Genomic DNA, 72,089 nt, shown 5'->3' on the forward strand with positions numbered 1-72,089 from the left:
AGACCTTGCTCCATCAGTATATTACCTGATATTTGTTTGCAGCGTAGTCCTTTGCATACAGTTTTCATGCAGACAATTGGCAAAATGCAATTTAAGGAATATGTGCAGCGGCGGCTCCTCCACTATGGCAGAGGAGCGTCCCCCCAAAAAATGGCAGTAAAGGAAAAATTAAATGGCATGTTTTATTTCTCCTTTCCTGTTGAGTCTTGGGGGCGGGGCCTGGGGATGATAGTACTGTGGGGAGTGGGAGTGCACTCCCTTCACTGCGCATAACGGTTTGGCCAACCATCTCAAGCGGCCAATCAGTCATGGGCAGCGAAACTCTCTCCAACCCCAGCTGCATTGCCGGTGTTGGAGAGAGCAGGCACAGACTCCCAGTCAATCCTGGAGCACTAATTGAGGATGCTCAGGCCAATATGAGAGCAGCTTCAGAATTGGCTGCAGGGCATTCTGGGAGCCTGTGCCTGAATAAGAGGAGCAGAGGAGAGAGACCCGTGACCCTGCCGGCTGAAAGTACCTTTTCTTAAAAGTTATTATTTTTTATTTTTCCCCCTTCCTTCGTGACCCCTATGCCCCCCTCACTACCCCACCTTCCTGACCGCCACTCATCTCAAACACCGGCCGCTACTGGCAATGTTCATACACCAGCCACTATTAGAAATGGGCATAATTGTTACAAACAAAGTACACAAACCATGCAAGTATATTTAAAAATCTATGTGACATGCAAGAAGTTTTGGAGTTTCTGATATCACGCTTCTCCTTTTTCTAGACATCCAGGTCAGGGGAATTTGCTTCAAGCCATTCACATGCAATATCCCTCAGCCACTCTAATACCAATGTGCATATGGGCCCTAGTAATTCTGCTTGCATCGACATCTAGAAAGATATCAAGCAGTTGTTTTAGGTGTGACTTCCATAGGTTTTTTTTCCGGCACCTGCAGAAATGTGTGGGGCACTCTGTGCCAAAAAGTCAGTATTACATGACATTACTAAGTCATATTCACGCAGTCTCCATCTGAAGATTGTAATATGGAATATCGAGGCTAGCAATATCATGATGCACTTATATCATGGACAGACTATCAAGGGTAAATGCATATAGCGGAAGTATGCAGTTACTATTCTTAATTCCACTTTTATACACCTTGAAGTATGTATATATCTCGTCAAGAATTATTTATATGGAGTTAAAGATGTTAAATCTATATTTACTTATCTTTCCATATTTAGGCCTTTGCTATTGTGTAAAAAATGTTTGGTGCATGGAGATTCCTCCTGCGATATCCCATGGACACCCAGGAAGGACCTATCAGATGATCTTAGAGTAGTGAATGTAAGACAGGCAGACATCCCTGATGAGGACCCATCCTGGAGAGGACTGAAGGGAACTTTTTTGATTTCACAGTGTATTGCTTTGCAAATGCCAAAATGGGGTTACATAGCACTGGCACACTCTAAGAATTCATGTTTAAAGATCATGCACTGACAAATGTCTTGTTCTGTTCTTTTATTGAAGTGCATATACAGTTTATTATAAAGTATGTAGGCTATCCTATTATACATGCTAGTGCACACAACTACGTGCACAATTTAGGACTACTAATAGGTTTGTATATTGTACTACTCATCCAAATCTGCAAGTTCCGTAAAGAAACTGTGAACAAAGATCCTTATACATTGGTGAAGCATGATTACATATGTTTGCAGTGCTGTGCTAACTCACCACCAAACAAGGCATTAACAAAAGAGTTAAAAGTTGGAGAATAGTTGTGTGACTTAGATACATGTCATCTCGTAGCAACCATTGGTGCATTCCTGCATCTTTATTGAGCCTTGTTTGATCGTATGTAGACTAGTGATCCATTTCACTTACCCACAGCTCAAATTCACTGTCTCATCTGAGTTTTTTCAGTATATATGGTACGGCTCATGATGTGCATTATATTGTAGGTACATATATTATGCTGTTCTCTGCTTTGGAAACATGCTGTGATACACACATTGCGGGAAGCCATTATTCAATTGATAGATACATACATGTGTAATGATATAAAACATAATCTGTGGATATTTTAACCTTCATATGAGGATTCATTGACTCCACATACATGGGACTTGGGTACCCAGACCAATTCCACCCTTTGCAGAAGCGTACACCACTAGATATTGTTACAATTGTGGGTTGAAGATCTGTAGGGGGAAACTCCATAAGGGGACTATAAGTTTTAAATGGGACCTCATACCCACCCTCCAGGTCACTTTTGGACATGCAGTAGGACTCTCAGAAGACTGCCCTGCTGCCTGTGGCCTGCTATATACTTTAGAGGACTACCCTGCGGCACCAAGAGGGCAGACTGTCCTGCTGCTGGCAGTTTGCCTTGTGCTCTCAGATGACTGCTCTGCTATTTGAGTCCTGCTTTCCTGCTTGAAACCAAGACTTCCAGAGTGACTTGAAGGGCTAGTTGGCTGGCCTCTTGATCAGAGCCTCAGTCACATAAATAGCTCCAACTATCTGAAACCCACACCTGCACCCAGCCGGAGTGTGCCCTGGCCCTCCAAGGGGTACCACTCCAATCCTGGACCCTTGGAAGTAGTGCTAAAGGTGCCCAGATACCCCAAATCCAAGACTTGGGATAATGAACAATTTCTGCCAAAATTGCTTTGAGAACTGAGGCGGGTACCTACCAAGGTACATAGCCACTTGCCCTGACTATGTAGCAGCTCTTACTACGTTCTTCTTCACAGCGGTAAATCCTGTTCAGAAGGTTTATTAAGTCTTGTAGAGCCCTCATCAGCTACAGCCTACAGAATCAACCTGCTTGAGATTTTTGACTTCCATAAAACAGACTAACTTCAAATGTAGAAATCTTCATTGCGGCTTCGCCCAGCATCTCCCCACTGATGACTCCTCCTCTTTGGGAAGCACTGGCTGCCTAGCTCCACTGAACTTCACCTTATCAGATATTTTTTTTCTTCTAATTCATCTAAATCTGAAGGTAAGTGGAGAATGGGCCCATCGCACTTCGTATATCCGACCTGTGCTTGATCACAATTGGCCATAACTTTCAGCTTTGTCCCTGTCACATGCGACCGGATGAATTCACAACTCTGGTTCTACCAATTGGTTTTTTGTCATTTTGGTGCCCACTAATTTACTCAAAATGTGTACTCTATTTTTCTAAATTGGTTTGGGATTTTTCTTGCGTGGTGTTTTCACTTTATTGCTGTTTGAGTGCTGCATAAATACTTTACTTATTGGTTTTAAGTTAACCCTGACTGCTTTTGTGCCAAGCTAAAAGAGGGTTAAGCACAGGTTAACTAAGTGACTTTTGAGGTTCACCCTGACAAAGATTGTGGCTGGTGCTTTAGTGAGGTTTCTCCCACCAACCAACAACCTGATTCCTCACACTTACCAATCATTATTCTGTGCCATCTGTATTTTTATTTTGAAAATCGTGTGAGTCTCTGTGGTCCTTATTAAAGCACACACAATCAACTTTAATTCCTATCAATTGGATGGGATTTAAAGTAGAGTGGTGTAAATGTTTAAAGTAGGCTTTTTCACAACTTTGTGTATTTTCTAAAATTATCCAAGCTTTTAGAAATGCAAAACGAATTACTTTTTTAAAAAGTAAGCTGGCCTCTGTTCAGAGACTCCTTCCCACACCTCTTAACCCAGGTGGTGGATATCCAGCCTCCACACTCACCATTTTCTGTTGGAGAACGTCCTATCCGGTGCATTCTGCATCAGGAAAGCCTTACACCTGGTAAGCCTGAAAAGATCAAATTGACCTCACATGATAGTAAACTTCATCTGCTTCACAAAGTGTGGAGTTTACAAATTCTGACCAACTTCATAATTACAGTTTTAAATTAACTCACCGCTAATTTAAATAATTTTGAAGAGAGTTTGGTGAATATCCTTCAAGAACATTTTTGGGAAATTAATGGCGAACAGTGTGTAGTTAACATTTTAGGGCTACAACAATGGTGAAAACTATATTGAATGTAGAAGTCATTTTACAGGGGAAGTTGGAATGGTCTCACCATTAATTTCCAAATAAGGCTGCAACAAAGGATGGGTATTGTAATTACATTTGATCCAAATCATCAATCAAATACTACATGGAGTTGTAGCAGCCTCCGGAATTTACATACACCCCTCATAGTTAAAGGCAGGTAGTGCGAAAGCTGTTGTACAAAATAAGGCTTTCATTATTCATCGACCATCAAGACAGGTAGGCATAGTAAAGGATAGGTGATTTTGTGAGACGTTTGGAGGCCTATATCCTGGCTGAGAACACTCTTTCCCTCTCCAGTGAGAAGAGTCTAGATGGGAGATAACTCTTAGGGTCTGAGTGGCGGTTTCATTGTTCACTTCTAGAATCCTGCTCTGTGATAACATCTCTCTTTAAAGCTGCTTGCACGGTACCTCCCATTTGGATGCTATAGAGTCCTCCACTTCAGAATTATGGACATTCTCCTCTTTCTCACACCAGTAGAGTCCTTGCTTCAAATCCTCAAGGTGGCATCCTCTATCTGGCTAACATTGATTTCATTCGTATGCTGTTTTCGCAGCGTGAATACAAACATCATGGAAGCTTGCCACATTCAATAAAAATGGAAAATATTTACTTCCAGAGGGACAGTTCACCATTAATACAGGCGTGGATAAAGTCAAGCTTCATATTATGAAACAGCCAAGAGAATGTTATATGTAAATTTACCCTACAAAGCCAAATCACCTCCTTAATAGAAGGTGGTCTTCTCAGCAAGTAGACTGTAGTTTTCAACAACTATGCCAGTGAATGAAGACATAGGTGGTATGCATTAAAAGAGAAGGCGTCATCACTTCTCACCAGGAGCATATAGAAACAAATAACAAAGGGGTGCCATTGCTAAGCAATTTGCATAATGCAATGTGTATCAAGTAACAATCAATAGATCGTATTAGGACTATGCAGACCACTTTGTAAGGCGATTTTTTAAATCTTACACCAAGATCCCTCTTATAAGTGGGCGGGGGCAGCTCCACAAGAAATTGTCCGACCTGTAATAATTGTACGGAGACGGACCTACATGTACTGTTTTTTTGTCCAGCATAGAAGGAAGTAAGACATCGCTGGCTATGGCAGCTATGTAGGAATCTTGGAACTTCCCATTGTTCACAGGCATTTAGGATCCTAAAATGTGATTGTAGTACGCCTATTGCTTATTCGGTGTCCCACTATCTGTTTTCTATGTGGTGTGTACGCCGAGCAGTTTTAAAGAAGGAGCAAGTCCAACTAACTCACCCTACTTTCCCATTATGATCCGAAATCTCGCTTTTTTAATATATGAATTTGCATAGAATGATTGAGATACTTGTCTTTGTTTAGAATATTTATTATACCCTACAATTTTTTTGCGATCAAATATCTTTTTGTGTATGCTTAATTTTAATGTTGAACAAATTGTATTGATTGCATTGTCTTTTTATATGTTTTACCTGAAAACACATCAATGGCAGAAAAATACCTATATTTTGTGTTAAGACAGAACACTCCCGCACCAATATCAATTGAAGAGCTGGAACGAGAGGGAATAAGGGATGCCACAATGCAAGCCGTCAAATTAACAATACAACAGTGAAGATGGAGACACCTAAACAACAACAGTCCGATGGGAGAAGGATTGAGCAGGGAAGAAATGCTGGCATTCAAAAACATACAAGAGGAACTTTCAGAAACGGAAAGAGGAATCATACTGTTTTGGTCTGATCAGGCAGTTAAGGAAATTCTTTGACTTTCTGCCCATCTCTGCCAGGAAATCAGTCGCGGTGGCTCTTATTCTCTCCCGGCTGGATTATTGTAATGGCCTCCTAGCAGGCATAAAGAAATCTTCCCTTAAGAAATTGCAAAGTGTGCAACACGCAGCGGCCAGGCTTGTTCTGAAACTCCCTCGCAGGTCTTCGGCCTCTGCAGCTCTCAACACCCTCCATTGGCTGCCCCTCCACAAGAGAATTCTCTTTAAGCTCCTTGTCACGGTGTTCAAATCTACTAGGAACACCGGTCCATCTTATCTGACCAAGCGCTTTCTGCGCTACATTCCAACTCGTTGTCTGAGGTCCTCAGGAGCTAACTTAATTTCTGTACCCAAAATTAAACTAAAAACTAAAGGCGGGAAAACTTTCGTTTTTCTGGCTGCCAAGGCATGGAATTGTCTCCCCCCCTACCTCAGGCATGCCCCTTCAGAAAGCGTTTTCAGGAATCTCCTGAAGACCTGGATCTTCTTTCAGTCTGACTCATCGGTCCTCGCAGCTATATGATCCTTGCTCTCCTTTGCTGGTTCTCTGTGTGCTCAGCGCCAAGATGCTCCTTCCGGAGCGATAGTCGCGCTATACAAATTCTAATAAATATCAAATATCAAACTATGAGGAACAAGAATAGTTATGCCAAAAACATTGCAGCGACAGACTGTAAACCTGGTGCATGAGTCACACAGAGGCATAGTAGCAATAAAAAAAGATGCTACGGGAAAGAGTATAGTTCCCAGGCGTAGATCGACTGGTGGAAGACACAATCCTAAACTGTCACCTATGCCAAATAATGGGCACAGCCCAAAAAGCCAGAACAGCTGCAGATGTCGGAGCTTCCAGGGGAGTGTGGACAGCATTGACAGCAGATTTCTATGGGCCATTCAACACTGGCAACCACTTGCTGTTGGTCATTGATGAGTACTCCAGATTTCCCACAGTACGACTCGTCAACAGTCGTCCAGTTGCTGATACTGGATGACATGTTTGCAGCCTGGGGCTCCCCACAAACAATGAAGACAGACAATGCGCCTCCCTTCTCAGGAGAGGAGTTTAACAAATTCATGGCCTACTTGGGCATTCACCACCGGAAAGTAATGCGCCTGTGGCTACAAGCAAACAGCATGGTGGAAATATTTATGGGAATCATCAAGAAAGCAATCCAAAGAGCAAAACTGGTACAAATATCTGTAGGCCAGGCACTCTGAAAAATATTAAGGGACTTCCAAAACAGCCCTCGCAGCTCCACGGGATGATGCCCAGCACAACTGGTGCTAAGAAGGACAAGCAGAAAAAGATTGCCCCGGCTAGAGGCAAGAGCGCCAACACAACACAATAGCATTGCAGCAAGAGATCAGGATACAAAAAACAAAATTAAACTATATGCATATGTCAGGAGACATGCCACATCATCACAACTGAAGCAAGGGGACTCAGTGCTGGTGTGCCAACGACAGTCAAGAAAATCAGACAGCTCGTTCTTTCTACAAAGGGGGAGATGTTGTGACCTGGGGCAGAGGACACTAAGGCCCTGCACCCTAGTAAGGGTAAGGGACAGCAACCGGACACCACTTCCAGTCAGGGAGTTGGGAAGGGGATTACTGATACGGCAAGGGAAGGGAACAGATGTGCCTACGGGCCCTGGTGAGTAAACAGAATAAATAAGATTAGATCACCTACCTGTCTCTGCGTGGTTTATGCGTGGGGACACGGCAACCAGCATATTTATTTAATAATTAGCATAATACTTTTGGTAGGCTCACAGGTGCTCCTGACACCTATATTTGCCCTGAAAAACACTTCAATGTGTGTGCCTTAAAAAGTCAAATGGTGTCTTTATGTTGGGGTTCTTGCAGCAGTCAATCAGAGTGCCATTCATCGAGAAGAAAGCAGCACCTGAGGTGCTTTCACATGCTGTGCAACACTCTGCCTGTACATGATGTCATGCACAGTTCACAAAAATGCTCTGGACTTCGCATCAATTGCAACATTGCCTGACACACACAGGGTCCAAGTAACACCACCAAATAAACATTTGGGGGCTTAGTTATTGGCCCTTGCGTCACTTTTGCTCCGCTGGTGCGTCACTTTTTGTGATGCACCAGTGGTGTAAAAAATGTGCCATGTTGCGCCATATTTACCAAGTGACACATCTAGGTAGATTCGTCACTCTGTAAACTCCTGCACCACATTATACCTGTGCCAGGTATAATGTATGCAGGGGGGTGTTCCAATACAAGAAAGGGTTGTAGAAGTGACGGAGTAAAATCTATGAAATTTCACTGCACCCCTACTAGTACTCAAATGCATCAATATCTTACGCCTGCCTCATGGCAGGCATAAGACTGACGCAGGCACATTTAAGATGGAACTTGCCCATATGAAATGGCTCATTGCTGGAGTTGAGTCACTTTTGTGACACACTCCAACAATGCGTCAGTTTTGCGCCTACACAAACATCAGAAATACTGACATATCTGTAACTCCTTGCGCCAAGATGCGTTATACTGTAAATATGATGCATCCTTGGTGTCGCAATGAGGGCACAATGAAAAGTGATGCATTGCTGTTTTCTCGCAGCGATGCATTACTTTTCATAAATCATAAATGTCGGCCTTGGTTTTTATTTTTTTTCATTACCGCAGAGTGCACAACATGCTTCTAACAAACCTAGCTTTTTGTTAAGTTCTCTAATAGTGTCTCATTTGTGTTGCTTGTAAAATCACAGCAAATCAAGGTGGTGGAATCACCTCGAGATGTGCATCACTCACCCTGTGCCTCAGTTAGTAAATGGCTTCAAGCGCTTTTCTTTCATTAGCCTTCTTCATCCCATACTCCTGTGGGCTTGTATAGACAAACCACAGGTTTATTTTCTTCCCCATGGCTCTATTACTGCACACTGTGCTCCTTGCGTGGCTTGGCAGCTTATGAAGCAAGTTGCAGTCTTTGTGGGAAGATTGAGATCCTGTTGTTTATGGCAACTGATTCACTGTGTGTTCCACATTTGCCACTGCAGTAAAGATAACGATCTTCACTATGAGCCTAATTTGCAGTTTATTATACCACTGCTGTGTCCTTTCCCACCATGTTGAGAAACTATTCAAACCTATCACACTAGTCCAGACTACTTGACACATCCTCCCCTCTTTTTCGGATAAAAACTTATGAACACATTACAATTAGCTTAGAGTGTAAAGGTAGCATAAAGACAATGTTACCCTTTGTGATATTTAAAAACAACTTTTGACAAAATGGTGCTGCTTTATGTTTTATTTGAATTCATGTTAATAAATGTATTTATTTAAAAAATATGATTACAATTTGCTATTGTGGAAATTAAAAGAGAGGTTGTGGCATAATGGCCAAAGCTGCCAACATTAGTTCAGGAGAACCTATATACCCTTCTGAGCCTTTCCGACCGACACCGTAATGAGGCCCCAAGTATTAAATAGTACTTAATTATGTTCGAAATGCAGCATGTATTGTTAATTATTTATTTGAAGGTGCAATGATTTTTTTACCATGGCAACAGGGTGCGTCAAAGTGCCAATAGGCATTGTAGGTGCTACTCCACCACATTAAACTTCTTGCAGCAGTATTACATCTGAGAAAGGGGTAAGTGACCTCTCATCACTACTTTTTAAGTGGATTAAACACGAATCACAGAATATAAGTGGAGCAACGTTACAGCCACAAAAAACAGCATTGGGGTATGAATAGTTCGTGGTATAGCAAAAGGACATTTTGTCTATTGCTGTCACTAATTCTGTTCTGCATCCAGTACATATATTTTTTCTCACCCTTATTGTTTGTTTATTTCATATATTTATTTTGTTGTCAAAAACTTTGGGCCTGATTCACAAAGGGCCTCCACAGTAAAGGTGGAGGCCTTGCAGCTGTGGGTTGGTCTCCACAGTCGGGATGGAATCTCCTCAATAAGAATTCTCATCACAGAGATTCTGACCCAAATGTGGAAACTCCCAGTGGCATCACTAGGGTTGGTCTCACCCAGTGCAGGAAAACCGTGTCACCTCCTCCCGACTTACCCCATGGACCTCCTCTGTGACAGAGCCAAGGCCGCCTCATCCGGCACGCCTTCCCTGTGATCATCCTAGCTCCTGCAGGCCTCCCGTTCGTCCACGCCCTTGGTCAGGGTGTCCCTTCTGGATCCGCCGGCCTCTGGTTGCGCTGGTTGTTCTCCCACCGCTTTCTCCTCTGAAGCGTCCGCTACCACGTCCTCCTTCGTGTTGTCCTCCTTTGATCTCCTGCTTTTACCTCCTTGCATCCGAGTTCCCCTCCGCAGTTCCGGGCTATCGGAATATAAAGTCCCTCCTCCCCCTTGCACCGGAAGTATTACATCGGCAACAGAGGAAGAGACCAGGAAGCAGGACTCCTTGGTGCCCCCGCGGTCCCGCCACAAGCCCCCAAGGCCTTTTCCTTACAGTACTCCCCTACCAGGCTTGGCCGATCGGGCCAAGAGTCCACCGGAGTGTGAGAGAGGAAGTCCACATTGGAGCGACCCAGAAGGTAATACTGAAAGGACTGGAGCGCCTATTTAATGGCAGAGGAGAGGCTGCAAAATTTGGCCAGCAGCCAACACAGCGTAACCAGATTGGTGTCACCCCATGTGCTGGTGTCACCCAGTGTGGTCCGCATCCCGGCACCCCCTAGTGATGCCACTGGAGACTCCCCGTTATTGCGGGGCCTGCGCCACGAGTGCAGAGGCCCATTGTGAATCAGGCACTTTATTTATATTTTAAAAGGAGCATGTTGGTAAATTGGATCAGTATTTTTTAATATACGTTTGCCTGTTCACCTCTAGTCATATTCGCTGAGTGCACACTATTGACAAATAGATGTGTTTGCAATAATTAATGGCTGTTTTTGCTTTTTGTTAGCTTGTTGAGATTTGCTGTCCTAATCTTACTTTGCCCTCCTATAGCATTCTATTTTGCAATTTCCCCATAATGTGAGAGATGCTCAGTTCTTAGTTACATTCGCAAAGTGCAGATGATGGACGAGTAAATATATAAGAGAACCTTAAAAGAAAGCGCCACTACATTGTATCATTTGTAATAAAAATTGCACCGTGGCGATACCATTTGCATCCTCTTAGATTAAAATATTTTAGTAGCCTGCACAGGAAAATACAAATATAGGGTATTCAAATAACATAACACCACCCCAGCTTAATACAATTGCAATTTGTTTAATGGGAGGTTTGCATTCAAAAAGGAAAAACACAGTCCATAGAGCGTTTTCCATTGCAAGCATTATTTGCATATTTGCTACAGAACTTTCACTATCAAACAACAGCACAGGAACAAATCCTGTATTTCTTTTCATATGTACTGTGATCACTATAATTCTAACAAGCACTATCTATTCGCCGTCTCTCACATTCATAATGTCTCTCGCTTCCTCTTTCTCCATCTCTGTCTCCACAACACAAAAATCCATACCGCATATATTCCCTACACACAACACATCTCATAATAACATGATAACGAACCAAACAATTCAACTATGCATACTTCTGCTCCATAACATTTCACTCCATGCCAAATAATTACAAACCAATAAAATAAAGTGCACATAATTCAACTCCACACCACATTATTCCATTTCACACAATAACACTCTACTACATAATTTCACTCCACTCCAAACCATATATTTGCACTACACATAACATAATTCACTCCATATAATTCCACTATGCAAAATTATATTCCAAGCAACATTTTTTGCCACATATTTACACTCCACATATAGCCACTCAAATCCAATACACATAATTACACTACATAAAATAAATTCTACTTGTACAATACCACATAGTGACACACCATATAATACCATTCCAAACCATATGTTCTGCTAATTATGCCGCTACTAATTTACTTCTATTATTACTCAAACTTTGTTTTTTCACGGCAGTGCTTCGTGCTGATTGGGCAGTTTTATCAAATCAGTGGCGAGCCTGGCAGGAGCCAGTTTAGCCCCCCAGGTACTTGATGCCCGTCGCAGCACAGATGCGCTCTTTGGAAAAGCTAGACCCAGCTGTGCGAGAGGCTTTTCATGTTCTCCTAATTCATTTTATTGTGTTTATGTACTGCTAATTACGCTGCTACTTATTTACTCCTATTTTTACTCCAACTTTTTTCTTTCATTGCAGTGCTGCACTCTGATAGGGTGGTTTTATCCAATCAGTGGCAAGCCTGGGAGGAACCAATTGAGCCCCCTAAGGACTTGATGCAGCTCGGACGCACTTTTTGGAAAAGCTTGAACCGGCTGTGCGAGAAGCTTTTTATGCTCTGCTTATAAATGTTATTGTGTTTTCGATATTCTGACTTCTAAATTTTTGTGGAATGACAAACGGGCTCGACTTGCATACAAATTTTTGCGTCGTCCTTGTGATATGGGAGGTTGTAATTTTCCTGATTGGGAGAAATATCAGACTGTTTTTTGGCGTCTCAAGGTGCTTTATGGTTTTCTCCGCCATCTCTGTATGTTCCTTCTTGGCTGCTCATAGAACAGCATTTAGCATCTCCTTTGCCTACTGCCTCTTTTTGCACTGCATCCACTTTGCATATCCTATTTTCCCGATCTATCATTCTTGATACAATTGCGGCGGTCAGGAAAATAGACAAGAAGGTGGCAATTCCGTTGCATAAAACCAGGTGGACATCTATTTGGCGGAATTCCAAATTTAAACTTATCATTTCTCCCACCCTCATCTCCTATTGGGCAGACAAGGGAATCTCTCTTGTTAAACATCTCTATGGTGCTTCTGACGAACCATTACCCTTCTCTACCTTGGCTCAGAAGCATTCCTTAACAAATCTTGATTTTTATACTTTTCTTAAAATTAAGGTGGCCATTGCCAAAGTTCGTCTTCATCCTACTTCTTCTACCATCTCACCTTTTCATATTTGGTTCAAATCTGGTCATGTTGCCTCCAAAATTTATAAATTTTTGTCCTCTGCTTCACTCCCTGAACAGACGGTTGCTCATCAAAAATGGTTACATCATTTTGATCATGCCATTACAGACCATATTTCCTCTGAAACTTGGCAATCAATTGGTAAATTCTCTCTTCGTAATAAAATCGCACCTTCTTTAATGCAGTCTAAGTTTTTTTCTATTAATCTCCTCCATTGGACGCCTGTACGTCTTCACTCACTTAACCTTAAAGAGGACAACTTATGCTGGAGCTGTGGCCTGATGGCAGGCGACTTTCCTCATATGTTTTTTCATTGTTCCTTGCTTCAACCTTTTTGGACCCTCATTCAGAAACATCTCTCTCTTATTTTTGGTATTGATCTCCAACTTTCCTTCCCGGTAATTTTATTAGGCCCAATGGCTGCCCCTACTCCTCTCCCTTTAGATCCATTGGAGTTACAGTTGTTGGATCTTCTACTGACTGTAGCGGTGAAAATTATTCTTATGGAGTGGAAATCCTTTTCATCGGTTTCCTATCATACGTGGTGGGCGTTGGTCTCCTTCTTACGCAGTGCACACACTTCGGTTGATCAAGCTCACCTCTCTCCATCTATTTCTAGTGGGGTTTGGAAAGCTTTGGATGATTATATGGAATTGTCTTCCAAAGGGTTGGTTCCTCAGTTTCCTTTTGATGTGTTTGTCTAATTGTTGTCTGCTATTTGGTCTCTAGGCTGGGTTTGTCCTGTGGGAATCCTTCTTTTTCTCTTTTATCTCTTCTCTCTTTCCTGTCTTCTTTTCCTACTCATCCTCTCTTTACTCTTTCCCTTTTCTCCTCTCTTCTTCTTTTCTGTTTCCTCCCCTATCCCCTTCTCCACATTTGATAGTGATACGTTTGTTTTATTGCCTTGATAGAGGCTTCTACTTGAATGAAATCTATATCTCTCACAGGCTAATGTTCATTTTCTATATATATTCTCTTGGTTTACCTATCAATTTTAGCCTTTTTTGCATACCTCTATTGCATCGATTGTATCACTTGTATTGTATTTTATATTCATTATTCTTACCATTATTCTCATCAATAAAATTTTCTTGAACAGAAAAAATAAATGTTATTGTGTTTATGTTCTGCTAATTACGCTACTGCTTACTCACTTCTATTTTTACTCAAACTTTGTTCCTTCACTGCAGTGCTTCACTCCGAAAGGGTGGTTTTAGCCACTCAGTGGTGAGCATGGGAGGAGCCAGTTGAGCCCCCACCTAAGGTGCACCAAAGGCAAGTCCGTCTGCGCCTTCCATGTGTGGACATCACCAGGATCCAGGCACTCTGCCTCTTTGACTTCCCACCGGCTGGTTTACTCGCAGGAGGTGCTCCTTGCTCTTAGTCATATGCCTCTCCCTGTAGGAAACACTGTTGGTCTCCATCAGAATGCCCTCTCTAATGTAATTCCTGCCAGTTTAGGGCACGTACTGGTACCCCTACTTCGGTACCTTCTTCTCAATATATACAAAATCCTCTGCTTAAATTGTCGCTCCTTCATCAAACACCATGCTGAGGTGTTTGACTTACCACAAGAGATGATCCCCGATATTTTGTTTCTAACAAGGACCTGGCTCACCCAGGACTCCTCTGCAATATCGGCTTTGACCCTTCTCCAGGATATGCTATGAAACACCTTAATAGAGTGGGTGGGGGAGGAGGGGGCATTGACCTAAATATAAAGAGTCCTACACTTGTAGTTCCCTTCCAGGGAATATCTCATGTGAAAATGCTTTTTTTAAAATTGCTTTTACTGATAATTTTACATTCTCCGGGCTGCTAATCTACCACCCGTCAGGCCCGTCCAAAGCTTTCAGAGAAGCTCTGAATTCTTCGTTCACCACTCTTGCGTTGAAAACAACCAATTTTAATATTGTAGGTATCTTAACCACCTGGAATGTAGATGCCTTATTATTAATTTTTTAGGGAACATGGTAGCATGTCAACTGAGCCAATTTATTCCAGGGGCCATGTATTTGGCTGGACACCTTCTTGACCCTATTGTTTCTAATACTCCTTCTTTAAAGGTCCAGGCTCCTCTCCCTTTGGTTTAGTCCAACCACTTTCTTATTTCTATACCTCTAAGTTTCGAAGATTCTAAATCACAGTTCCATCACGCTCTCTCGACTAAACGTCCTTGGCATATACTCGATTCTAATACATTTTGTGAACTCCTCTGTACTCAGAGTCCCAAACAATCACAACATTGAGGTAGCGAATAGCTCCTTCTATGCTCGGATCACACAAGCACTAGACAGGTGTATTCCTGCCAAACAAACTCATATCAAAAGATATCAGTCCAAACCCTGGTTTGCCGAGTCCCTGGCCCTATCTAGAAAAAATGTTAAGGTCCTAGAACAAGCTTGGAGATGCTCCTATGAGCCCGCAGCCAAAACACGCAATAAAGATGCCATCAAGGCGTATCATAACAGATCCGTAACTCGAGGGCTGCACACTTTGCGAATAAATAAAAAACAGCAGCAACCCCACTAAAATTATTTTTTCTCTCTTAAAGGGCATGATGAAACCCTCATTAGCAGCTGAACCCATTATTTCCACTAATATGTATGTATGTATGTAACGCATACTTGTAGAGCGCAGACTGTCACCCAGAGGGTATCCTGGCGCTTTAATATCCAATGTGAGGAACTGGCCAAGTATTTCATTGGAAAAGTAGAATGTACTTACGATAACGTTAATCCAGATAGCAAGGCTCCATACTTACATTCTGTGCTGTCTTCTAGACACCCTTACCCACCCCTACTTTCCTCCCCTCTATGTCCTTTGAAGAACTTCTAACTCTATGTAATAAGGTAAAGTTGGGTTCCCCGGGCGATCCTCTCAGACCTGACCTATTCCTAAAGTTTCAGGACTGTCTGCTTACAAAACATCTGGAGTAGATAAATCTGCCTTGGTTCCGGCCATGTGGAAACATGCTAAAGTTATTCCACTATTAAGAAAGCCTGTTCTGGATGCCTCAAAGACTGAAAATGTTCACCTTATTTCTCCGCTTCTCTTTCTTGCCAAAAATTAATGAATCTCATGTCAGTGCTATTCTAACTAGCTATTCTGGAATCCGATTTAATTTTGAATTCCTCCTAAAATGGTGTCAGGCCCCAACATAGCACGGAATCTGCTCTGTTAGCGGTCACAGAGCTCCTACGTGTCTCACTCAATGTGGGCAGATCTTCTGCCCTGATTTTCTTGATTTAAGTGCAGCTTTTGATACTGTTATGTTATGTTATGTTAAGAGGGTACTTTTATAGCGCACGGCTACTCCGAAGAGTGTCCCAGCGCTGAAGACCCTCACGGACCCGACGTGGAAGGTAGACAGGGAGAGCGGGCAAGGTACAGAAAAGACAAGTTATTGCATAAAAAGCAGAGTCTTCAGATCCTTCCTAAATTCCAACAGACTGGTGTTAGATCAGAGTGACAAAGGAAGAGCGTTCCAAAGCCGGGGGGCGAGATGTTTAAAGGACCGCCCCCCGCAGCGGGCACGACGGATCACCGGGGTGACTGCCCTGGCCTGGATGGCGGAACGCAAGGATCTAGAAGGAAGATAGAAGCTGATACATTTTTGAAGATAACATGCACCCGTGCCATGAAGGGCCTTAAAGGCAATGGTCAGGGCTTTAAAAGTGATCCGCTTCTTAATAGGCAGCCAGTGAAGGGATTTAAGAAGTTAATTGGCCCTGGCTCTTCTAGTAAGGCCAAAGATGGCCCGGGCCGCCGAGTTTTGCACAACCTGGAGACGCGCAAGGAGGAAGTCCGGAAGGCCCAGATATAGTAGTTGGAATAGTCCAGACGAGAGCCTATCAGGGCCTGTACCTTAATCTTTCTATGCTCTAAGGAAAGAAGCGGCAGGAACTTCTTCAACATCTTTAGGATCGCAAAACACCTGCCGGCCAGAGCCGACACCTGGGCCCTGAAGGAGAGGCTATTGTCAATCTGGATGCCCAGATTCTTTGCAGCCCCTGAGTCGCTGGCAGGAGCGAACATGGCAGTAGGTCACCATTCCTTCCATCTAGGGTCCGTGGGGCCGCCAAAGAAAAGCACCTCTGTCTTATCGGGGTTGCACTTGAGGCTGTTGCGACTAAACCAGTCAAACACAGCCCCAAGGCAGCCCCGAATAGATGGCCCGTCGAAATCACAGCCCTTGTCACAAGTAAACAACAGTTGTGTATCATCCGCATACGAGACGATCTGGGCCCCGAAATCTTCCACCAATACCGCCAATGGGGTCATATAGATGTTAAAGAGCGCAGGGCTCAAGATTGAGCCCTGCGGAACTCCGACCTCCAAGGACGGCATGGCAGCCGAGAAAGGGGGGCCCAGACCGTTTGCTGGCGATTCGGAAGAAAAGACCTGAACCACTGGAACACCGTCGCCCTCAGACCAATCTCCCAGAGTCTAGAAAGGAGACGGTCATGGGGGACGGTGTCGAAAGCCGCCGAAAGGTCCAGCATCACCAGCATGGCTTTGCCTCCATTGTCTAAGGTTTCCTTAATCGCCTCGGTGACCTCGAGCAGAGCTGTTTCCGTGCTCAGATTGGAGCGAAAACCAGACTGCGATTTGTGGAGTATGTCGTTGGTCTCGAGAAAAAGGGACAGGGTGGTGTAAACATGTTTCTCAGCCACTTTCGTGAGTGCTGGCAAGAGGGAGATGGGTCTGTAATTGGCGTGGGATTCTGGATTTAGGTTAGTTTTCTTGATCAGAGGCAGGATGAAAGCCTGTTTCCATGGCAGGGGGACCTCACCCAAACTAAGAGAGAGATTGAGTATCGGGTTGATCAGGTGGTTTAACGTAGGGGCCAATTGTGCAAGGAGACTAGCAGGGCACAGGTGAGACGGAGAGCCAGATTTCAATTTAGTGAGGAGATCTAAGGAAGCCTGTGCAGTCAGAGGAGGAAAGTTCCAAAGGGTAGGGCCCTCAGTGGTTGGGCACCGATATGGAGAACACGGGTCAGGAATGGGAGACATATCAATAGTTCCAAAGGAGGCCTGGATAGTCCGAATTTTGCTGGAAAAAAAGTCAGCGAGTTCGGAAATCCAGGATTTAGAATGCGTAGATTTAGGGGTGCACCACGGAGGCGAGGTAAAGTCCTTGACTATCCTGAACATTTCCTTACAGGAACTGGAAGCATCTTCTATTCTGGTAGCCAGGTAGGACTTTTTACCAGCTGTGATGTCCTGGTGATAGTCTCTAACCAAGGCTCTGTAGGTTTCCTTAGCGCTAGCGTTGTAGTGCTTACACCAGACCCTTTCAGCTTTTTTACATTGCCGACGCTTAGCAGCAACTGCTGGTGAGAACCAGGGGGCAGATACCTTCACTGATCGTGTCCTAGGGGGCACAGGAGGAGCAAGGTTGGCTAGCCGTTGGGTCAACCAGCTCTGCAAGAGCTCAAGGTCCTCTTCCAGAGTACCCGTCAGCAGGCATGGGTGAGTGTCTAAGGCCTGCATCAGCATAGACGGGGAAACCCGGTGGAACGCTCTGGAGGGATACGCATCACGCCACTGTCCACTGTAGGCACTCCTCTCCTTAAGAAGGATCTGAAAATCCGCCAAAAAGTGGTCAGACAATAGAACAGGAGCGAGAGAGAGCAGGTCAACAGGGATAGTGGAAAATATTTGGTCCAATGTATGACCTTTGCAGTGCGTGGGGGACCGAAGATACGGGATAAGCCCTAGGGATGAGGTGATGTCATTGAGTTTGATACTGTCGGGATCCGCAACAATGTCCATATGAATATTAAAATCACCTAAAAGAAGGCAGTGATTAGATCTAAGGCATAGCGTGGAAATAGCAGAATGGAGTTCTTTGAAAAAAGTGCCCGTAGGGCCCGGGGGCCTATAGACCAACAGCCCTATACATGATTGCTGAGGAGAAAAGGCGAGTGAAAAAGCAAGAACCTCACACTCAGTAATATTGTCCGAGGGAACAATGGAGCATGTGATGCACCTGTCGACGACTAGAGCAAACACCACCTCCCTTCCCGCTAATTCTGTCCTTCCTGAGAATAACATGGCTCGGGGGGATGGCAGTGGCAATGTCAGGTCCTGCACCCTCACCCAGCCATGTCTCAGTCAGGAACAGACAGTCTGCTTTAGAGTCCATTAATAGATTATGGATATCAAGCGCATGCCTTCCCAAAGACCTAGTATTCAGCAGCAGACACCTTCTGCTATTGGGAGGAGGACTAAGAGAAGAGACAAGTCCCTGGCCTGGCACCCAGCCACAGGCCAAGCATCTGTGACTGATCCAAGGAAGTTTGGGGAAAACCCTAGAGCAGGCATTGCCAGTGGGCCTAAGGGAGAACAACTCATCCCTAGTATATGTTAACATCCTAGCTATACCTGCCCAGCCGGGCCCGCGCCCGTCCGCCTCCGTGACGCTGACGGGCGCAGACAGGCTTTCCTTTGGTGCTCCTTAGGCGCCTCCGCAGGGCGGAGAGAGGGGCACGTAGTTTTAAGGCGTTGCAGGCGGCGCGATTCTGCACCACTAGACTGCCGCCTCGCGAACCAGCCTACCCCCAAGATGGCCGCCACAGAACTGCACGCCTGCCGGTCCCTGAATACCCTTTAGTAGCTCGATGCAACGGCTGAATGGGTCGGGAGACTGCGGGCCGCGCAGCGCGTCACATTCAGGGTGAGTAGGGAAGAGGGAAAGACTAAAAGATCGAAGAGGCCTACGGTCACCCGGCTTTCTGCCTCAGGTGCCAGAGAAGATTTTAAAGTGCAGAGTGCAGAGGAGACAATCGTAAAGTAGTGAGCTAGTAGTCAGCTCCAGCAGTAATGAAATAGATAGCAGCTACAGTTTAGGACGATACAACAGTTAATTAAAATGAAATTAAAGACTAGATAAATTGTATGCTTTAAAATTCGCTTCTTAGAATTGCTTGCTTATCGCTCGTAGTCAGCACAAAAATTCACACTCTCCCCACCCGGCATCCGCCTCGAGTGGTGATAGGGAAGTAAGATCCTGCTACACTGGCTGCAGGACATTGGTACTGGTGATAACGCTCCCACCTGATTCACATCCTTCCTATCTGACAGATCCTTTCAAGTCATCTCCCCACCCTACCAATCCTAGATTGAAATGCTTTGAAATGGGGTACACCAGGGCTCTGCATTGAGTCCAACTCTGTTCAACATTTACAGTCTCCCACTGGCTTTGGTTGTGAAATTTCACAACATCACTCTGGTATCCTATTCTGACGATACGCAGCTGGTGTTTTCCTTTTCCAATGACCCTATGCAGAACCCAGCCAAATTTCAAGAAGACTAGGTTGCCATCTCTGACTGAATTGCCTCCAGTTAAATTTGAATAAATCATAAATTCTTCTCTTGGGGAGAGATACTGAATTATGGGGCAACCAAGGGTGATTTCCCTCGCTAGGACTACCTCTCCAGCCCAAAACGGCTGTTAAGAAACTGGGAGGTTGGATAGACAGTGCCCTGTGTTTTGAAGCTCAGGTAAAATCAGTAGCGGCACCTGGTTTGGACTCTTATGTGGTCTAACACCAATTCGCGTCAGATGACTATCCAGTACACCATACCGTCTAGGCTGGATTACTGCAATGCACTGCTTCTTGGGTCCAATAAGACGGTGATTAAAATGCTTCAACTAGCCCAGAATGCTGCAGCACGACTCCTTTTCACCCTTCTGAAGCTCTGTTCTATCTCTGTTTTTATCCGCCGGCTGCATTGGCTCCCAGTGGAGCAGAGAATCCTCTTTAAGGCCCTATGTATCTCTCACAAAATTCTCATATGCCTAGGTCCTCCCATTTTTTACAATCTGCCCCCCTCCCCCCTATGTCCCCTCTTTTACTTTTTACTCGGCTGAGCTCCATTTAGCCCACATGCCCCAGGTGAGAATAGCAAGAACCGGACGGCGCTCCTTGTCTGCGAAAGCTCCCCTCATCTGGAACAATCTGCCTCTATCTATCAGGTGCATCCAGGATCATTGTGCCCTGTAGAAGGGCCGTGAATACCTGGCTATGTTCTGTCTAAGCTCTAACTCTTTTGCTGATCTATCCTTCTCCGAAACTAGCACTGAGAAGCCCCATTGCTGGGGCAGCCATGCACTTTACAATTACTCTAAAATAACATAACATACCACATAACTCCACACAACACCACACAATTCTGCACCACACTATAATAATAATAATAATAATATTAATATGTACACAATACACTTCACATAACACCATTCAGCACAACATAATTACACAAAACCTAATTGCACACTACTTAATACAACATAAATGCACCCTCCATAAATACAATCTATGCCACATAACAACAATCCACATAAATGCACTCCACATATTACACATAATTCTAAAAAGCATACATTTCACACAACACACCAAGACCTGTTCGACTGATCCTACATCCAGAGGATCCAGCAGCCCCCCAGCACCTTGAGACCCTCGCAGGTGAGTAGCCACGCTTTACAAGCACCTAATTGATTGATTGACACTACCCAGTTCCACGCCACACAATACAACTCCACATATTTCCAATACAAACCACATTATTCTACACCAAACCACCTACTAAACTAAACTACATAATTACACAACACACAACATACCTCCAATAAGCAACAACAATTTTCACATCCAGTAACAAAATTTAACAGCACACCATATTCTTCAAATCTATAACATGCCGATACACAGCACACAAACCCATTTAACATAAGTAACTCCATAACACACAATCTCACTCCACTTTGTTCCAATACTATTTAATTACTATCCACATAATCCTACAACACAACTCCGCACCACAGCACACAATTCCACAACAAACAATTCCAATATAACACATTTTTCCCTCACACTTGGACCAACACTATCAATTCTCTCCAGCACACTGACTACCCCTTCCATCTCTCCCTTTCCCCCACACTCCCACTACCCCCTCTCATCTCACACTTTCACTGCCCTTCTCATTCCTCCCTCACACTCCCTATCTCCTCTCTATAATACCTGCTCACACATGCTACCTTCCTGTAGCTCCTCACGCTGTGTGCTGCTACACTTCTTGCCTCCTTACCCCCCAGGTGCCCCTCTCACTCGTCCCCTTCTCTCACCCTATCATAGCATCTCTCACCCCTCTCTCTCGCTCTTTCACACACTATTGCTACCTCTCTCATCTGGTTCACCATCTGTAGTTCTGTGACCACAGTATCTTTCCTCTGCCTTTTCTTGGTTTCCGTCCCTCAAACACACATTCTCTTCCTCTTCTTTGGGTGTCTTCTGCATACATAAATGCTCGCTCTTTATACATCAATAGCCTGCTATTTCCTTCTTTCTGTCTTCTCACACACTATTTCTGCTCCTCTCTCTGGAGTGCCTTCACCACTTCATGCACAAACTACCTATCCCTCTCTAGCTTCCTTTCTGCCTATTCTCTGCAACTCTCACCATTATCTATCACCATACCACATAATTCCACTACACAAATACACTACGTACCACAAAATACCACCCCACATAGTTCCACAATTGCAATACAACCAAAACAATTCCACTACTCACCACATTCATCCATAGCACTCCAAACAAAAACACATTCATAAAATACATTAGCAATTACAATACCAATAGCTCTAATTCTCACAAATGCGACACCTATTGCATTGCAAATACTTGTTTTATTTGCATCCTCCTGTGTGTCAGAATGTCCGAGCAGTTGAAGACAAATGTATGAAAAAAAACACTTGTGTCCAAAATGCTCACGTGTGACTGGTGACCTGGTGTAATTTTCTTTCAGCTGAAAAACTAAAGAAGGTATGCATTCATGCAACATCTTTCACATAAACAAAGAACTGAAGACAGCACTAAAAATCATTGAAACGAGAAACTAATATTTTATTGAGTAAGCTGACCTTAATCATTTAAAACCGTATCACGGAAAGGCATCAAAAAACACATCTTCCAGATGTTTTGGCTTAAAAACATGGTTTTAGAAGCACAATGCTATTATTTAAATGTATTGCTGTATCAATGAGTTTTAGTCAACAAAGTAAATAGAGCCACCTACCTTGTGATTCAGTAGAAAAAGACTATTATAACCTTGGTGCACCAGAAAATTCACACCAAGTTTAAATACTGTTGGCCTGGCAAACAAAAAAGAGTAGCTTACTCTTGTAAATATAGGAGTACACCACCACACATCTCTAGGGAAAGTCATAGCTACTCACAGTTCTTTTTAGGAACAGATCCTGTGTAAGGAAATCAAAATTATTTTCTTCGTAATCATAATTGGTCTCAGCAAATGCCAGGGTGCTGCTACCATGCATTTGGTACCCTTCCATTATTTACAGTGCTAGCAGTCATATCAAAGTGCCCCTCAATCACGTAATAGGGTAATCAATTAGTATAATATATGCCTTTGTCACTGTTTAATTAAGTCAAGGATGAATTCCCCTTCAGAACCCAACATCACTGCCTACGAGAACTGCGATAAACCCTCAACTATTTTCCAGGACAAACTAAGATTGATTGATCTTTCCTTTTTTACTGATTAGCCTCAACGTTCCTTTGTAAACTCATCCTGTTAACACATAACAACATGTTCAGAATTCCACGAGGTTTCAGTAGGAGACATGATGATAACTATTTCAGATCTTAATGCTTAATCCAGTTTCTCTTACCAAACTGCTAGCAGCCTAATTGGGTTCCTAACACCATCTGTCAACTCCACTCTATGTCAAGGCATAGGCCCTAATATTAGTCCATCTCAATCTTCTTCACAAAACGCCGGGAGCAAACCCAGTGGGTCAGAAAAACTTTCCACGCATCTCCTGTCTCTCCTTCCCAGCAAATATCTTAGAGAGGTGTGTCACTAAGCATTTATCTTCATCAAAATAAACAAGCTCCTACTTGATCTTTGATAAGTCAGATGCTGCATGTTGGTCTTTATTCACAATACACATCAATGACAATCGTGATCCCTGTCTTCTCGTCCACCTTGACTTATGAGAGGCTTAATATAGTCTGTCATAAAACCCTCTTAAAAGTCCTGGAAGTGTGGATGGGATGTACTGGCCCTCTTCTTAGGTGGTTTGGCTCTTATTTAATTCAACACTCTGAACACATTACATTTGGAAAACTGCTTTTCAAGTAGTCTCCCCCTTTCCTCAGAGAGTCCCTGAATGGCCCATACTCTCCCAACACTCTTTTATTGATATGTAGAACCACCCTGTTTGCAAACATGTCCTCCCACCTTTATACTGATGACTCATAACTATACCAAAAATTGCCTACTCACAAGGACAGTGTTAACCTGGCAAACACTCCTAAACCTAATCCCTTTGAGGCATACATTTCTCCTCCTTTCACCTCCGTTAAGCCTTGGTTCCTGCTGAATGCCATATCACCCTACATCAAGAGCATCAAATAGGCATTGTTCTCAACAAAAAGTGAATTTATGGTCCCACATCAGTGCACAATCCAAGAATGCACACTACTACATTGTTGTATAGCATTTTAGAACCCTAGTGTAATTTTCCCGATTCATGCCCTTATATAGGTATAAATCACCATATCCTTATGTAGGCATAGAAATCATAACCATATTTAGACATAGCTCATGCAGTCCAAATACGGCATGGCTACTTCCACTTGTTCCGAAAATCCACAACGATTTTTTGGAAAAGCCGGCTACAGCAGCTAGAGACTTCCCCTTGCTTGAATATTAAGTTTCAAAGTACTGAGACTCTTTGATGACGTTATTATGTCCTTCTTTATGTCAATCTTGGCACCTTCAAGGTATAAATATGCCCACACTTGCCTTAGCCAACACACGGTGGTTTGGAGCAGTTCGACTATCTACTTGCCCGGCGCATCCTGCTACAGCAAGTGCAGAAGGAAGCCGACCCTCCAGCAGACCCACTGAGAGAGACGCTGTCTTTTCTCTTGCCGAGAAATCCAGCTCCAGTGTTTTCAAGCTACCCTTGTGGTTTGTTGGGAAATAGAGTCCTGAGGCTGAACTCCTTCATTCTAAACCAACGTACGGAGCTGATTAGACCCTAAGAGAAATCTTGGATAGATTCTTGGCAAAATTGAATACTAAATGTATGCTACACCTCACTTACTTCTTCCCTCGTACTAGACTTAGGTTAGGTACATCGGGGTAGGAGTATTTTAGAAGCACCAGTTGAGTACTTTTTAGCCTTTGTTATTTATGTATGTATTTATCTATGGTCTAGGCACCATACAATGTTTTTACAGTATTATTTTATCCTACTCTTCTTACTGTAAGCATTATAATTTGCAACAACTCTTACGATTGTAGCAGTTCATTTTTTCTGCATGAGAAAGAAGACTGTTCAATAAATACTTTTATTGAAAATGCCCATCTCTCTATTTCTCTGCACCTCTGGTGAAAAGAAGCATGCGCGAATGACTGAGTAAAATATCTATCTATTGTTTCCACGACTCTGAAGATCAGTTTTATCTTGGGGAAACAAAGTTGTCTTCTCGTGAATTTGAGAAAGTTTATAGTGACCTCTGAGCTAGCTGGCACTCACAATTAAGTCTAATATATTCAATAGCGACCTACTAGACCTAAGTCCTACGTCACATCTATAGGATATATTTTTCCAATGCGCAGAGCCTTTTGGGAATATAGGAACTACACTACATGGCACCCAATGTTTGGTAAGGCACTAATTTAATGCTAGATACTAGAGTAACTCAGTTGTGCTTTTCACATAGACCCCTTCTTCCTGTAAAATACTCCAATAGACATCTGGAGTGGGTCAAAGGAAAAAATCCTCCATAACTAAGTAGGACGAAAAATCGTATGTATTCATTTTTGGTTTATCCCGGAAAATATAAGGAAAACAATTGCTATAAAGCTCATCGAAAATGGCCTATCACCGAGAGGTGGTAGGGTTATATTTGTCATAGAGGCACATGAATATCGGCAGACAGAGGTATTCTATTCATGGATTATCTTTCCACAAGCAACTCCAACAACTCATATGTTTCACTTCTATAAGATTGAGGAACATCCAGTGGAATACGCTAATTTCGAGGACATTGAAATTTCACTAACTTACCAAGAGCATCAGCTCTGGTTTAAAGGCGCCCTACAACATCAAAATCACATTACCAGGCTTGGTCCACTAGGTAGACCAGGAGCAACATGGCCGGTACTAGCCAGTTATACACCACATCCTGCCATAGAACAAATGACAGGTCCAGAACTGTTAGCTCAGCTAAAACAATGAATTAAAATACATAGACAATTGGTACAATATGTCATGCGGACACTAACAGTCCAACATTGTTATTAGAATTCCACAGCAAACCCTTCATCAAGGGAACACAAACAATATTACAACATAGACTATACAATCAGTTATTAGTAAATTACCCACAAAAAGGGAACAAATTCCATTCTGGTTAGTTAAAAGGATTAGTCAGATTGAGGTGGTATTTCCCAATAGTATACCTCATGAGAAACACAGGATTCTTACAATCTGTTTACCAAAGGGGATCGCACCACACCTAGAGGACTGTGACACTTGGGGTACAGTCTTTGCTGCAATATACACAAAAACACATGGTGTTCCGTCTATGGCGGTCATACCAGACGTCCTGAAACAGATTCAAAATGAATACTGGGCAGAGCCTGCTTTAAATCTCGGTATGCAGTTACTGAAAGATTTCAAACAGGTGTCAGCTATAATAATAGCAAATATCAAAGGTGAAGCAGCATTCGTGGCAATCCGCCAAAAACTAAAAGAACTTGATGTAACTGAGCAACCATATGAACTGGCCAGAATAATAGAAAAATCGTGTGAAGAACCGGGAAAGGATAGTTTGGGAGGGAAACCAGTAAGACCCGAACTAACAGAAAATCCTGAAAAAGTTTTTATTAAAAACAATCTCACTACTCCTAAAATGAAGTGGGGAATTACTAGACAGACACTTCCTAAGGAGAAGGGTTCTCAATCAAGAGGAAGGTCTCCTCAAAAGGAGCCCTCTGAAAAGAGGTATAACCTCAGAAACAGGGAAAATTTAAGAAAACCTGACAGATATCAAGATACTGATACACGTTCCTCTCGTACCTTTCAGGTACGAGAGGAAATCGTAGAAAATCGCAGAAATCCGAAAGAAGAGGACGATCAGAACACAAGGAAGAACGTGTGAAGTCCAAAAACGATCAACACATTCCGAAAAATAAGAAAACTCAATTCAGCTTAAAATCAGACATGCCGAGGATCTTGAGGACACAACTCAAAACGGGGAGTGGGCCCAGACAATGCTGGACAGCGCAGCAGAGGTTACCAGAGCTCGCAAGATCCTGAAGGAACATCTGGAGACTGGGACCTGAATAAATGCATTCAGGTTGAAACTGCAGATACCAGGGTTAGTGTACCACATAAGTTACATGAAGTAACACTCCGAATAGAGGGGGACATAACTAGGAAAATAAAAGCACTCTTTTGGGAAAAACTATCTAAGGGTTATGACATTCTTCTGGTTGAATTTGTCAGGGAGTGCCCACACGGCAAATAAATCATTATACCAGCCTTCTCAAATCATATTCCCATTCATAAAAGATACTCCTATGCCAGAAAATGGGCTGTGGCCCAGGCCCAGGCTCCAGCATTATATAAAAATCATGTGGGATGGGATGATTCTCCTCACCATAAGATCCAGTTACAAAATCAACCAACTGCTCAGAAGCAGTATCCGGTTAAACAAGAATCTAAAAAGCAGGTCAGGGAGATCCTAGATCAAACTGAATACCAAGGGGTGATTGAAACATGCACCTCATCCATGAACAATCCTTTGTTTCCTGTCTCCATACCAGACAATACTTATCAGTGAGGTTACTCCAAGCACTCTATATCTGTGATGGATTGTCCAAATAAATCTTTCTGCTTCATGTGTAAAAGTTCAGTCGGAACTTGCAAATAACAGGGACCTCCTGGTAATGGATCAGATTCCTGGGTCAGGGTAAAACAAATTGTGACAGGTAACAGGCCCAGGCAAGGCGAAGAAAACGGCAATGTGGGCAACCAAGGAAAGCAATTATGCACTTAAAATTGCAAAATTAGTCAGATGTATTGAATTTCATAAAATTATGATATAAAAATACATAATGTATATATTTGTTAGATAACAAATATTTGGAAATATCTCTAAACATAGAAATAGAACAATATGATCAACATAATTCATAGAATACAAATCAATATAGAGAAGAGGCGGCACAGTCAGGTACGTATTAGTCTTCCAAAGTAATTTATTAATAGTTCCAAATCCAAAGAAAACTGCTTCAATTCAAAATCATGGCAGCCAACACGTTTTTCGTCTTGCTAAATTAAGCTTTTGACTTCTTCAGGGCTGCAACCCAAAATAACAATGTATCAGAATAACTAAAGCTTTTCCATTAATACAGTGCTGTTAGTATCTTTACAAATAAGAACTTGGTAAAGTAAAGCAGCCTCAAACCAAGTTCCCAACAAGACATCACCCATAGTTTGTGCCAACCAAAATATCTTTTATCATCGTTAGTAGACCTCAAATAATACAGGCTACTACCAACCTTATTTGGTTACTGATCATCAATAATAATTTCCTTCAAACTATGTACTCAATCCAAGTCCAAATCACTTCCTCCCATACAAAGTAAGTAGAGAGGTCCCTGTAGAAAAATATGTATATAAGATAAACCACCTAATATCACCATCGGTAATCCATCCTCATAAATCCAAAGTACCACTGCATCAGTCTTTAAACATCGTAATCTTGTGCCCACCATCTATTACATACTCTCTTCTAATGCTCAATGTATAAGCCCTCTGTTTGCCAGTATTATAAATGTCTGGTACAATTCAACAGACTAGGGGCCAAGGAAAAATATCCCACAGATACGTCGTTTGCTCACCTGTTAATATTCCCATTCAGTAACATAAATTGAAATTCTCCACAATACCCATCTGTTCTAAAATAAAACGTCTCCTGCAATAAGCCAAAAGTGTAACGATGTTATAACTACGATGCAATCCTCTAAAACATGCATAAATATTCCAAAGCTCAATTAGCCAACTCACATTCAGTAATGTCCGCTATGCAAAACCTTTCGTAATATCCCTGTAACGTTCGATATCCACAACAAGCACCGAGGAAATCACGAGTACGTGATCTGGAATTTACAAATAAATGGTATTAAGTTCAGTCTACCTAACCCTTTCTTTTAATACTATATTCAGGGTCGTCCCGAGTATGCTCGACTCACCTAGTATCCTTAGCACCTCTCCTGCATACTGACGCCGGCGTGCTCCTCTCGCGCCATCTTAGACTGGCTTTTCACACAGTCAATCCATGGGCGCCATCTTAACCTATTTCCTAACTGTACAAAACAAATTTAAAAACTGTTTACAAGAGCTGTCGCCCGATAGCTCTCACTGTCTAAATGTGCAATAACTAAAACTAATCTCCTATCATACCCGCCGTCAACAGTATTCCACGATATATATCGAAAGTCACTGTTCGACTTACGAGATATCGCGATACCAGTATTTACCCATATCACGTGTCATCCTGTAGTTCATTCACTGAACTACTAAATATCGATAAGCCTTGAACGTTACCCGAAACAAATTCAAAATGAACTAAAGTAAATCTCATTTGCGCAGAACGGCACTGAACTCAGCCATCCAGACCCGATACTCCCGTATTCTCGCAATAAGGTAGAGATGCCCAAATTAATCTACATATTTCCTTAGTCGGTCATTTCTGAACCAAAGTCAATAGAAATAAATCGCGAATACCATATACCATCTCTAATCTAAAAAAACTCATGAAATGAATTGAAAAGAAACATAAACTCTTCAAGACATTATTGAGGTGAATAATAGTTACAATCGCATACTCAACCCTTGCATCTTAATGCGATCATTTACACCAATCAAGTCATATTGAGATGGGTCACATGAATATAATATACCATATATTCAACTCTAAATCCTTCCGTATTTCCACTTAAACAGTAAGACAACCAATTCCATATCAGTGGTATCCAAGTTAGGAGAGTAATCCAGATTGAGAGGGTGATAGGGAAAGGACAGTACACAAAAAGAAAAGAAAAGGTTTATGAGACATTGAAAGTTGGTCAAGTACAATATCTGGTAATAATACTACCTGCCTATTTACACCTACATTAACAAACATTCATCATGGTCAAAATTGTTATACAGATTCATTTTCTGCACATTTATTAAATCTTATACACGCATTAAGCTATCCTATTCATGTCTACTTGATACTTCCATTCATTTCAGAACATAGTAACAAAAATTACTCTCACATGTAGTACAGAATACAGCAAATTAGTGAGTAACCAGGGGATTAATTTCAGTCCTGACCTAAAAAGTACTGAAATTCATTATCCATGTTCATTCCGAGTTCCACAGCTCTAAGTTTCATCAGCCAAAGAACTTCCCTCCTCCTCAATCTAAGTTGCCTATTGCCTCCTCTTGAGACTTGCTTCACATGATCAATACCTTGAAAACTAAATACATGTCGATTACCGTCCTCACGATTCCGAATAGCATGGCAAGCAATAGGATATTGTGCATCTCCATTTTTCAGAGCTCTAGAGTGTTCCAATATCCTGTCTCTAAGTCTTCTTTTTGTACTTCCTACATAAATCATCTTACATGAACACACTATTACGTATATAACATAAGTTGTATCACAATTAATAAACATGTTAATAGCATGATTCCCTGTATCATTATAATTAAAAGTCATCACTTTGTTCAGAGCCCATCTGCATGCACTACATCTCCCACATTTATAAAAACCCTTCAATGTATTATTTAACTAAGTTACTGGTCCTGGTTTAGTTGGATAACTGGGGCTAACATAATTCGCTAGTGTCATACCCCTCCTGAATGTCAAACTGGGTTTCTCAGTAATAAAAGGCAATAGGTCATTGTCTGTTCTAAAAAAATACCAGTGTTTCTTAATAATAGAATACAATTTCTCACTGTTAGAGCTGTAATTTGTAAGTAGTCGTACAGTACCCTCCTCTCGATCCTTTGTACTAGGTGTCTTAATTTCTAAAGTTTTCTCATGCTTCAAGTTTGTCGCTCATGTCACACTCTTCTCGTACCCCTCCGCCATAAATCTACATGACATATCTGTCAAATTGTTTTTGAAATCATGATCATTCATGCAATTTCTCCTGGCACGCACCATTTCACCGTATGGTATAGCATTGATTTGACTGTTCGGGTGGCATGTAGTAATGTATTGCAACCTGTCACTTTTCTAAACATCTTACTACATAGTCTATTGTCCTCCACAAATAACTCAATATCTAGAAATGTAATGCGATTTTGATCATAATGCGTCGTAAAACATAAATTAACATCATTATCATTTAAATAGTTAAAAAGCCTTTCAGTTCCTCAACAGATCCCGTCCAAATCAGCAAACAGTCATCTATAAAGCAACCCCAGTAGTGGATAAATTCAATCCATTTGTGTCCCCTGTGGCCCCAGATCCACTTCGCCTCGAACCATCCCATAAATAGGTTGGCGAAAGATGGAGCGAATCAGGAGCCCATCGCAGTTCCGAGGCGTTGTCCATACCAATTTCCATTAAATAGAAAAACATTATTCTTCAAAACCATTTCTGTCATCTTAAGAATCATCAATGTGTGATCATAATAGTCTGCTGATCTACTTAAAAAATGTTCAACTGCATGTAAATCTAATTGGTGATCAATATTGGTAACAGTGACACCACATCGAGTGTCACCATGATCATCCCCGGTTCCCAGCTTATGTCACTTATAATGTTAAGTACATGTTTAGTATCTTCAATAAATGAGAGTACATTTTGAACATATGACCTTAAAAAAATATCCAGAAACTGGGACAGCCTCTCTGTAGGGCCTTCAATGCCCGAGATGATCGCTCTCCCCGGTGGTCTATCCCTACACTTATGCACCTTGTGTAGGGTATACATGCAAGATGATCTTGGAGCAAAAACCAGTAACTATGCATATTCATCCGGATCAAGTAATGTCGTATCATACCAAATCTTAAGCTGCTGATTGATTTCATTAGTCAATGCTCCCAGAGGGTTATCTGACAATCGTTCATAGTACAATTCATTATTGAGTTGAGAGTAGACTTCATCTTTATATGCTTTATTATTCATAACAACAATGTTACCTCCTTTATCCGCCATACGGATAGTAACATCTTTATTGTTCACCAGTTCCTTTAAAGCTACTCTCTCTCCTTTAGTTAAATTGTCTCCTCTAGTATACCATTTATTCTTACATGATCTGTCAATCATCATATTCAAATCAAAATTAAGTGATCTATAAAATGCATCAATAATATTGCCTGTCACAAGCTGTGGTGTCCATTTTGACCTCGTACGCAACCCACTACATTCACTCTGAAAGCGATTGATTTCAAATTCTTCTAGTAATTTAGAAATAGTCACTGGATCATCCACTTTTTCTGTTCATGACATCAATAATTGTGTATCCTTGGTCTCTTGTATGGTTAAGTTGCTCACATCCTTTATTTCCAATTGTCTGACCTTCTCAGGTACATTCACAAAAAACTTTTTTAGTTTCAACCTTCTGATAAATTTGTATAGGTCAATCTTAGTCATGTACCAATCCGCTCGTACCGTCGGGCAATACCCCATTCCTTTCTTGAGTAGTATTTTCTGACAACTGCAAAGATGACAGGTTGACAATCACTATTTCTTTAACATTCAATTCATCTGCACTTATTATTTCTTCCACGATCTGGTCCTCATCCCTTGCCTCTCTCCTTGCTCCACCCCTTCCTCTCTTCCCTCTCCTGGTCTTTTTGTACCCATATCTCGATTCCTGCCTCCCGTATCTCAATTCCCAATCCTCAGTTTGCGTACCCCCTGTAAACAATTATTCTTAACATTAAGGATACCATTAGTTTCTGCTAGATCCTCACTCTCACTACTGGACAGATTACTAGATGATGCATCTACATCACTATTGGATGGAACACTACTCCTCTGTTTAGATCCTCAATCCTTGGTCATTAAGTAATCAAACCGTTTAGCAAAAGTGTAAACGCTTCCTGATCTGTAATCGTTCTCATCACGTTTAAGTTTTCTAGCTTTCCTTCTCTTAATATCTGTCTGCAGTTCATTAAGCTTCTCATCCAAAATTATGTAATTCTTGACTGTTGCCTAAGGGAGATTGAGAGCTTTAATCTCATCTTCTACTTTCTGAATTTGAATTAGGAGTTTCACTATCTTCCTATCAGCATTTTCTATTAAAATATTAATGAGGTTCCTCGAACTGTCATTTAATTCTTTCACCCAAGTTTTATACAGATCAGGTTCTAAATCCTCATACGTAGGTATGATCTGTGACCTCAGTCCACGAGGTATCCTATTAAGAGCAAGATATTGCTTGAGAGTCGCAGCATCCCACCATTTATTAAGTTCAGTTCTTTTAAGTTACTCAAGTTTTACAAACATGGCCCTAAGACCTTCTTTCTTCACATTCTGAGAAGTACCAACCGCTGCACCAATTGAACCCCCCGCAACCAAATTACTAAATAACTCTTGCGCTTCCTTATCTCTATTCATGATTACCCACGCGGCTGCCCTCACACTGAAAAAACAATGAATATAAATGTGGTAACCAGTTTAGCACAAAGGGCGCTCTGCGCATTCAGGGAAGTAACAACATATAGTACATTAATGGTGCTTCAAGGAGGACACGAGGTTGGTTACCACAACCCCAATATTATCCACAATTGTGGAAAAAACTAGATACAATTAGGTTACTCCGAGCACTCTATATCAGTGATGGATTGTCTAAATAAAACTTTCTACTTCATGTGTAAAAGTTCAGTCAGCACAGTCAGGTACGTATTAGTCCTCCAAAGTAATGTATTAATAGTTCCAAATCCAAAGAAAACTGCTTCAATTCAAAATCATGGTAGCCAACACGTGTTTCGTCTTGCTAAATTAAGCTTTTGACTTCTTCAGGGCTGCGACCCAAAATAACAATGCATCAGAATAACTAAAACTTTTCCATTAATACATTACTGTTAGTCTTTACAAATAAGAACTCGGTAAAGTAAAGCAGCCTCAAACCACAAAAACCGTGCTACAGGAAAGAAAGAAAGATAGAACCTAGTTCCCAACAAGACATCACCCATAGTATGTGCCAACCAAAATATCTTTTATCATCGTTAGTAGACCTCAAATAACACGAGCTACTACCAACCTTATTTGGTTACTGATCATCAGTAATACTTATCGTCTAGTTTTGGATTGCAGACATTTACATTCTTTTTGCAAAACCTTTGCAGTACAAAATGCACACAGTGCAGCACTGATGAATAACACTGTGCACAAAAAATATAAAACCACAAGCAAGTACTTGACTGCTTCCTCAATTATGGGGACACAGCGTCACTTCTGTCATCTCCCACAAGGATTCAAGAACAGTCCTGGGTTATTAACAGCCAGAGTAACAGAATTACTGCAAACGTATGATGATGAGGCATTATCTTATGTCGATGACATCTATCTTACAGATGATGACTTGGACAGGCACTTGACCAGGGTGAACACCATAATACTTGGATTCGCCTCGGAAGGGTATAAATTCAACTTTAAAAAATCACAAATTGCCCACCTCAACGTCCTATTCTTCACATATGAACTTTCAAGTGAAGGCAAAAGACAGGCAGCAAACTTTTTAGAAAAAAATGTGTGCTGCTCCAACCTCCAATAACCCTGAAAAACCTACAGTCAGTTCTAGAATTCCTGAATTTCGGAAGAACTTACATTCTAAATTACACAGAAAGAGTTAAACCTCTCTACAAATTAATCAAACCTGATTTCAAACCTACTAATTGGACTCAAAAACACACAGAAATGTTGCATTCCGTGCAAACAGATGCTAGCTGCAACCCATTTACAGAAACGTGTAAATGAACGCAACCCTGTAATCCGAATCATCCCAGGGAGATGCGGATTCACGTACCTAACCTTTAATGAAGGTGAAAAGGTACCAAAGGTCCACGGATAAAGAACAGTGTTACTGCCGCCCCTTGCTGGAAAAAAGGAGAACTGGTCCGTATCAATTGACCTGGTAAAACCACACCATGTGGCCTAAAATAAGTAGTAGGTCCAGTGGACTCCAAAGATGTAGCAGACGATCAAATCTTGCTACCATCCAAGAGGTTCAAACTGAAAGACTCATCACCTTTGAAGAACCTGCAGTGAGAAAAGAAGGACTATGCAACAAAGCCATGGAACTTGTGCCTCTTGAAACCCAAATAACAGTTTGTAAAGAAACTCCCGTCTACCATGATGTAGCATCTGACTATACTAACATGTCAAGAGAACAAGCAGCTCCAGCGATTTCAAATAATCCAGATGCAATACCAACCATTGACAGAACTGCTTCTGGCTATTTCATCAACTTAGATACCTTTTCTGAGGATCCCAGTGAGCCTGAAACAACGCCAACAAACAAAACTTTCAAGGAACAAGTAAAAAAACTTTTTCACCAGCTTGCAAATACATATCTGGTTTCACCATGGGTAGAACTTTGGATTGTGTTGGGTATACTTTTTCTCCTACTATGGCTCATTCTTGTTTTAAGTTTGGGAAAGCTAATAGATGGAAAATATAGTAAAATGGACACAGCAAGTAAGAACATCAACTTGCCCTACCCAGGACAGACAATGGCAGCTAGGGCAACACAAGCAAGAGCTAAGAGCCCTTGGAGCCACTGTACAGATGAAGTTCCCAGCAGCACTCAGGAATAAGTGGAGGAATAAAATGCATAATATAAGGGAACCAAAGGAAGTCGCGCATTTCCTAAAGCAGATGAAGGATCAAATGCGAGAGCAGTCGTAGAAGTAAAAAACAGAAATAGTAAAGGATGTTTTATACTAAAAGGCAAGAACGGAGCTCAAAGTGGGCTAACAATACAGCCCAAAGAAGACAACAGGGAGGCTTCTCCAGGGAGGGATGTCTTAGTACACGCAAAAGATAAAACAATACAAAAAAAAGCACAAGGGTGGGGAGTAAAATAGAGAGATTTTTTTTTAAAAAATTCCTCAAAATGCAAAAAAGGAGAAATTAGAAACCGCCAAATATTATAAAGTGTCCTCGGGAAGATATGGAGAATAAGGGAAAAGAGAAAAACTATGAATAATGACCAAAACACAGTTAAGATCATTTCGTGGAATGTCAATGGACTCAGAACCCAAAGCAGGAGGCGGCGAATAATGGAATATTTGAAAACAATAGATAGTGAAATCATAATACTACAGGAAACGCATCTTCTAAAAAAGGAATAGGAAGAAATCATAAAAAAATCAAGTTGGGTCGACACATTTGTCTGTACAGACCAAGAGTGCGTTATTACTTTTAAAAAAATCATTGAAAGTCAGAATAGAGAGTGCAGAAGTAGATAAAAAAGGAAGGTGGGCGGTCACCAGGGTAAGAATATACAACAAGCTCTATACCATTGCGGGATATTATGGATCTAATACGGATGACCCAGCCCTATTACAAAAACTGTATGCACAGCTACTATAAGCAACTTCCCCAGTAATACTAGGTGGAGATATTAATATAATCATAGACTCTAAAGTGGACCGTCTCACACAGAGGAAACAAGTAAACTTGCCTAAATGAGAGAGTGGCTGGGGCTCTGTATAAAAGATCGGTAACGGCTCATCCATTGTGTTGTCTCCAATGGCTACCAATCCTGATGATGGCATTCATTGAGATCTCACCGGCAATTCCAGCTAAGGGTGAGATACGCGGACCATCAGGCACACAGGTACCATCTACTGCCAACATTGCCAATGCGGCTGATGCTGACGTTTATGCTTCTCATCTGTGTACGATTGATCTACTTAATGAAGTGGTTCAACTTTCATCTACTGTGGTAGACTATTTATTTGCCAGCCTAGACGATTTAATGTTTTCTCCTGACACCGAAAATAACTTTTGAAATTAGCACAGTGTTTTTTCAACTCTGAAATTCGAACTTCGCTTTTTCAAAACAAAAACTTCTAACTTTGAAACTCTATTTTTCTTCGATTTGATTTGACTTTTTTCCAAAAATGAACTTTGGCACAAAGCAATCTGCTTAAAGTAGAACTATTCTTAGAGAACAAGAATTCTTTGAATACTTCCTAGAAACAATTTTGACCTTATCAAGAAAACAAAAACAGTTTACATATTCTGCTATGGGATGGTTTCGATTTTTCTTCTGTATTAAGAGTCATTTCATAAATGTAATTTTTATGATTAATTCAGTTAGCAATACTAACAACATGCTACATGATTGACATGAAATCATTGCTTTTAAAATGTGTACAGTGCAAATGCTAATTTCTTCTTGTACAACCATTTTCAAATGCATTTTTATGTATTTTTGGGTGGGATTGTGAACACATGCTTTAGATATGTTTTAATACTGAGATTTAGTAATGTCGAACATAATAAAGTGGAATGGGTGTTGTATAGCATTTTAGGACCCTCGTGTAATTTTCCCGATTCATGCCCTTATATAGGTATTAATCACCATATCCTTATATAGGCAGAGAAATCATAACAATATTTAGACATAGCTCATGCAGTCCAAATACGGCATGGCTACTTCCACTAGTTCCGAAAATCCACAACGATTTCTTGGAAAACTCGGCTTCAGCAGCTAGGGACTTCCCCTTGCTTGAATATAGATTTATCCAAGAACTCATGGAGTTTTCAAAGTACTGAGACTCTTTGATGACATTATTATGTTCACCTTTACGCAAATTTTGGCACCTTCAAGGTATAAATATGCCCACACTTGCCTTAGCCAACACATGGTGGTTTGGAGCAGTTCGACTATCTACTTGCCCGACGCATCCTGCTACAGCAAGTGCCGAAGGAAGCCGTCCCTCCAGCAGACGCACTGAGAGAGACGCTGTCTTTTCTCTTGCCGAGAAATGCATCTCCAGTGTTTCCAAGCTACCCTTGCGGGTTGTTGGGAAATCGAGTCCTGAGACTGACCTCCTTCATTCTAAACCAAGGTACGGAGCTGATTAGACCCTAAGAGAAATCTTGGATAGATTATTTACAAAAAGAATACTAAATGTATGCTACACCTAATTTACTTCTTCCCTCGTACTAGACTTAGGTTAGGTACATCGGGGTAGGCGTATTTTAGAAGCACCAGTTGAGTACATTTTAGCCTTTGTTATTCATGTATGTATTTATCTATGGTCTAGGAACCATACAATGCTTTTACAGTATTATTTTATCCTACTCTTCTTACTGTACACATTATACTTAAGTAAAATATCTATCTATTGTTCCACGACTCTGAAGATCAGTTTTATCTTGGGGAAACAAAGTTGTCATGTTTATGCGGTTGTCAGAAACTAAATACCTTCTTGTGAATTCGAGAAAGTTTCTAGTGACCTCTGAGCTAGCTGGCACTCGCAATTAAGTCTAATATATTCGATAGTGACCTAGTAGACCTAAGACCTATGTCACATCTATAGGATATATTATTCCAATGCACTGAGCCTATTGGGAATATAGGAACTACACTACAACATTAGATTCCTGAGAGGAATGACATACTTACTTCCTGCATATTACTTCAAATAAATTGTCCAATCCATAATCCCATAGACTATGGACTGTTCCTCGTGGCAAGCTTTATGAAAACTCACATTTCCCCACTAATTTCAACCCTCAACTCCATGGCTTAACTTATCTCTGGAGCAATAAGATCAGACCACCTCACCCCAATCATTTGAGAACTTAATGGGCTTTCCATTAGGGTTAGAAGTGTATTTAAATTTGCATGTGTGATGCACATATCTATTTACACAGATTAATCTAACAAGTTCTCAACAAAACTAGAAGATTCTATTCACTTAAACAGACTGACACCCCTCTCCTGAAAAAATACCAAATATCAAGAAGAAAAAATCTCTGCAGCAATTAGTTTCTGGGAGCAGCCCTATGAGCTGGAACTCCATACCCCTCACCATCGGAATCCACCCATTATATAGTCCCTTCAAAAAAGAATTCAAAGCCCTATTCTTTCAATGCTATTTTGATCTATGAATATCTATTCATTGACCTTTCTATTAAGTACTTTCTTCCCGAATAGAGCTCCCTCAACTGACTGATATGACAAATGGCATCTATAAAATATTGTGACACACAAATACCATGTCAAAACTATCTTCCATAAAAATAGAAAGTTTACATATGTTGCATGTAAACTACAAAAATATTGAAATATTGAAAGATACATAGATAAACAGAGAGAGAGATAGATAGCATTATATGTATATAGGGGACGCTCGTTTCGTACGATGGTGGCAAAACTCTGGAACTCACTTCCGGTACAGATCCGCAGTTTGAACAACTACCTAGCTCTCCAGAAGGAAGTAAAAGCATACCTCTTTCCTCTGTTGAAGAACTTTCAGCCTCACCCCTGTTTGTTTCTCACTGATGTCACCTCCGGGACGCCTCTTTGCTGTGACAGCTGTTGCGCTCTATAAAAGTTATAGAATAACATAACATAATGTATTTAAAATAATTCAGTTTAAAATTATTATTTTTCAAAATATAGATTAAAACAAATTATTAATGCAAAATAAAAACAGAAAACATACATATATACTTTCAAATATGAAAACTATATATAATAAAATAAAAATACATTAAAATATTGATAATAATTTGAAAATGAAACAAATATATTTAAAACAAAAGCATTTATCAAATGTAATTTAAAACATAAAATTAATACAATACAAACAAATTAAAAAATAAATACAAACTTACAAAGTTTTTTTAAATAAATATATAGCAATGATTTAAAAAAAATACATATTAACAAACCAAACAAACAAAAAAGGAGTCAGATTTCCTATTTTAACTCGAGTGTAACCAACAGTAGGGAGCAATATTGCACTTTGGAGGGGCCACATTTACTATCCTCCTTCCAATGTAAGTAAAAACAAGGTACATATTGGACTTTGAAGGCGCTAGAGTTAGTATTCCCACTACAATCTAAGCAAAAGTAGGGAAATCATTGGGGTTTGGAGGGGTCAAATTTAAAATTCCTACAACATAAACCAATACAGGGAAAGTGTTGGAATTTGAAGGGGTCGCTATACTTTTCCAACTCTAATGTAAACAAAAGCAGGAAAAGAGGACAGAGGGGACAGAGTTACTATTCCCACTCCAATCTGAGCAACATTATTTGGTATTCCCTCTCCAATCCGAGCAACGGATTTCGGAGGGGATTAAATAATGGTTCTGCTTCCAATGTAAGCAAAATCAGGAAAAGTGACTTTACTATCACAGCTCAAATATAACAAACAGTAGGTAAAAGGATGGATTTGGAGGGGCTAGAGGAAGTATTCTCACTCCAATATAAGGAAAAACAGCGAAAGTGCTGGACTTTCAATGACTTAATGTTACAGTTCCCACTCCAGTCTTAGGAAGAGTTGGCAGAGGAATGGACCTTTGAGGGGTTAATTTGCTATTCCCACTTTAATATGAACAACAGTAGGGAAAGTGTTGGACCTTGAAGGGTTAGCATTACTATTCCTACTCCAGTCTTAGCAACAATAGGATAAGTGCTGGATTTGGTGGAGTTAGATTTACTATTACCCCTCCAATTTAAGCAATAGTAAGGAATGTGTTGGACTACAGAATGGTTATATTTATTATTCCAGCTCCTACCATGTTAAGAAAAAATCTTTTAAATATAAAACATAATAAAATGATTTAAACATATTTTTTTTAAAAATTGTCATAGCTAATCAAAATTAAATTAAAGCATATTAAGAAATAAATGAGAATAATTAATACTATTTTAAACAAGTATAAATAAAACATTACAATGTAAATGAAAAGAAATAATACATATACAAATATTTTGAAAATGTATAATTAAATGCAATTAACAATTACTCCAAAAACAAATAATCAGTGAATTAAGTAGCATAATTACCAATTAATAATTCAATTAAAAAAAGACATTAATTGAGAATTAAAAAAACATTTTATACTTTAAAAAAGTCACACCCTAATACCCTTCAACCCCAATAACCTGCTACTCAAATAGAAGACCTTTTTTTAATACTAGTACTATAATGCAAAAAATAAATAAAGAAATAATATTTTTTCTACTATGTTAAAGAAAGCAATATTGTGTTCAATGATATTAAAGTAACAGTATTATATACATAAACAAACAATATTCCTACATACTGTATCTTTATATTTGAGTTGACAATATTTGTAACACAATACTCATATCACAATATTTTTTTTTGTATTTCGTAGAACTGCCTTCAATTACTGGTACCAAGATTAATGTCATGGGTATAATCTCTATTGGAGGAATTATCCTAAAATAACACAATACCAATTGTTATCCTGCTTCTCAGAAGACCTTAAACTACATGATCCTCACAACCTTGAATAATGACCACTTATTCCCGAGCAGGTTCTCATACATGTATCTTTGTGCATATTTATATGTGTTGAACTACTATATTTTACACATTGTTTATTGATTTTTATTCTATGTCTTTATTTCATTGTTAAGCGCTTCACTACTTGAGATATTAAGGTCTTGTTCAAGTTATACAAAACTAAAGACTAAATAAAAACTACAAAATAAAGATGCTACTTCTGTTGCACGCTTATTTATTAAGCCAGGTGCTGTGTTCAGTTATATAATTTGTACAGTAGCAACATTGCAACTTATGTTGACCATTTGTGTTTGTGGTGTAGTGCAGTTTTGCATGAGGTGCAGCTTTGTTTTGCATGTGTCACTGCACAATTTTACCCAGTGTGCTGAAGCTCAATACCTGTGCTGCTGATAAATTGCGACTGTAGTCCTATCATCCTACACATCGGAGCTAACATTGCTGTTAATTTGTGACTTGTGCTTCAAAATTGTGGCCATGTGGCTCCTCGCCTTTGTCTTAGGTGCTCCTTTCTTGTGTGTATAATCTTCTTGTGTTACCCATACTGTGCTCCCTAACTGGACATATGGTGCCACTCAATGCTGTCTGCTTTGCAATTCAATTTGGGTGGATTGTTTTTCATGTATGTGCTTCTTATATATTCTCCTGATGCTGTTCAATTTTGTGTGTTGTCTTGTTGTACTATGCATGTGGCTCTGTTCAATTATGGTTGCAGTTTTACTAAAATGTTTGGGGTGAATCATCTGCAAAGTATTCATGACGGCACCCCTACCAATCTCCCTGATATGTTCACTACCTCCAGAGGCTCCTGCACAGCTGCAGCCAGGACACCAAGAGATGTAGACAAAGTAGAGCAAAAAAGAAAAAAACAATGCCTTCTCATTTATGTACCCAGAATTCGGAACAACATTTCTGTATTTGACATGAATGTCCCTGTCCTGTTTCAGTATAGGAACGAGCTGAAGGCACATCTCTGCTTTCAGAATCCACGTTACCCTCCAATCACTGACTGATTGTATCTTTGTCTTTGGCCTTGTACAGCGTTGCACTCCCACTCCCGCATACATATTAACATACATCAGTTGCTTATTCTACATGACTTTAACCCCAGGGAATTTTACACCATTTTAAATAATAATGAAAATTGGCTCTGTCACAAAAGAGGGTAGTAGAAAAAATTCAAACGTTTCCCAATTAATATTATACCTCAAATACTACCATGATTTGTGCAAGAAAGTGCCTCTTTTTGTATGATCACCCCCCTGTTTGTAGACTGATGCTGCTGTTTCTTTTACTCTGTAAACTGAGACATTGCTACCCAGGCACCAGTGCATGTGCTCTGACTCCTAAAACATTTTAAAGTTGGTTAACTTCTAATTGGGATAATTAACTTTCCTATAAGCCCATACTAAATGGGGACTGAAATACACCTATGGCATGGAAAATTAAACGTTCGCTTGTGATTCAAAGCACTAAAGTGCCATCCACTAAAGCAGGGGTCTCCAAACCGGTCCTGGAGGGCCGGATCCATGCCAGATTTTTTGGCTATCCCCATTGAGATACATGTAGATACTTTAAAAATCTGGCATGGATCCGGCCCTCCAGGACCGGTTTGTAGACCCCTGCACTAAAGTGACCTTGCAAACATGACTGCCGAACTGCCGAACTGCCTCGCATCATGACAGCTGTAGTTTAAACCTGAAGTCTCACCTGTCAAAGTAAACCATACTTGACAGGAGTAAACGTAACTTTTAAATAACAATAAGTCACCCCTATGAAGGCTTTGTAGCCCACAAGGCAGGGTTTATGGTATTTAAAAGTAGAACTGTTGAAATTTAAAGTTAACAAGGCCTTACAGGGATGTGTACCCAAAAGCTATTTTCACTGAAGCAAAGCTGTCTGGGCCATAATAACAAACTGGGAAGCAATATTAAAAAATAAATCTGCTATCTTCAGATTGGGATCCGCTATAAGTATGATTAAACCACTATTTTTAATATTTATAAGAAGCCCAATCCAAAAGAGAAGTTAGATTTTTAATAAATATTAAGGGAAAGTGTTATAAGGTCTTTCCCTGTCCTTCTCCTGTCCACCCTGTCTTCCTTCCTTGTTCAGTGTGGGTACACTTAGAATGTTCATTGATGTCACAGAATGTGGTTTGACTGATGTGTGACAGTTGACTCCTGGCTGAGCTCAAGGAAACAGCTCCTGGTGGGGCCATCATACCGTCTTCATCTTGGCTTACCTACTACCCTCACCTACCTACCGACCACCTCTGTACTTCAACTTAAATAAAGATGCACATTTGGAACAACTACCTGGACTCCTGTGAGGTATTTACTTTCAACATTTTGGCAACGATCTGGTCTTCCCTCCGTGTTTTCAAGTTCATTGGACTTATTCTTCAAAGAAATTCTTCTACTCATACCAAGAAATCTCCTTACAGCATCTAAGGATTCAAATTCTGCGAAGACATCAAAGAACCCAAGCTTGTATCATCTATGTTTTTCCACCTGGTAGCTCTAGCCCCACCAGTGACCAGAGGACACCGGTCAGCTTCAACTCGGGCATGGCAGTTCTCTACTCAAGCTTGGTGAGTCATCTTCTACTTGTATTGTCTTGCTGTGGCTTCCCTTTGCTTTTCATCGAGCGCCTGCTGTGCATTATCGGATTACCTACTTATCAAGTGAGCCTGCCATACCATAATCTGGGATAATTCTCACGGAGAAGCAGATGGCCTGATCACCCTGCTGTATTTCTCTGGACCTTGGTAGCAGGTTTTGCTTTTCATTCAACAATATTGCAGTAAATGTTTGTGAAAGGCAACGTGTTTGGGACTGTGATGGTGATTACATTCACCTTATTCTGTGGACTGTCTGCTTTGATGCCAGCTCCATACTTAAAAGCCAATGTTTCCTTTTGCATCCTTTTAACAAGCTTTACTTTATCTTTAATTCGACTGCGTGGGACATGTATATTGCCATTTTTGGCGTATTATATCACCTACTTCATAGTGTGAAAACCGGGTAAGACTCAATGACACCATCAGTTTCACAATTTCTTTTTTTTGCTGCTTTTACTACGTGATTGCGAGTTACAACAAACTGGGATTCCTGGCTAATTGGAGAGTGAGACAGAAATACTGACATATATTGCCTCCTTCTTCTGAAGTAAGGAAGTGGCTGCATTTGCTGTGGCTGTTCCCGTGATTGAAACCAACCATATTCCCGAGATTGAAACCAACCAGATTAATTTTTGAGGTACATTTCTATCTTTCTATATTACTGTACTGCGCCACAATGAAATGGTCACTTTCTGTTGTGCGCAGCGCGAGCCTAATCTTTTGAAAGTGGCCTTGCGCATCTTCTATTGTTCCTTGAGTCTCCGTGGTGCTTCTGCATTCCTGCTGCCTGTCATCAATCACTGCACGGTGACGCCGGTAGCCATCCGGCGCAGCGTCACCGTGCTGTCGAAAGGTAGGGCCGAATTTGACCAAGAACCCTTCAGTATTTGCCCGGCGTTAGCCGCCTCTCATACCATTCGAGATTACCAAACAAAGAGGCAGGCGCTGGAGACAGAAGGCAGGAAACAGGAGTTTATTCCGACGGAGCAGAACACGTCAAATCAGACAACAGGGTATCTTCTCGAGGTGCTCTAAACGCATCCTTGAAGCCTGGCCTCTTATACACAGGTTTATTGCTTTATTACATGAAACACATTCTTGTCAATACTTGATGTACGGAAAGACATCCTCGGAATCCCCGCTTCACCCCCGTTCCCACACATATTTACAGTAGAGTTCCCACCTCGACCTCAGCATGTGGTGTTTGTCGCGCAGCTGGACATTCTGCTGGGAGCGGGAAAGGGGGCAATCGGTCGGATCTGGAGGTGTGAGGGTATTTGATTAACCACCGCTCCTTTGATGTGAGGCGGGGCCCTACTGTAGGGGGCAATAAACTGCATCTGCCGGGCTAGGTGATGGCCTGGGATCGGGCTGGACAATCGGGCAGGGAGGAAGAGGTTATCAAAGAAGGGCCTGTTGTTTGAATGAGATGAAAGAGCGAGGGGGTTCAGCACGGGATGTGGCTCGGAGACAGGGTCGTGCTGGAGGTGCGCTTATGGTCCAAGCAGGAGAAACCGGGGGCTGTTGGGGCGCGGGGGAATGCTTGCGAGGCAGGGGTGTGAGGGGGAGAGGCGCACAGGCTATTGGCAGTGGGCAGAGAGGTCGTGACACAAAAATGGCTGCCACCTACTTTCGCGATGGGGCCTAAAAGGGACAAGATGGCGTGGCTACTGTTTTCATGATTGTCGCTCTACTTTCAACAGTGGCTGTGGTGAACATAAATGAACGCCGCTTATGTATACCGATTTTAGTAATTTTCCACAGTCCCCAGTTTTTATCATGAGTAAGTTTATTTCTGTTCATGTCTGAGGTAAGGACGTACAAGCTGGCATTTTAGTTATACTAATAAGGAAGGTATATGGCTGGGCTGTCTATCGAGGTCTTTGGTAGCCCATATGCATTACGGGCAGATGGAAATAATCCTACTATAAATGATGACAGAATCGTACATAACCACATGTAGTCAATGCGATAGGCGAGGAGGCAGTGCATATAAAATTACATTAGCTGTGTCATACGTCAGACCTTGGAAACGGGGACATTATTTAGACGATGTAGGAAATTCGTTCGAATACAAGCATGATGTCATACAGAAAATGTTCTGGCAGAATAAGGGCTATTATCACTTGCAGTCTGGACTCCATGGGGATCAAAACTAAACAGCATGTTCATGTGCATAACTGGTGTTCTACAATCATCAAGGTATCTTAGTTATCCTTGTACAATTGAAAAGCGACCGATGTAAGGTTATGGAAACTCAATTGGGTGGTAATCAATATGAAGCGGTTGGGAGAGAAATTCAACTTGACAAGGGACAGTCAAGGGGTGGCAATGTTCAAAAGGGTTCGTCTGTCCAGTGTCTTTTTACAGCGAGCCATCACTGGTAGGCTCTCATCGTTCTTCCTCTTTCGTTGGTGCTGTTGAGCACCGGCGGTGGAGCTACGCGTCCGGCTCTACTTCAGATCTCGCGTTGCAGGGTGTGGCCATTCTTTGCTCTTGGACCACAGTCCTGGGTTTGTCCTCAGAGTCAAGTTCAAAAATTCCATATGAAAAAGGGGGGGTTATGGGGGCGTGCTTTGGGAGGCCGAGGGAAGAGAGGGTGGAGTGGGATCAGATCTGAAACGGACCAAGGAGGGCAGAATTTTCAAGCAAGCGGGCCAATCAATCGGACACAATGGGCTGGGACTTTCGACACAAGCTCATCAACGTGCAGGGGCTTCTGGGTGGCCCTTCTTTCCTTCACTTTCCATGCTGAGAACGATGCCTTGTCCCGCAACTCTTTGCTCTGCGGCTCCCCCTAGGTCGAGGTCATAGATTTTCCCCGATCTGCAGCCAGGCTGTGCGTCACATCCGGCCTCTCTCCTCCCGACGACTGCACGTTATCCTTGAATGAGTATAAAAAAACAATTTTTAGAGAATTGGCAGGGGAAGATGTTTACACACTTTAATTTCTCTCCCAACCCCAAGTAGTTGGGGAAACGTTCATTGGTCACGATAGGGTGGATGCTTAGTAATCCTTACATCGGTGTATGTTGTTAACTCATGCATCATTGCTGTAGTGCAGGTTGGCAAGCATTTTTATTCTCAAACAACACGTCTGTCTGGTGTTTTACTCATGTTATAGTTGCGAACGTGGCAAAAAGTCTGATGTCTAAAAATTACATAGTTTATCGAATTCAAACCGGCTCCTTCAGTAGAGACTCGCGTTTGTCTAAAACAAATCCTGTTGAGCTATATGTTTCTTCAAGGTCTGCTAATTTATAAAAATTGTGAAATGCTGTTATCATGGGACTATAGCTACAGTTTTTAAGATTTTCTGGGACGGCTGGTACAGAACTGGGACCATTCTGGAGGAACGGGGGCGTATCGGACATTCTATTTTTGTACAATGGGCGGAGGTAATCCGAACGATGAGGGTGGTGTTACCAAAGTACTTAAGACAAAAGCCACTGACATATAGTTCCCTTATTAAGGGTCAGATTAGGGGACATCAGTCGTCTCACCTGTCCTTTCTTTCTCGGCCAATTAAGTTTCATCATTTTACCGAAAGGAGAGGCAGTAATATTGCAAAAATACGATCGTTTTGTTTCTGTCAATTTGTTCAAACACTGTCGTATCTAAGAGCCAATTATTCCCGTACCGGCGAGGTACAGTGTCGTCATTTATTCAAAAGGGAGCGAGGGAGCCCTCAGAGGGAGAGAGCGTCGTGCGTACCAAATAGGCTATTAGTACACGTACAACATAAAAAGAGGGAGAGAGAGAGAGAGACGTGTACAATAATAGGCTATTCAGTGCACACACATATAGATCAGTACGGGTCAGTTTCACATAAAAAAACACAAGCTGAGGGAAAACATAAATTCATAGTTTACGTAAACACAAATACCAGATAGGGTGCGACAGTACATACATCAAGTACGAAAACTTAAGATAAAACAGAGGGCTATTTTTGGCGAAAGAGCCTTTTCATGCGTGTTGCATATTTTCAGTACTCCATTTAATTCATTCGGGGGTCGAGCTCTTCGTTCTCCTTCCTTCCTAATAGCAGACAATTTCTGTTGGTAACCTCGCTTCAATAAATACTTACTCCTTTTAATTGGTCGGACACTGGTCCAGTCGTGCTTATACTCACGGTGGGGCCTTCCAACATCTAACAAATGTCGATCCGAGTTGAGGTAAAGGAGGGGTGTCTGTCGGATGTGCGATGGTGCAATTCTGACTTTTCTATGAGGATGGAAGAAGAGGGGGTGAATCTAAAACATGACAATATCCCTAATTTCTGGGCTGAGGGGGGGTTTTTAGATGAATCCCAACCCGGGGTATCCTTAACTTTTCTCATCTAGTCTGCACATTAAGTTGACTCACTGGTGTGCGTCATTTAGGGCGTTCATTTGGGATATCGGTTGGGGTCCGAGGTACTACAATAACCCTTCAAGTTTCTGGCGTAGGCCATTCTCCCATTCACTAGCTCCAGAGAGGGAGAGAGAGTCGTTCCTAGGTAGGGTAAGTGCTATATTCTTTCTCGTCCTTCACATGCAGGTACCATGTTCGGGCTTGTTTTTCTTATTCCATTAACCGCTCGATCCATACCTCAGTCATACAAAAAAAGCATTCGTTCGTCAATCCAGACGTGCGCCACACAGGAGCATTCATACAACACAAATCGGGGCCCACGCGTGCATTCATACCATACAATTCTTCTTCTTTCTGCGTGTAACACGGTGCATTCTGGGTCTTCTCCATACTCCAGCTGAAATTCCGATATTAACCTGCAGAGAAAGAGAAGGGGGGTGGGTGACAGCGTACAAAGCACATCAGCGCGCAAAAACACGAAAATGTTTCTACCTACCACGTGCCTAACTTATCTTCTGTGGGAAGCAGTACCTTGCATCTCGGCATTGCAGCCCAGAGGAACTGGTCTATCGTCCTATTCATAGATATATCTAAATATCCGAGTCTTTTACCTATTGCTTATGCTGCAGGAATGCAAAAATACGACAGATCTTGACTATTCTTTTCGCATTGTTCGTATGTACCATGCCTTTCTAATTTTTCATAACCAAAATTGCTTCATTGTATTTGTAAAAACTCAAACGAGACAAATGGTTGCAGGATCAATGAAGGTTGATTTTATAATTGAAAGTAAAACAAGATCAGTTACAATAAAATCATTTATACGCATACCATGGGCGAGCATCATGAGTAGCATTACTTCAAAAATACAATAATCAATAGTGAATAAGAACCAATATCAGCAGGGTCGTCTGCATGCCCAGTCAGTACCCTTCCCCGCCCGCCACGTGCTCAACGACCATATACATATCCCATAATATCAAGGCTACGCAGCTAAAACGTCATAAGGAGTTGCAAGTCTCGCCCATACTGGCGCCATTTTGGGGCATGGCCGGGTGGGTCCAGAGTATAGTTCAAATGCCTCCGACAACTAGCGGCCGGACCAGAATCCCTTTCGGTAGTCCAAAAAGTTCGTTAGCGCCAACAGAGAGGACAAGCGGAGTGGACTGCGGTTTAAAGGCGAGGAAGGCAAAATCTTCCCTACCGGGTCCCGCTGAGGTCCCACCGGAGCTGATCGAGTTTGGCAGTACAAAGGCCGGTGTCAGCACGAGAGTACCACCATCTTGTGACAATGTTGTGGCCACTCCGGAGAGCGGGACAGCAGGTATATCCCTCCACCGACACGTTGAATCAGTCTTTCCTCCGATACCAGATGTGGATAAGGTGGCAGTCGCCCGGGGCAGTGGCATATCCATGGGGGATAGTCGAGCAACAGTGGCGGTGGCCCCCACCGGAAGCCTGCGGGAGCCGAGGGCCAGTGACTTTCGAAGAATTTTTAAAACTGAGAGGACGTCTTCAAGAGTGGGGCTCCTGCCCGAGCAGGCAAGCATCCGAGTTCGAAGGCAGCCCAGGGCCACTCCAATGGACCAGGCCCAAATCCGGGGTGTCAGCCGCCATTTTGTGAGCTCCGTGGCAGCCGCCTGTCGCTGCACCGCGAGAGCGGGTGCAATTCAGTTGGATGGTGGATGAGACACTGTTCCGCCAGAGCGGGCGCAACTCAGCTGGCCGAGCGGGGCACTGTGCCACAAGAGCGGGCGCAACTCAGTTGGCCGAGTGACGCGCTGGGGTGTAGCTGAGGCACCTCCACCTGGGGAGGTGGGGGAGGCTCGTTCGCGCCGCCTCTCCCTCCCGGCGCACCCCACGCCGTCCGGATGCCACCTCAGGGCGGACGAATGGGAAGGCCCGTACAACGACATCGTGGCCGTGGTGCTTCCGGGCCATCCACCCGACGACCTCTTCGGCCGATGGATGCCAGCAAGGTCTTGGCGCGTTGGGTAGCCTCCGGCCTATTCGTTCAACGGGCCGCTACCGACGCTACCTCGCCGGCTGATGGCTTTTGTAGACTTTTTATAGCCCAAAGCCTACTAAAAAGTAGCTAAAAGTAGCCCAACATTGAAGGCGGGACAGGAACAGCGTTAAGCAGACGGCGAATGCGTTGGGTTTGTTGTTGCAGCCGGCTGCCATGTAAATAGTTGTTTAATAAAAAGTTTTAAATAGTTGTTTAATAAAAAGTTTTAAATAGTTGTTTAATAAAAAGTTTTAGCATGTTACTTTGCTGGAGTGTTGTATATATTTATAATGCTTGAAACAGGGTTTGTCGTTATTTGGGCGGGGTGGGCGGTGGAGTCGAGCTGTCTTGCAGCCATCATGGCGTCGAGCTCTATTCTTCTCATTAGTTTCATATTTCTCATGAGGGGTTGTTCCTAATGTTTCTATTTTAGCGAGGTCAGAAAAGAGATCCCATCAGTGGCCTACTGATTTTACTCGATTCCTTTTGGTTTTCCTAACGATTTTTATGTTTTTGTTTGGTAGCACGATACAGCGGCTAACCCGCAATTTTTTATATATATTTATGTCCTTTTTATTAGGGGCGTCCTCCGGCGGAGCCGGATGATCTACCTCTAATAAACGGTCCGGGCTGAACCACCTACCAACAAACGGGGCAAAGATAGGCATGACGGGTTACAAAGGGGACAAAAGTCTGCACTACCTATCCTTCACTATCCGCAAAGACTAAACAGAGTATTGCGACCCTGTGCTTATTTGTGAATAGAGAATAACCCAAAGAGAACCAATTCCGAACGATCAATGTTCGGTCAAACGATCAATCAAATGAGGGATAAAAATAGGCACGACGGATTGCAACGGGGGCAAAAGCCTGCGTTACCTATCCTTCACTATTCACAAGGACTAAACAGAGTATTGCGACTCTGTGCTTTTTTGTAAATAGAGAATGATCCAAAGAGAACCAATTCCAAAACAGTAAATGCTTGGATAACAATCAATCAAATGGAGAGGGAAGTAGGCACGATGGGTTACAACGGGGGCAAAGGCCTGCGTTACCTACCCTTCACTATCTGCAAAGACTAAACAGAGTATGGCGACTCCGTGCTTGTTTGCAAATAGAGAATCTCTCAGAAACAATCAAATGAGTAATACTAGTATTTTCAAACAATCAAACAATCAATTCGCAATTCGTCGTGTTAACACGACCTTACCCGGACCGCATGGACAGTTTCTCGTCTTCCGCTTCCAGCGCCTGATCGTCCTCTATTCTCTGTAATTGCTGTGGCACTCCTGATGGTTCCCAGTCAGGACCGTAGATCACTCGAGAGAGGTCTGCTCGGAACCGGTGAAGTTCTGGTGATCGGCTGCCAGACGAGGGTCTATCGGGCAGGTGCACTTCCCGATCGTTGCAGTCATTCACTCTGTCGTTGGGACCTCTCTCACTGGATCCACGCGTCGCTGATGGGCCCCACGTTTGGGACGCCAATTGTCGAAAGGTAGGGCCGAATTTGACCAAGAACCCTTCAGTATTTGCCCGGCGTTAGCCTCCTCTCATACCATTCGAGATTACCAAACAAAGAGGCAGGCGCTGGAGACAGAAGGCAGGAAACAGGAGTTTATTCCGACGGAGCAGAACACGTCAAATCAGACAACAGGGTATCTTCTCGAGGTGCTCTAAACACATCCTTGAAGCCTGGCCTCTTATAAACAGGTTTTTTGCTTTATTACATGAAACACATTCTTGTCAATACTTGATGTACGGAAAGACATCCTCGGAATCCCCGCTTCACCCCCGTTCCCACACATATTTACAGTAGAGTTCCCACCTCGACCTCAGCATGTGGTGTTTGTCGCGTAGCTGGACATTCTGCTGGGAGCGGGAAAGGGGGCGATCGGTCGGATCTGGAGGTGTGAGGGTATTTGATTAACCACCGCTCCTTTGATGTGAGGCGGGGCCATACTGTAGGGGGCAATAAACTGCATCTGCCGGGCTAGGTGATGGCCTGGGATCGGGCTGGACAATCGGGCAGGGAGGAAGAGGTTATCAAAGAAGGGCCTGTTGTTTGAATGAGATGAAATAGCGAGGGGGTTCAGCACGGGATGTGGCTCGGAGACAGGGTCGTGCTGGAGGTGCGCTTATGGTCCAAGCAGGAGAAACCGGGGGCTGTCGGGCACGGGGGGAATGCTTGCGAGGCAGGAGTGTGAGGGGGAGAGGCGCGCATGCTATTGGCAGTGGGCAGAGAGGTCATGACACAAAAATGGCTGCCACCTACTTTCGCGATGGGGCCTAAAAGGGACAAGATGGCGTGGCTACTGTTTTCATGATTGTCGCTCTACTTTCAACAGTGGCTGTGGTGAACATAAATGAACGCCGCTTATGTATATCGATTTTAGTCATTTTCCACAGTGCGAGCTGCCATCTTGGGGTGGTCATGCTTACTTTGTTTTGTTTCAGACGGGCATTTTCATTGACAGCCACATTTTCTTTAATTCCAGCACCTCTATAAAGTAACATGCAGCATTGTCTTAATCTCGACATCCTGCAGCTGTATTTCTAGCTGTGATGTCCTATTGTCTTTGTACTCTTCTGGATTTCATTGTTACACGCATTCTTCACCACATCGAATACCAGCATTTTTCATCTTTGGCATAATTGGACGGAGTACTGCATGCAGCATCTGTTCGCACTCAAACGTCTACTTCGGCAGTCTGCTTTAACTTTGACATCTACATTTCAGCCTTGGTGATCTTCTTATTTTTCACTTCCTTTGGTGATTACAGCAATTCAGCAACCCGGGTACTGTTTCTTTTTCTTTCAAGCTTCAACATTATGACTCCTGACTACGGTGACTATTTTTCTTATTTTTTTTTATGGAACATTATGTACCTTGGGGTGAGACATAGTTTACCAGAGTTATCCAGACCACGGTGTCTACTTTAGTTATTTTAGCTTATTATTTTCTTGTGACAATTGCTTGTTCTTGAGTTATAATGTGTGAATTCTTCACTTCTTTAGGATTAATGTTACTATATTCTTTGTATGTAAGAGCTTTATTCTGAAGACGAGATTATTAATTTCTTTGCATATTTTCTTCAAACATATTTGTTATTATTATTGGTACATACCAAATGTGTTTTTACTCCTATTCAAGTGATTTTTATATAATTTTATATGAATGTATTTGTTGTTACATTGCAGTTCTGTTTTTTTCTGCTACGGGAGTTTGTTCTACTTTACATTCTTAGTGGGAGGTACATTCTTGTACCTCCTTTTCATATATATATGTACCCCACTTTTATTCTTCTAATTCTGTTTTCTTCGGGTTCTCTTACTGGAATTCATATGGGTGTTCTTTCTTCATGCATATTTACACTTTTCTTTACTAGGCCTAGTTTTCGATATACTGATATTCTGATTGCATTTTCTTGTTTGACATGAGATGTCAGGTGTATACTCATTATATTCCATTATTACGATATTCTTCTTCAGTTCACATACTTTCATTTTTTCTGGTTCTGTGTCATGGTTCTTTTTCTTTGCAGCGCTGGCTCGCTGTGTTCACCATTTCACTATACTTTGTGTTTGTCTTGACGTCAGGCGCACAACTTGTGGTATGTGTTCTGTCATTTTCAATTTTGGCACAAGTTTTATTGGTTTTACTGTTCCCTTGGGAAAAAGGGGAATGGTGTTCGTGCCTTGTTTTTACTACATTTTCTTGATTGTAGTAGTTCTTTCTTCTGACTTGGTGTTCGTGCCTTGTCTTACTACAATTTTTCTTGTTTGTAGTAGTTCATTCCTGCTGTTTTTGTGCTTTTCTTCCTAGTCTTATATTCTGGTGTTTTTGCACCTCTGCTTTCTATATAATATTCTCTATTACGTTTTACATATCTTTATTTATTATCTGTTCTTGTTTCTTCTTCTTTTCTTTTCATTTGTAAGGAAAGAGGATATGTTATAAGGTCTTTCCTTGTCCTTCTCCTGTCCACCCTGTCTTCCTTCCTTGTTCAGTCTGGGTACACTTAGAATGTTTATTGATGTCACAGAATGTGGTGTGACTGATGTGTGACAGTTGACTCCTGGCTGAGCTCAAGGAAACAGCTCCTGATGGGGCCTTCATACCATCTTCATCTTGGCCTACCTACTACCCTTACCTACCTACCTACCACCTCTGTACTTCAACTTCAATAAAGATACTCACTTGGAACAACTACCTGGACTCCTGTGAGGTATTTACTTTCAACAGAAAGCAACTTAAAAAAAATTACCTTTTCTATCGCTGAATTTCCTGGAAGCTTATTAGCATTAACTGCCTAGCAGTGGCCCAGCGAGTGCTTAGCCCTGATTATGTTTGAAATGTGTTCCAAGAGCAAGGACAATGAGCTAGGTGTGAAGATGTGTTTTTCTTCCACTGACAGAAAGACCAACTTTTTCCAGGAACTTAGTTATCTTCAATGGAGCCTCCCCTGTCACAAGCAGATGCCAGATGATACTTGGGCAGGCCATTTCCTTTCTCCTCCCAGTCAGGCAGGCACATATAATAGTGAGGTTAAAGCTTCTCTCAGAACTGATTTGGAGTAACCACATAGGAGAGGCTGTTCATTACCAGGACCATAAATCTGAGTGGGCACAAAGGCCCTTCACATGGGGAGAAAGGTTTCAATGTCTTGGATTTAGTTAGTGAGTGAGAGGCACTCTGGGATTATTTGAATCGGGGAAAACAAGACCTCCTGCTAAAATAGATAGGGTTACTCGTTAAACATTTTGCCCTATTGGTTTAGGAGGGACCAGGAGTCCACCACAAGCTGGTGCCAGGCCTAAATGTGGCACCCTAAAACACCTTCTTCAGCAAACTGCTAAACTTGAGGAAAAAGAGAAGAGGGTTTCACTTTCTGGATGTGATCTGAAAGGAGCCCCTTTAGGAGTGAACCTGCTTCCTCTTGTACCCAGGACAAAGAAGTGAGTTCCAATGTTCAGTTGGATGACCTCCTATTTGGCTACAGGGATACAAAAAACTCCAAGAGCTGTTTTCCTGCAACTACCAGCAGACCTGTTCCACCTGGACTACCAAACACATTTCTTTAGTGAAGTCTGATCTTTCAACCCATGCCCACTGAAAATTCTTCACCTGAGACCATTGCATCTGCACTTTGGCCAATTTTTGATCTCATTATTTCCTCTGGGTGTTTCCTCACAGATTGGAAAAAAGCCTCCATTTTGCTACTCCTGAAGAAACCAAATCTGGATCCATAGGAACCATCCAGCTACAGACCTATTTCCAGGCTGCCGTTTCCAGCTAAGATCATAGAAAGATTCCTAAATGAAGAACTGTCAGCCTTTCTTGTGGAAGGTGACATATTGGTCCACTCTCCATATGGTTTCCAGGCCCACCACAGCATTGGATTAGTGCTAATCACGGCCACGGAAGAACTTAGGCAAACTCTTGACAGACGGGGAGCGCTGCCCTTATCCTGTTAGATCTCTCAGTGGCATTTGACACAGTCAATCACAGTGTGTTAGTTGAGCACCTTGCCTCGCTGGGAATCAGGGATAAAGCACTCCTCATACTTAGATCCTTTTTGTCCAATAGGACAAAATCAGTGGCACATGATGCATGTGTTTCCCCAGCTTTCTCCCAACCTTGTGGAGTCCCACAGGGCTCATCGTTGAGCCCCACCCTTTTTAACTTGTATGTTAACCCCACTGGCCAAGCTGAAAAGAAGCTTTGGTTTTATGCTGCTGTCCTATGCGGATGACACGCAGATAATTGTATCCATTAACAGCTCGTTCGCGGATACTGCTTCTCAATTTAAAGACTGCATGAGCCAAATAGGAAAGTGGATGCAGGTTAACTGTTTAAAAGTCAACACATCAAAAACTGAAGTTATGCTTTTTGGCAACATGCCAGACATTTGGTCAGACAGCTGGTGGCCGAATTACATGGGTCCACCCCCAACACCAGCTAACAAGGTAAAGAAGCTTGAAGTTCTCTTCTACACCAAGCTTTCCTTTGAATCCCAGATTAATCACACCACAGCGGCTTGCTTTTTCATTCTTAAAATCCTGAAAAAAGTACTTCTGTTTATTCCAGTTGAGCTAAGGAAAACAGTAGTCATAGCTTTAATTGGCTCTAGGATGGACTATTGCAATGCCCCCTTCCTGCTAAAGTCATCGAGTCATCGATAAGATCGTCAACAGACAGGTGACCGCCTTCCTCGAGACGAACGGATCCCTCGACCCCTCGCAGTCCGGCTTCAGAGCCAACCACAGCACCGAGACCGCCCTCATCGCAGCCACCGACGACATCCGGACCCTGCTCGACAAGGGGGAAACAGTGGCCCTCACCTCCTGGACCTCTCCGCTGCGTTCGACACGGTCTGCCACCGCACCCTAGTCCAGCGCCTCAGCAACATCGGTATCCAAGAGAAGGCACTGGAGTGGATCATCTCGTTCCTCGCCGGAAGAACACAAAGAGTCCGCCTCCCCCCGTTTCGCTCCGAGGCCACCGAAGTCATCTGCGGCGTCCCGCAAGGATCTTCACTCAGCCCCACCCTCTTCAACATCTACATGAAACCTCTCGCAGCCATCGCACGCCAGCACAACCTCAACATCATCTCTTACGCCGACGACACCCAGCTGATCCTCTCCCTCACCAGAGACCCCGACACCGCCAGAACCTGCCTACATGAAGGGATGAAAGACGTCGCCGAGTGGATGAAGGACAGCCGCCTGAAACTGAACTCGGACAAGACGGAAGTCCTCATCCTGGGATCTTCGCCCTCCGCCTGGGGCGACTCCTGGTGGCCCCCAGCCCTGGGCACCGCACACAAGCCAACCGACCACGCACGCAACCTGGGCTTTATCCTGGACCCCTCCCTCTCGATGACCAGACAAGTCAACGCCGTCTCCTCATCGTGCTTCAACACCCTGCGTATGCTTCGCAAGATCTTCCGCTGGATCCCGACCGAGACCAGGAAGACTGTCACCCAGGCACTCGTCACCAGCCGACTGGACTACGGAAACGCCCTCTACGCCGGAACCACAGCCAAGCTACAGAAAAGACTCCAGCGCATCCAGAACGCCTCCGCCCGACTCATCCTGGATGTCCCCCGATGCAGCCACATCTCCAGCCACCTGAGGAACCTGCACTTGCTCCCCGTCGACAAGAGGATCATGTTCCGGCTCCTCACCCACGCACACAAGTCTCTCCACGACCTGGGCCCCAAGTACCTCAACGACCGCCTGACCTTCTACACGCCCACCCGCCAGCTACGGTCCATCAGCCTCGCCCTCGCAGCCGTACCACGCATCCGAAGAGCCACCGCCGGAGGAAGATCCTTCTCTTACCTGGCTGCCAAGACTTGGAACTCCCTCCCCATCCACCTTCGGCTGACCCAGGACCATCTCGCCTTCAGGAAACAACTCAAGACCTGGCTGTTCGAGCAGTAGCATACCCCTCCCCCCAAGCGCCTTGAGACCCTCCCGGGTGAGTAGTGCGCTATACAAATGGCATGATTGATTGATTGAGGAAGCGTAGTATATATAAACTCCAGATGACTCAGAATGTCGCAGCTAGAATCCTGCCTGGGCTCACTCGCAATGATTGGCCTCCAAGGCTCTCGCAGAGCTACGTTGGTTGCCCATTCAGTTAAAAGGTTTATGTATTGTGTTCAAGGCTACACATGGTCTGAGCCCTTGGCAACTGTCACAATTTTCAAACCCTGTATCCCGGCCAGATCACTGAGATCATCAGACAGTGGCAGCCTGACCATCCCCAAAGAACACAAAGTAAAATGAGGAGGAAAACGCTTTACCTACACCACTGCCAAACTCTGAAACTCCCTGCCTATTTCTCTAAAAAAAGAATCCAAGTTGTTTCAATTCACGGAACACTTAAAAAACTGGCTCTACTAGCATACCTCCACAGTTTGACCTCTGCTTGCTTGTCTATTTAGCGCCTAGACACCTCCGGGTATTTGTAGCGCTATATAAATTCCTCATTTAATTTCATTTCCTAACCTGAACCCCGCTGGTGCCTCTATCTAAGTCTGTCTTACCCCTAAGTGCTGTTCTTAAGGTCTTGGCACCCTTTTCTGCATCTAGTATTAGAATTATTATTTAAGCTTATATAGTGCAACATCTACCCACACAGAATTTCCCAGAGCTTGAAGCGAAATAGAGTTCAGCCAAAGTATACATCTATAACAACCTGGTGTTCAGCTGTTTCTGGAAAGCAGACAGTAAAGCACACCTTATCACGGAAAGCAGCACTCTCCTAACATCTCTAGAAATCTGTGATAGAAAAACCTTCCAAGCCGATCCCCTCAAGGCATGACATTTCTGGGCTGAAGAAAAAGGTTTCCCCAGTTGAAAGCTCCTCTGCAGGAGCAAGTCTTTTGAGTGGGACCTCTGTGAGTGGATAACTTACCTTGTGGAGGCGTAATTGGATGCATCCCACATCCTTGGGGGATGGGGGATTCTGAGCTCCAAAAAAGACACTACTAGCCAGATTTAAAGTTTGCAACAGAGTACCCTCTTTGCCAAACTGATGGTACTCCTGCCTCTTAGTGACTCAGACAGACCTTCGGCATGTCAGCAACGAAGCCTTCTCAGTCTCCATTGCTGGCATACTCCTCGGACAGTCCAACAGAGGAAGGGCCATCAGAGGATTGGCCATTTAACCGCCTGCCCAATTTATAGTGGTAGGTCAAATGGCCAGTTTTCACTATCCTATAAATAAACAGGAGAGGGGAGGTAGAGTAGTATTGAAGGATTCTTCCTCCACAAACTAATATGCATTTAACGGCATCCATAACGAGCAATCAACACTCGAACTTGGGGTATATAAGCCACACGCCTTGAGCTCTCACTTCAGTCCAGCGGAGCAGCGTGTGGGGCAAGACCAAGAAGAACTCCTCCCGTGTTCGTGAGTATAGGTGTTACATAGTGCACACTGAGACTACCTAAGTAAGTAAAGGGACCCCACTGATAACTTTACATATTTCTCCATTTAGACTGCATATTAGCAATCACCCCCAGACGTTCTGAATGCTCATGAAGCAAGCAAGCTCTACTATATAAGTATGACAAAAACTATTGCAATCTGTTTATGAGTGTGTTATTTGTTACCTATGTTGTTTGGCATGTCAGTGTCTTTTTCCACAGGGCTGATTAAGCTGGATGGTCTGTTCCAGGTGACTGCACCTGTTTGAGCTACCCATGACTAGGGTGACCATATTTTTCTTGTTTCCTTTTTCTCAGGTCATGCAATTTGCATTTACTTGAGCCAAAAAACCCTGTAGGTACATAATAGCCTGTATCTACAGACACATATTTAGTTTTTACTCACTATTGTTAAATTGACTTATACATATTTTTAACTATTAGTGAAACGTGAGTAAGGTGGGGAAGTTGTGCCCCCGTCCTGAAGAAGGAGCCCTGCCTCCGAAACATGTCGACGCACACATGAGGTTTTGTCCATAATCACGACAAAACACGCCTCGCACTTCACTTCTTTTGCTTTTTAATTTTCTCACTGAATCCCACCACTCACATAAACACTTACCCACTCACACGCACCACATATAGCCATAACTTAAAAGTGCTCCCTCGTAGTCGTAGGTCGCAGCACGCCGCAACCCGCTAGAGGGTTGCGAAGACCCCTATGATGAAGCATAACACCAAGGGGCCTTTTGGTGTGTGAGGGGTATTTTACAAAACACTAAGTGCTCCCATACCACTGAGGAGAACACTTCCCTGTCATTCTAAGCAGTTTTCACTATCAGCAACTGCCAGGTAGATACTGCTGATAAATGGCATTCACAACTGCAATGGGACCTCCAACCCATAAGAGGAATCTCCCATGGTGTGGCTCATTAGTTATTCCTGCTTTGGGATTTTTTTTAAAAATAAAGAAACATGTTAAATGTTTGATAGAGACATTCGTAAATTTTTGGATACATTTACAGAGACCACCATCACAGTGATCCCAGTCAATATAAGAGAAGTCCACTGGGCAGGCAGACATCTCTTAATTTAGAGTGTGGTCAGTCTGTAATAAAAAACGTTCTCCGAATTCCAAGTCCACCCTTAGGTCTGAAGGTCCTAATCTTGACCAGGTGAAGGCACCAAAAGTTTTCTACCAGTGAGGGTACTTCTCTGGCCATTGGCTTTGAATTTCTCCTGCTCAGAACTTTCCTCTCCCAAAACAATACCTCGCCCAGCGCCTATCTGACTTTGTGAGGACCTTCTTGGATACCGCCTCCTGAGGCACCAGGGGCCCAAGTTTTCTCACCCACTGTTTTCATAGTGGGCTTAACTCGTAATATGCTTGGCAGTACCACAGCAGCACTGCCAGCAAATTGTGAGCCTCAGACCGCTGCAAGACCGCCAGGTCAGTTGGACCCATGGTGGCCCAACCGCCCAACTCGTATTGATGCGGTTGGGTTGCCAGTGCGGTGGCAATATTCAGGCCCATAGTCCCAAAGTCTGACTGGGTCGAACCTGATTGGTGTATCTGACCTGGGCTCCATTGCAGTCAACCTCAAATCACACCTACATCCTGGTCAACCGTGGCCATTGACTACCATTGGCTTATTGCTCTTATTGGCTCTATTCTTACTTAAAAGTTTAAAAATTCATCTCTTGGTCCCCTTATTGGACTTTTGTCATTTTGGTGACATTTTGTTCACTAAATTGTTCTCTAGTTTTATAAATTACAGTGGGATTTGTTTGTATTATGTTTTTCACTTTTTTCACTTTTCTGATACATCTGTTCTGCACTATAGCTATAAGGGGTTGAGGTTGGGTTTAAATTACTGACACCTTTGACTGAACTCTTACAAATTAGTAACTTTATTGCTTGTTGGCGACTACTATATACCCATATATATTAAACCACTTGCTCACAATTTTCTAATAACAAGACTAATATTGGATTTATCTTTTCAGGATCCAGTACGATGAGCACCTTATGTTCTACATCCAGCAGTGATGATCTATATTTTTCCACATGGAAAGATTGATAATTGGAAAAACTCAAGCACAAGTACCAAATTAAATGAACATGGGAAAAAGAGGCAAATCCTGATAAGAACCTCACTCCCATATAAAATAATCTGTTACCTAGACCTCTTAAAAGTCTTTTTTACGCCTGTAAGATTTGCAATTTGTGTTCCACATAAAATTTGCAAAATCCCATACATTTTGCACAATGTTTTAATTGCAGGACAATGGTTCAACTAGAGAATGTCGCATGGGACACTGTTCCAAGCAGAAATTATCATGAGAATGGTGTTTTGTACACAAGCCAGTCTCCTTGCTAGTACCTCACATGACTATTGATTACAATGTATATACTTACCTTCAATTTTCAAATACAATTCTTCAAAGTGAATTTCCAGAAATATCACATAATTTTAGCGGAATGTCACACAAAAAAACTTTCCAATTTCGCACATCCTTGGAATTAACATCTACATTTGCTTCTGCAATAATATAAAGGGTGTGGAATAGTCTCATAAATTATAATACTTAGCAGTCATCTGTTGTTCCGCTGTGATAAAAATATATTTTGTTAAGTTCTCCACATATACATTTACCTACGTTTGCTCACAACTATAAAAAATACCTAAAATAAAATAGAATAAAAAACATAGAACATTTTTTATATTCTTAGAAACGACTATTATCATGCAAATGCATCTTCATAAAAGAACATCCTGAAAGCGTATTGTCCAAAGCAAAAACGCAGATGTTTCTGCTTGAATCCACTTACCGTCAATGAGCATAAGACCAATTGAGATCCAGATCAAATTAGTCCCTTCTGACACCACAATGCTCAGCAAATAGCTTGTTTAATTATACACGTCACCAAATGTGGTCTTTCAACAGTTTCTTCGAGTTGGGGATTCACTACAAACAGGCACCAATTATGCACCCCACTGTCTACAAAGAGGGCACATCGACCTTTGCCGTACTCTGCAATTCTGCCTGCAAATTGAAATGTTATGTACATCAACTGGTAGAAAATAAATACTAGCATCGGCAAAGTCAGTTGGTCTCGTGCTGGATGGTAGCCTTTTAGCTTTGTCATTCTGTCCTTTGTTGTGCCATGGTTATTATAAAATATTGTTTTGGGAGCTGCTCGGCCCTCACCTATAAAAAGAATTTAGAAAAAGGAGAAATATTTTGGGTCTCAAAAAACACACCATGTCAGATTAGCAACTGGCTTAAGAGTTTAGCCACTGCTCCTTATTGTATCCTGGAGTGGGGCGGACTAACTGAAAGCTCCTAAATGTGCATGCTATACATATTTTACTGACATCAAAATATCGTGGTTGACGCTGTAATTTCCTGTGGGACACGTTCTAGTGTTCCGCACGAAGCTAGACTTCCAGCCACTCCCTTGAGGGCTGGACCCACTGCACCCCCACACCCATCCATCAGGGGTGTCACGAGTGACGTGACCCCACTAATAAAAGGACCCGGGTGCACGTGCTGGCAACTTACTTACCAACTTTTACGCCATGTTGGCCTGAGGCCCAACATTACTCTGACGCCGAGGTGGGCAGTTGACCCAGTGCACCTGCAGCTCGCCACATTCTCGTCATTCGTGGGGGGAAGGAAAGGAACGTGCCTGCGAAGCGGCACCCCACAGCAAGGTCCACGGCCCCCGGCGCCTGCAGTGGGGATCTGGTGCGACACCACCCTCAGCAGTAACAAAGCAGCGACCAAGTCTCGCCGTGCCACAACCCCGAAGTCTAAGGCAGAGGAAGATGACCGAGCGACCCCGGGGTAGGCAAACACCCCGCAACATTGCCCCACTCCTCACCCATACAGCCGGCTTTTAAACAAGGCGGCAAGCCAAAGCCGGTGGCTGTGCAATAGCAAGCCCCCACGCTGAGACAGCAAGCAGCCCGCAGCGGTAAGGCAGCCTGCGACCTGAAGGCATCCATGTGGCAGGCCAAAGCACAAGGCCATCCCAACAGACAAGCCCCATGCTGACACTGCATGCAGCCCGCAGTAGCAAGAGAACCCACGGCGCCACATCTGCCACGCTCTGTGTGCCCGCTCACACCCACCTGCTACTCCCTCCGCTGCTCGAGGCTCAAGTGGGGCAAGACGGCTGCCAGTTACCTCGCTGGCCCAAGGAGGCGGCATGGTGAGTGGATGCACCCGCCCGCCGGAACCACAGCGCAGCCCATAGTGAATGCGACCGCCGCGGCCGAGAGAGAGTTGCCGCTGCAGCGCCACCTGGCGACCGTAAGGCCCAAGCGCATCCAAGCGAAGGAAAAAGGCCTACAACAGCCTTGTCTAAGACACTCCGTCACGGCCAGCCACCAAGCCCCCTTGTTTGTCCTCTACTGAGCAAATCCAATCCGTGCTACACGGAAGGCCGGACTTCTCGGCATAACGCCTGCTTAAGCTTCGATATTACCTTCAGGATAGGCCAGCGCTATCTTGTTGGGAGAGGACCCTGACCAATGCCGCCACCGAAAGGGGGAGGCCTGAAGATGCGGCAATGGCGGGGCAGCACAGTACACAGGTCCATGCCCTCATACCTACTCAGGCACGAGGAAGCTCGCTGCCCGCCGCCTGCCAATCCAGCCATGAGAGAAGCCTCACCAGTGGTGAGAGCCCTACACCGGCCCATTTGAGCGCACTGAACTCTGCAGCAGGCCAGCCAAGCTACTGCAACCCTTAGGAGACTGCCGTGACCTTTGGAAAGCAGACTCAGGTACAGCGCCACACAGCAGCAGTACCTGCACCGGACTTGAAAAGCATAGCGGCACCTGGTGGGCACACACCGCACCAACCCAGCGAGAGCACTGCTTGAAACAACCCCAACCCAGAACCCAGGAGTTCAATCGCCCCAGCCCTTCTGGCGGTCATCCAGGGCAAAACGCAGCATCAATGTGAAGGGAACGATCTGGTCCACCTGCTCCGCACTGCGCAGAACAGCAAGACGGTGTACGGTGGCCCCACCCGCTCAGGCCCTCACTTCCTCTAGGACACAGTTCCCTACAACAGAGGTTAATGCCTGCGTTTGCTCACGACCGCCCAGTCTGCAATCATCCATGCTGGACACCCCAGCCAGGTGAAGTCCAGCACCAATTCAGCACGCGGCCCGATACCGGCACACTTCAGACTGCAGAAGCCCGCAGTCCCCAGGTATAGACCGCCAGGACTTTTCATCACAGCACTGCCACCTAGTGACTGTGGGACTCCACACGCCCTCCTGGAACTGCATCAGGCCAGCCCAACACTGCCAAGCATCGCCCCTGCACCTACCTGCGCCGCACCCACAGAGACACTGCAAGACCCTGAGGAGTCTCAAGGTGAAGGGAGAGGTAGACACCGGCAGTGGCTCCACCCCAGGCAGCAAGACAAGGCATTGCAGTGCGTGAGATATTGCTCCCCCTCACCAAAGTACAACAAACCTCAAGACACGTCAGCCGACTTCTGCACGTCAAGGAGGAAGTAACAAGATATCCACAGAAGTCTGCCGGCACGTGCACCAATCCCGAGCCCACTTCTCAGCAAGACAAGCGGAGAGATACCAGGGACCCAGGACGAACTCAGCACAGGAACGTGCCACAAAGCAAAAGACAGCAAAACCCAGGAAGACGGCAAGCCTCAAAAGAAGCACGCGAAGACGGGTTTGTACGCGCCACCCCAACAGGCTGCCTAGACTTTCAAAGGAGAAAGATGGTGACCCATCACCAAGGGCCCCAGGAAGCCCGAAGCTCCTCCAACCTAAGCAAGCACCGACCAAGCTCAAGCACTGATGCCAAGGGGGCTGCAGCATAAGCCCCATCATCACAAGTAAAAGGCCAGCCATAAATGACATCCCCTCAAGGTAACTGTCAATAGCACAAGAAAGCCTGGTGCAGTGCACGCGCCACATATGGCCGCCCAACGCCGCCACCAGTGAAGACGTCGCATCACCCACTCCCCACTGGTGGACGGGCACAACCGGCAACCACACCAAAGGCACCCCAAGTGCCTGAAGAAAGCGTCCAAGAATGAGACCAAGCACGCAAAGATCACGCAAAGCCAGAAGCGCGCAGAAAGCAGCGCCAGTGCACCTGATTGCCCAAACAGCACCCAGGAGACATCTCCGCAAAGAAGAACTGTGAATGCAGGTAGGAAAGCACCCACATCTCCACCGCCCCACCGAAGCCCTGCAGTAGGCTGAAGACCACCCACGGTGTCCTCCTTCACACTGCCTCAAGATGGAGTCGGCCGCGACCCAAGATCGGCAAGAGAGGAGACGCGCACCCCATGTGGCAGGCCGCCACAGCACCATGCGCTCCAACAAACAACGACACAAGACCAGACGTCACGTCGCTCAGCAAGCAAGGAGCACGTCACAAAGTGACCAGTCCAGACAAGCACGCCAGAGCAAAGGCAGAAGCCGGCGCCATGACCGTGCCGCCTTGAGATCCAAGCGCAACGCCCTTGAAGAAAAGAAGAGTGACAGCCGTGTCACCCCGAAAACCGGATGAGCACAGGTGGGCTGAACAAACCAACAAAGGGAGAAGACCGAGGACTCACAGCAAGCCAAAAGCACACCCTGACACACCAGACAGCCACCAAGGCGGACTGACACCCCTGGATACAACCTAATGGGTGAACCGAACTTAACCCGCAGCAAGCGCCAACCGCGTTTCATCCATTCCTAACGCTTCCCCAGGCAACTGTCCGTCCCTGAGCGTCGGCAGTCTAAGTCAAGCGCATCCCTGCTCCTGTCCACAGATGCCATGGGTGGAGATCAGCACTGAGTGCCCGCCCTCACACCGCCTCAAAATGGAGTCGGCAGTAGCCCCAAAACAGGCAAGAGAGGATCCATACACTCTGCATGTCAAGTCACCACCGAAGATCCACTTCAACAAAGCGGAGACACCTGGCTGCTAAGTCCCTCCTGGCATCCGAACTCTCCCAGCAAGTCACCATCACCTGTCATTCCGAATCACGAATTGGCTGGCAACTGCCATCACTCCAGCCATCAGCACATGCGTCAAACACCACTATCAGAGCACATGTGGACTGGAGTCCTACACCTTCCCCACCCCAGCCGACAAAAGAAACCAGAGACCACCTGTGAACTTAGCCTACACTGGAACCGCGGCTGCGAGCGCAAGTTTCGGACAAGACTCATCCACCCGTGAGAGTTGTGTGTGCGACTAAGTAACGGCTCCTGAGCGTCCTACAGCTGCCCCCAGATGGCACACAAGCGGCCCCCAGTGCAGCCCTCCTACAGTCCCGCAGCAACCCCGACAACGGGCCGCCCCATGCGGGAGAGCGAGAAGAAACATTGCCCCAATGACAGGTTACAGGTCACAGCCAAGCAGTTCAACAGGGACAGTCGGTCCAGCAACACCTCTGTGAATTCTCACTTGGGACTCCATCCATGTTCATGACGCATCCCACTAAAAGGAACTGTTTAGAACTCACCACTGACCATCACTGATGTCAGCAAAAGTGGAAGCCAGGCAAAGCAGCAAGACATGTCATTGTTGGCGGACCGACGATATGCAGGGGACGTCTCCGAGCCAGCTGTCGTCTCCTGAACCCCTCAGGTTAAACTACGGGTGCCCGCCGAGAAAGTTCTGCTGCAAGCAAAGTCACCAGCCCACGTCTGATGTCATCCGGCCTCCTAACTCAAGAGACTGATGGACCCTGTGGTATCTAGTTAACTGTTTGTTTTATCCCCCACAGGTTGGACTAACCCTTTGTTTGTTCCTCAATAAAGTTGGAGAGGAATGTAATGTCCTGCGGGACACGTTCTAGTGTTCCACAGGAAGCTAGACTTCCAGCCACTCCCTTGAGGGCTGGACCCACTGCACCCCCACACCCTTCCATCACGGGTGTAACGAGTGATGTGACCCCGCTAATAAAAGTGCCCGGGTGCTCGTCTTCGAGACCAGTTACTGAAGTATATTCCCGAGTGTCTGTGTCCAACTTTAATGCCATGTGGGCCTGAGGCCCAACATACAGACGCCAGAGCTAAAAATAAAAATTAAGCGTGCCACGATTCATAAGACCATCTTCTAACCTGCTACGTACGAGATGCTCACTCTATAACTACCCAGTTATTTCACCCACACGAAATGCGATTTGGCAAAAAATGTGGTGGCCAAAAGGCAGGTCTTGAGCAATTTCATTTGTTTGATTTTCGCTTCAGCTACGTCCTTTCCGCAGTGACTCTCGGAGAAGGCCTCAGCGCTCTGAGCTCGCGCTGCTAGGGAACCGCGTGCAGTAATGTCTAAATTGCAACCTTTCTGCTCCTATTCACTGAAATGTCACTTCCATTGACAACCTGCGATTTTGTAAGAGAAATATTGATGGTAATTAGACAAGTGCTGCTGAACACTGTGCCTGACTCTGAAAAGGCACAGCAGGTATCAGTACCTTTCAAAAACAGCACCAGGGAAACGTTGAATGAGCCTTAATTTGCTCTCCCCCATCCTCACTCTTGAGGGAGATTGAGAGATCGCCTGTACTGACTAAAGACCTGGTCACTTTGTGACATACTTTATTTTGCCTGTGTACATTCAATTTACAGACAGAGAAGTAAGTCTGCAATGTAGTAAACCCCATCTAACCACGTGGCGCAAGTCACATTTGTTGCTCACTGTTTTTTTTATCTCACATGAGCCAGTCTGATTTGAAATTCTTTGCCATGTCAGTCTGAATGGAATAGAAGGAAACTAACAGTGTCAATGACAAAAGGTCTAGCCTTTTACTAGCGAAAGTGCTTGCTAATTGATGGGCAGATTTTTTTGTGTTTCTTTGGGGCTGTGTGGATGAGCAAGTTGCTGAATGCTAGGATTTTATCAGTGGGTGACTGTTGATGGATGAATGAGTGAGTGACTGGGTGAGTGGGTGAGTGCATGGAGTTAGGTGTAAGACTTGTCTCTGCCGTACCAGTTTGGCCTAGGATAGTCATTCACATTATTGCTTGCCTTTGACAATGTTGAGGAGTGTCTATAATCGTCACGACGTCACGCGTCCATATTAACCTGTGTTTACATGGACTCTGGAGGTTGTGTAATATGATTGTGCTCAGATTTCTGTAATGTGTATCAGACATCATGGAGTGTGTATCAGGAGTGTCCATCAGTCAAGGTACATATAGAGTTAGGAGTTAGCACCGTGTATCTTTCAAGAGGGGGTAGAGTCAGGAGTGTGGCGCGATGAGTGTGTTACTGTATCTGCGTGTGTTGGGTGCATGTCTCATGTGTAGTATGCGTACAAGTCGTGTGTGAAGTATATTGTCGATGTCCCCTAAGTGTAAGCTATGTCCAATTCATGAACTCAGTCTTAATTTGCAATGTTTTCAAATGTTAGCAATTCACTGCTACTGCAGAAGAATCGGGGGTGGAGTTGAAACTAATGAACCACTACAGTGACGGGATTCAAAGACAGAATTGACACCCAGCTGCTTCCTGAGCCCTGGAGAACCATGGGTCAGCGTGCAGTGCTACTTACCCCTGTCAGCCGCAGGCTTTCATCGGTCCTTCCCAACATTTACTCTGCCAGAAATAGCCCGGGGGCAATCACAGAGCTTAGGGTTGCTTGCAACTCCTCTCACCCGAGAGAAGGGCAGCTCGGGCCAGTGGAAGAGCCTGGGGCAGTGTACAACACAGGGCCCAGAGTAAACAATGTAAACAATGCTGCATCCAGGCTACCATTCATGACTTGCTCCCCAAACTAACAATCCCACTGCTATAAACTCCCATAAACTTTGTCCCTGGAATCGGGGATAAACACATAGAAAAGGAACTAGTAATCCCAGGGCTGTGTTGTTTTTCCCCATTCCGGGGACATAGCCTGTATTTTCTGGGTTCTGGTGGAGAGATACCAGATGGAATCAAATATTCTTTCCCACTCCCATCATCGCTGCAAAGTTCGGCAAGTGTAATGGTTGGCAGAACATTTTTAACAACACATAGGGTGTTTTTTTCTAAAATGACAGATGTTTAATTACATAATTCAGTATTGTTGTCTTCTTTTTTTCTGCGGACAATCGTGAATAAACATCTCTAATTTAAAAAATAAAACACTTTCCAAGCTAACACTTCCCACAATAAACATGTAATAAATTTGGATTTGAAGAGGGTGTTGTTGCCCATAAGGATGTGGTAAGAGAGGATCCATGAGGGTCTCCCTGGTGTTTGCAGAGAAAACAAGAGCAAAAAAATGGAACATGGATTTCAGAGGGCAGTCATTGGGCTAGTGCATGATCTAGACCAGGGCATTCCCTTTAACCTACAGAGCCCTATTCACAAAATGTATTTTTGAGTGCATTAAGTTGCACTACTTGAAGTACTCCAAAATCCAATTCACAAACCTCTAGTCAGAAATCCCCATTTCCACTTCTCCTATATTTTTGGTGCAAAGATCTCTGCCCAATGGTGGAGAACTCGGCACACATAAGCACAGGATTTTGTAGCAGATGTGACGAGATTAGGGGTGGGATTGTAAAATGGAGGAAAATGACTCCTCTAAAATGGTAAACATATATATATATAGGGGTGAGGAGGAGGGCTTACATGCTATGTCTTACCTGTTATGCCCTAAACTTCCAACTGAGACAGCCACTAGCCTGATTAAGCCACCATCCTCTATGTTTGAGAGGGAATGTATAGAATCCCCTAGCCTGGGAGACACCATTGGCAATAGAGTAGAAACCAACAGGGAGAAAATAAAAATCCTTAGTTGGAACCTTGCGGGCATCAACAGGAAATTGGATCTACCTGAGTGGAGTCACCCGGTTGAAGCACATAAGATCTGCATGTCTCAAGAGACCTGGAGCACAGAACCACTCCACCGGGTTGGGGTTGTCACCTTTTTTATTCCAGCAGTAAAACCCATGAATGGGAAGGGGCGTCCATCGGGGGGTCTCATTACTTGGGTAAGCATCTCCCTGAACTGTAGAATAACATCTAAACAGATAAATAATCCAGATATCTTAGGCATTCTACTATGCAATCCATGTAGAGCTTCGTCTCTGGCTCTCTACAATGTTTATGCTAGATGTATAAAAAATGGGCACACTTCAACTGTAATATCAGATCTTGAGGTCCAACTCAGGGATTGCAAAGAAGCCGACTTTACCCTAGGTGCATGTCTCATGTGTAGTATGCGTACAAGTCGTGTGTGAAGTATATTGTCGATGTCCCCTAAGTGTAAGCTATGTCCAATTCATGAACTCAGTCTTAATTTGCAATGTTTTCAAATGTTAGCAATTCACTGCTACTGCAGAAGAATCGGGGGTGGAGTTGAAACTAATGAACCACTACAGTGACGGGATTCAAAGACAGAATTGACACCCAGCTGCTTCCTGACCCCTGGAGAACCATGGGTCAGCGTGCAGTGCTACTTACCCCTGTCAGCCGCAGGCTTTCATCGGTCCTTCCCAACATTTACTCTGCCAGAAATAGCCCGGGGGCAATCACAGAGCTTAGGGTTGCTTGCAACTCCTCTCACCCGAGAGAAGGGCAGCTCGGGCCAGTGGAAGAGCCTGGGGCAGTGTACAACACAGGGCCCAGAGTAAACAATGTAAACAATGCTGCATCCAGGCTACCATTCATGACTTGCTCCCTAAACTAACAATCCCACTGCTATAAACTCCCATAAACTTTGTCCCTGGAATCGGGGATAAACACATAGAAAAGGAACTAGTAATCCCAGGGCTGTGTTGTTTTTCCCCATTCCGGGGACATAGCCTGTATTTTCTGGGTTCTGGTGGAGAGATACCAGATGGAATCAAATATTCTTTCCCACTCCCATCATCGCTGCAAAGTTCGGCAAGTGTAATGGGTGGCAGAACTACTCCCTACTACCTATACCCCTTCCATAATTTTTTCTTCCTCATTCTCTACTTCCCCCTATTCTCCAGCCCCCTCCGGGCTAACAGCTTTTTGTTCTCACTCAGTTTACAATGTTTTTATATTTGCACTACCTTTTATACCGTTACGATTATGCTTTTTACTGTGACGCTTTCCATCTTATTTCTTTTTTATCCAGGAATGTTCGTTATGCTATATCCCCTTTCTGTTATACACCCTGTTATACTGTTTTTTTATTCTCCTCTGCTTAGTCCACCCCACTGCCGATCATTGCAATATGTCTCACGATACTCTACTGAACGCTCTCAATGTTTAAACCTGTAACACCCAATAACCCTACCTACTGCTCCCTTGGTGACTGACCCCCCACGCAGCCGAGTCAGGCACTGAAGCGGGTTGAGGACAGCCGCCGTGACCCCCCCCCCGGGCAACGCCCACTGAGTTAGGCCACCCCCCCCCCACCGCCTACGACATTTAAGAATGTGCTGCTTCCGGAGGCGCAGCGGACGGGCGCAGCGGGCACGCCGGCGTTGCGCCGAAGACGCGCCAAAGGCAAGCCCATCCGCGCCCGCCCGCGACCTGACAGGACCAGGGGCCACGCCCCCTGCCCCTCACCCCACCCAGGTCAGGACCTACAGCTCGGCTGCCATAAAAAAGATTAGGCCCTCTACCATGGCGCAATGCCCGCTCTCCTTCCTCCCAGTCGAACTTCCCATCCAATGCCCTGGCTGCAAACACTCCTTTGACACCATTGAGACGCCTGCCACGTCCCAGGAATACCAGATGTACCTGTTAAACTGTCGATCCCTTCCTCGGCACAGCACACAAATATGTCTTTTACTAGAAAATTACAACCCAGACGTTATCTTTCTGACCGAGACATGGCTCATGTCTCATTCAGAGCCAGACATAGTCTC

The sequence above is a fragment of the Lissotriton helveticus genome, chromosome 5_1, assembly GCF_964261635.1.
Source record: "Lissotriton helveticus chromosome 5_1, aLisHel1.1, whole genome shotgun sequence".
Classification (NCBI taxonomy): Eukaryota; Metazoa; Chordata; class Amphibia; order Caudata; family Salamandridae; genus Lissotriton; species Lissotriton helveticus.